This window comes from Thamnophis elegans, chromosome 10 (assembly GCF_009769535.1).
Source record: "Thamnophis elegans isolate rThaEle1 chromosome 10, rThaEle1.pri, whole genome shotgun sequence".
NCBI lineage: Eukaryota > Metazoa > Chordata > Lepidosauria > Squamata > Colubridae > Thamnophis > Thamnophis elegans.
Window position 1 is genome coordinate 35125647 of NC_045550.1, and position 72089 is coordinate 35197735.

The 72089-nt window shown below is 36.1% G+C and overlaps 1 protein-coding gene across 2 annotated transcripts; it reads right to left on the minus strand.

Moving 5' to 3' along the window:
- Window positions 1-258: 258 nt before the first annotated feature.
- Window positions 259-36173, minus strand: LOC116514000 (nicotinamide/nicotinic acid mononucleotide adenylyltransferase 3-like). Of its 2 annotated transcripts, none has more exons than XM_032225368.1 (5): window positions 36106-36173; window positions 18974-19116; window positions 11376-11559; window positions 7577-7686; window positions 259-1619 (listed from the first exon to the last, which is right to left on the minus strand). In XM_032225368.1, the coding sequence occupies exons 2-5, from the start codon at window positions 19080-19082 to the stop codon at window positions 1279-1281; spliced, it is 744 nt and encodes a 247-aa protein (XP_032081259.1). In that variant the 5' UTR covers window positions 19083-19116; window positions 36106-36173; the 3' UTR covers window positions 259-1278. The 2 variants fall into 2 exon arrangements, with proteins under 2 accessions (XP_032081259.1, XP_032081258.1); XM_032225367.1 differs by having other exon boundaries at window positions 35998-36161.
- Between the last annotated feature and the right edge of the window lie 35916 nt (window positions 36174-72089).

A 72089-nucleotide genomic window follows, 5' to 3' on the forward strand; every position in this document is an offset into this window, starting at 1 on the left:
TTAAATGCAATCTCTAGAAATGTTCACATTATTTCATGCAAATTTTTCATTTAGTGGATTTCTTACAAATGTTTATCTCCAAGAGGTCTCTCACACACATAAATACACGCATACACGCACATACATACGCACTTCTATCGAGTAGTGGGATTCAAATAATTTAACAACCAGTTCTCTGCCCTAATAATTTCTTCCAACAACCAGTTCACCAAACTGCTCAGAAAGTTAACAACCCGTTTTCCCGAAATGGTGTGAACTGGCTGTATCCCACCATTGCTTCTGTCCATAAAAAATAAACCAATTATTGGGAGTTAAAACTGATGGCAGAAAAAGACCCAGTGGTCCATTGAGTCTGCCCTTTGAGTGTTTGGTTTGTTTGTCTGAGTTCACTTTCTTTTTAATATTTTAATTGTTTATTTTTATTTTGTTTTTATTCTATTTTTAATTTTTTGTCAGATAATAAACATGTATTTATCCCAAGCATGTTTAAACTTAGTTACTGATGACTTGACCCACTATTTCTGCTGGATAGTAATGGATAGCTTGGTCCCAAGCTTCCACTACTCTTTCTGTGAAATAATACTTTCTAACATTAGTTCTGAACTTTTTCTGTCAGTTTGAGGTTTGATTTTCAACTTAATACAGCTTAATACAGGTAGTCCTCAACTTACAACAGTTCCAAGTTATAACACCATTGAAAAATGTGACTTAAGAGCATTTTTCACTCATTATGTTTGCAGCATCCCCATGGTCATGTGATCAAAATTCAGATATGCGGCAACTCATATTCATGACAGTTGATGTGTCCTGGGGTTATATAATCACGTTTTGTGAACTTCTGACAAGCAATGTTTACGGGGAAGTCATATTCATTTGACAATCATATTATTAACTTAACAACTGTAGTGATTCACTTAACTATTGTGGTAAGAAAGGTCGTAAAATGGGACAAAACTCATTTAACAACTGTCTAGCTTCCTAACAGAAATTTTGGGCTCAATTTAAGTTGTAAGTTGAAGACTGCCTGTACCAAAATTTTCCTTCTAGAACCTTATTCACACCCTTAATATATTTAAAGGTTTCAGTCATGTTCCTCCTTTCCCTTCTTCTTTTTCCAGGCTGTACATATTCAGTTTGTCCAATCTCTCCTAATGTATTTTGTTCCTCAGACTTTGCAGATTTTTTGATGCCTGTCTCTGGACTCACTCAATCTTACCAAAAGATAAGTAAACAGCATAAACACTTTAAGGGACTATACCAAATTTTCTTTAATTTATTTCATTCAGTCTTTTCCATATATATATTGTGTTTCTTAATGTAAGAAATAACAGAATCTGGCAACAAGTATTTCACACTTTGTCCTTTGCGCAAGGCACACCTTATGCCGGTAGCACTGATTTCATTTAGAACCCAATCTTTTACTAAATGGATATTATGCTGGCAGTTATTTAAAAACTCTAAATTAGTGATGTACTGGGAAGGATCATGGCCAGCACGACTAACACAGACCAATCCAAATCTTTCCACTATTTCGATAATATCTTCTGTTTTCCAGAGGTTAGGTGTTTGAAATGTCTTCAAAACATCAGCTCCGCATAGAAGTTTTAGCTCTGGAACAACTGCAAGAATGATGAGAGTATATTGTGAGAAATATTTTTTTTACTGTCTGTTTTCTTTGTTGACATGCAGTCTTTGCTTAAGAATAAATATTAAAATTCAGCCTATCAATCTGTCTACTTTTCAAAAAGCAGATGGTTACAAAAACTGTCTTAATTTTTCCTATTTCAAGTTTCAAGTGAGAATTTTGTACCTCCAAACCCCTTTTCCTCATATAAAATGTGCATTCTCCATGGATCTTCATCAGTGCTGATCAAATAATATACATGAAGAACAATCTAATGACATTTACCATTTTATTTATTGGACACAATTTTACATATGTACAGAATTAGTTAGTAGCAGAATAGCTACTTTAATTAGTAGAGGTAATTTAATTAGTGGGTATTCACTAATGAAGCAGGTGCTGTGTCATTACATTGACACTTTCCCTTCTCCAAGTAGGCCTTAGATGCATATCAGTAGGTCATTTCACAAACAATCAAGGACATAAAGTTAGGAAAACGGCCTAAAGTGCATTGCTTTTCCTACACCCAACTTTCCACATAGTCATGCCAAGTTAAGGTTTGGGAGCAGCAACCAAATCACAGTTGTATTGCACCTTGTATTCTAATATTTTCTTTTTTAAATGGTAGACATTTTAAAAGGTATCCTTTTCATGAATTCTTTACAGTCAATGCCATAACTTATTCTGCTCACTGTATATTACATCTCAGGTACTTTCTTTTAATGTTTCTGTGTTCTTCCTTTCACTCAACCCTAATCTGTTACTAATTAGAAAGGTGTTTTCTCTGAGGTTGCTCTCTGCCTCCCTTTTCTAATGGTTCTTTATTACCCTGATGGCTCCCATATTTGAACTGAGCTATCCAAAAGTCTAAACAATTTTCCATCCATTCTGATAAAACTTTGGTGGCTTTATTCCTCACAGCTACATTGTGCTTTCCTTCTATCCTTCAATTGGGAGGAAAATGTGTTGATATAAAATGTACTGGTCCCACAGAAGTACCTTGACCATGCCTTAGCAATATGGCAGTGCTGCTGCTTTCACATAGTTTATTATGTGTGAAAGAAGGATGGTTCAAGGCAGCAAGGAGGAGAGTTCAAGGTGGCTCCCTGCTTTTCCATCCGCACCTACCTGGCATTATTTACTTTTAGGAAAACCAACCAACCGACGGGCAAAGGCTGGTTCTCTGGCCTTTTCCTGTCCCTTCTTTCTCTGTTCTTCTTGTATTGCGAACAGCTATTTATCTTTTATTTTATTTTATTTTTGACAGATGTTTTTCCTTCCTACCTGCTGTCCCACCATTGGTATACTGGAATTTCCCTTTCCTTTATCATTGGAATATTTATCTTTCAGTCTCCCAGAAACCTGAGAGCTTGTTATTTCTGTGATACAAATTCTCAAAACTGCCCCACTAAAGCGTCCACTAAGCCACTGTTTTTTTCATCCCAGCATTAGTGTTGACCTTTGATGTCGCTAGCTTGCCTTGTCTTCTCCCAGCCTGCCTTTCTTAACTTTGTTTTCCAGAACTGTCCTGATCTGTTTCTCTGTTTTCCAGACCTGTCTGAATACATTTTTTCAGGATCACTGACATCCATAGGAATGACAAGCTATCCTTCATTACCAACACTATCCAGACCTGTCAATGGATGATACCTAATGTCCACAACTTTAACAGTCAGATAAGTCACCATGCAGTCTACACACACCTTTCACAAAACAATTTATCAGTGTTTCTAATTATTAAACAGCCCACAAGCAAAAATTATTCACTTTCTGTGAAATATCATCAGTATGGTGGTATTTGGGTTTATCATCCAAGGATGATCTCCTATGAAAAAATTATTATATAAAAATGTCATTCTTTCCTGCAACCCCTTTACTTTAGCACCAATGTACCTATCATCTGAGAATGGACTCACATCCTACACAATCTTGTCTACATACATTTGTTTTTCCAGCTTAGCTACCAAGGTTTCAAGGGAACTGACTTCTTACTTGACAGCTAAGAGCAAACAGCACTGAACACAAAGCCAGCTTATGTATAATAAAGGCAGGTAATAATATATGTCACACTTTTTGCTTGACACAGTTCAGTAAATTGTAAAACAGCCCAGCCCCAGGACTGGCTTTGTACTTTTCAACAAGTTAGCATATAATTTGTTTTATTCTTTAGGAATTGTCATAAATGTTTGTTATTTTGCTACTCTGGCTTCTTCACATGGATAAACTCATTTTGATGCTCACTTCTGAAGGCAATAGATCCGTATCTTCACTTTTTTCTTGTTTGCCCTCCTTATCAAGTTATTAAAGTAATGTAAAGGTGTGGTTTTCCTTTCTTTCTCCAATATGTCTTTGTTTTGTTGTAAGAATATAAGCAGGGCTTTGCTAAATCAGAAACATGGTCCATCTAATTCTACATTCAGATTTCAAAGTGGCCAAAGAAGTCCACTAATTCCCCAGCAGAGGGACTTCAGAGGCCATTAAACTGGCATCATTGATGATGATGATGATTGAGTTCATGACTTTCATGAATTGATCTAAACCTTTTTTGAGGCCATTAAGCTGGTAGACAGCACCAGATATCTTGGTAGTGAATTTAAAATTTTAATTACAAATTGTTTCACAAGAGTATTTCCTTTTGTCTACCCCAATTATTCCAGGATCCGATTTCATTGGTTTTATTTTGGGAGCAGGTAAATAGCTTCTCTTTGTCTATTTTATTTGCACTATGCATAATTTGGTATGCCTTAATCATGTTTCCTCTCATTTGCTCAAATGTTGCAACCTTTCCTCATATGGAAGCTGCTGCTTCATCATCTTAGCTGCCCTCCTCTGAACTTTCTATAGTTCTTCTATACCATTTTTGAGGTGTGGCAACTAGAGCAGCACTCATTATGCCAAATGTATAAGCAATACTGATTTATATAAGGGCATTATGATATTTACATCTTTTTCCCACAGTGGATACCCAAAGCTGTTAAGCTTAGAAAAATATTTGATGAAGACCTATTGAAGTAATTAACTTTTTATTTTAAAAGACTGCCATTTTTATTGCTATATATGCTATACCATTTTATCTGAAGAATGGGATAAAAGTGCTTTATATAAAATGAATATTGAGTTAAGCTCCTGTTATTGCTTGAAATTTTTTGTCTTGCAATAGGTCATTGGTCCACCTAAGCCATAATGCATCATAGCTTCTATAGAAACCCTTTTCCAATATTCATTGGCTACAACCTTTTTTAAGGAAATGCCAGAATCTAATCCTTCTGAATTATAAACTTAATTGCATGCAGGATGTTTTCACATAACAATATGATTAGAAAGGCTCCTTGGAAATTGCATACTATATTAGCCTAAGGTACTTCCCAGCTATGGATTATTAATTTCAATTGCAATGAATTCATTGGGACTAAACATATTTGTTGGGCTCGGTTGTATTTTGAAAATGAACAGATCACTTCAAATGTACTAATGTTATCTTTAAAAAAAAAGAAGTAAAAATCCAAAACCAACAAGGGGGGATTATGAGGCACCACAGGCATAAATCAGGATATGTATTAAAGTCTGTATGGCAGGTTTTTCCTGAGTAAACCAAACAAAGAACTTTGAGTGGTGACATTAAATGAAGTGATGGAGAAAAGATGTATTTCCTGACAGCCACAGAATAAAACTTGTGAGAAAAATAGGGAACTCTTAAAAAAAAAAACCAAAGATTGATATGTAGCCAAACTGAACAACTAAATGGCTTTTCAAAGAAGGCTGACAAAAGAATCAACTTCAATAGGAAGAAAAGTGAGCATATAATATCCTTCGATTTTTGAGAGCTACTGTTAAATAAGATCTTGCACTTTCACAACAGATAATAGCTTTTGCTGAAGTCAAGTGCTTACAATAATACTCCAGCTCTTGAGCCTTTGTTTTTGTAACCTTTTGACTGGCGTTATCAGAATCAATACTGATAGTGCAAAAGTTATAATAACACTCCCTAAGACCTTTCCAGAAGGTTAGCCAGGTTAGACAATGGTGAGATTACCAATAGCACAAAAGAAACAGGTAGATTTAATACCCAACAAGATCTTACTAAAAGGTAGAGCTCCTAGATAACCAAGGAAACAATACAAAGTTATTTGGCCAAGTTGAAATTAAAATAGTAAGAAATAACTGTGCATATAAAGCTAAATCAGTGACCCTAAATAGAAATGAAAAGAACTATAATAGTAATTTGAAGAAAAAGATGTAAAACAATAAAAATCCTTAAAAATATCTTTGTAGTGTTTTTTATTTTTGAAGGCCAACTGCAAATAACTGAAATCGTCTCAAGCTAAGTTATATAGAAATAATGTTTTACTCATAGGCTTAGAAATTAACTTTGAGGACTGTGTCATATCTAGAAAGGGAAATTTTACAACATCCCAATTCCAACTTTTCCAGTTAGCAAAATGCATTGTTAGGTAGAGCCAGGAGTGGGTTCCTGCCAATTCTAAGCTCTTCTATATAAGCTACATTGCCGTTTAGAACTGGTTCCAGCTCCCTCCTCCCCGCCCGTCCGCACATCATCAAGATGAAGAGCGAGAGGAGGTATTCTGGGAGTTGAAGTCCACAAGTCTTAAAGCTGTCAAGTATAAACACCCCTGGTTTTTTTTTTCTAAAGAGTTAGGGGTTCAAGGGTCTTGTAACTTGACAGCTTTAAGACTTGCACACTTCAATGCCAGAGTTCCTGAGACAACATGACTGGAGGAGGAATTCTGGGAGTTGAAGTCTTAAAGCTGTCAAGTTTGAACACCCTGGGGTTTTTTTCCCTAAAGGGTTAGGGGTGCAAGGGTCTTGTAACTTGACAGCTTTAAGACTTGCCTGCTTCAAATGCCAGAGTTTCTGAGCCAACATTTTGGTTTAAGTAAGAGCGTTGTTAAGTGAATTTCACCACATTTTACAAGTTGGCCACGCCCACCGTCATATGACTGCATCACTCTCACTCGGTCACATGGCTGGCAAACCACTCCCACCCAGTAACATGGTTGGCAAGCCACTCTCACGTGGTCACATGGCTGGAAAGCCACTACCACAAAGCAGGCCACACCTACAGAAGAGGTTCAAAAAATTTTGAAACCCACCACCGGGTAGAGCTGTGCATAATCCGATCAGTGCTGAAAGATTCCACTGATATTTTTAAAACTAGTCTTGACATGTTTGATACCTATAAATTACTTTTCCTGTACATACAATCTCCAGCTTTTAAAGCAGACAATCTAAATGTGAGCTACTGAATTGGTAAAAGTAACCATAAACAAATTATATTGACATTTTACACAAATTGGCCTTCTCCTACATTTTGCGTTACTGTTACTTTTTTATTGTCTTTTATTTAATTCTACACAACAGCATCATTCTCTTTTACTGAATAGGTTTACTGAATAGATTTTAGATATTGAAAGATGGAGTGTTTTCCTTAGCCAGATAAATTCAAACCTTCAAATTTTTTTCAGAAGGAATCAGGTTATTCTCATAACTTTAACATAAGCTAAGAACACATTTATTGTTTTTTCAAGGAAAATTAAAGAATACATGAACACACTTTATACTTTGTTCAAAAACTGTCAAAAGACCCATTCTCTGTCTTTGAAGGCCTTCTAGGACAGACATTATGGGGCTTGAACATTAGCTAACATTAACATTTGTCGCTATCTTGATTTTATTATTTTTCGGCAGATCTCTTATATTGTATTATTTTTGTCTCTAGTGCAAAATATAACTTGGTTATTACAATATTTGTTTAGCCTTCAAATTTTGATGCAGTTATAACCTAATTATTATGCTTAATCTTCAAGGACTATTATAGATTCTTTATCTCCTTTCCTTGGTTTTCTATTGTGAACAATGAAGTAGAAGAAAAAGGTGTGTACATTGTAGTAGGACTACATTCTATGAACTGCAACACAATTATATTAAACAAACCTGTAACTGATGATCTGATTGATGGGACACCTTCTTCTTCTTTGAACCAAGTATTTTCTCTACACAGTTTTCTGATATTGTGTGATTTAAGTAGCTCTTTGTAATGATGCCTGTACAAAATAAGGGGTCGGTATAAGGTAATTTTCTCAGGGATACATTTTGTGATTATCTTCTATTGGCACTTTCTAAAATTCAATTGGCTGTTGCAAACTTTAGGTCAGAGTTTAATGACAGGGTTGGAGATTTTGTCAGATTAATTTTGTGCCTTGCAAACAGTACTTCACACTCTTGTTCAATTGCAATATCTGTTGACCATTTGTTATTTATATAATATCCTAGGTAACAGATGACATAAAATAGAATTTTGTTGGATCACTTAACAAAATAAATGAAATAATTTTCAGATATTACTTAAAAAACTGAAAAGAGATCCTCTAAAACAATTAATAATTGTTAACAAATGCTTATAATTTAAACCAAGTGCCAAATATGTCAGTTCATGTTAAACTTTGTGAGGAATGTTGATACTGTACCCAAAAAGTACAAGAGTGTTTCCCAAATTCTAAGAGTTGCCTTAAATGCCCAGCTTCCCAAAATGCAATGACTAAAGAATGATATTTATATTCCCATTTAGTCTGTTAAGAATGAGCACCTGGAGTGCAATAGGAAAACTATTTGTCCTTCTAATGCAGTCAACATTTTGTAACATTACTGTGTTTTGATTTATTTAATTTCTAACCCAACTTTCTACCCTAATTATTACTCACATTTTTTTTAAAAACAGTATTTATAAGGAGCATGTCAAAATTAACAATACCTTAGATACTAAAATATGTTAATAATTAAAAACCTTGAAAAAGATATGCAGCTGTTTCTTACTTTTTTAAAACATGTAGAGAGCATAGAAAACAAATATAAGAGGGACTACATGTCTTGAAGCAAAATCTTCCACTGAAGACTTTCAATGGCTTTCATTTGGAAAGACGACTTTCCAATTGATTTTCCTTAAAATGGAAATAACAAATTATTTATTAATGGAAGTCCTTCGAGTGATTATATGTGAATATAAAAAGATGGATGATGCATCTGAACAGAGCCCATTCATGATATTCTAGAGTTTACAAAATTCTTGTTAGGAGCCCTTTGCTCTCTCATTCTTACCATATATAACTAATTGCAACTGACATTAAACATCTTTAATTTCTTATGAGCCTGATTCAGAATAATCAAGGAGCAAACATGAAGACACACAAAACCAACTGAGGCAGAATTCTCAAATAAACACTCGAAGAGTGTCTAGTAGTCCTAAAATGACAAAGAAAGGCCTGGTTTTCCAAAGATTGCATTTAATTGAGAATAGTATCTAGCCGAAGATCATACCAATCCTCTTTCCTTGCTCTATTTTACCCCCAACAACCATGCAGTGGGGTGAATTGAGATGAGAGAGAGCGATTGGCCCAAGCTCACCCAGTCAGTTTTTAATTCCTTGAAGAAAGGCTGCAGATGTTATTGACACAGATGTTAATAGACACAGAATGAGTGTGACATTGAGGAATTTAAATGAATTTGAAATCTTATAACCCATGATATTAAACATTTGCTAGGCATAATTTAGACTTAGAACATGAATGTAAAATTTCATCATTATGTAAAAGATTGAACAGTGGGAATTTCAATCAAAAATAATATTAAATTCAATATTAAATTGCCTTTGAATATTTCACCCAAAATTGGTATAGATGTTTTATCACTGATATATTACTCCTTTGCTTTTGCTCCTTTGTTTACATTTAATACATATGGCAAAACTTGTTTTGAATACTTTGCATAGCCCTATTACTTAATATTAGTCTATCTAACTTGATATCATGAATGGATGAGAAATCTAGTCCCACCTGTACCGAGAAAATACTATGCAATTTGAGATTTCAAAAATGTAAAACTTCCTCTCTGGAATAATGGCTAATTAATTTGGGGAAATATGCTTTGATATATTGAATAACTTCATATTTAAAATGTAAACTGATGTACAATGTAATCTTATTTAAAAATCACTTTTGTTACTACATGGGATTGCACTGCACCCCAAAATTGAATTCTATATGCATTGTTTACTATATTCTCTTAGTGTATTTTGTAGTGTTTAATTTATTTTTTATTTTAATTTTGTTAATCAGCAATTTTTATTGTTCAGTTGAGATATTTTTTGGACAGCAATATGGTATGAAATGACTAATACTAGTCGTAAAGTTGTAAATAGTATACTAGAATACTAGCATTTAATCTTTATACACTGCCCAGAATCACTTGTGTTAAACTGTCAACCATATCAATCATATCAGCAAGTTAAACGGTACATTTGATGTGCTGGTTAGCTGCAGTTTTCTGGATAGCCAACCATACTATATTGCTTAGATTGTTTTTTTTTTCCTTTTTCTGATGATATTCTCTACATTTCTTTAAATGTGCAAAAATTTCAGATATCTATGCATCTGAAAAATGAGCCAAATGAGTCCCTGAAATAGAAGGTGCTATAAGGTCCTTCAGTTCAGGGACTTGGTAATTGCTGTCTTCACAAAAACTATAAAGCATACTAAGGGCTAAACGAAAGGGATTGTTAGATCTGCATGTCCAGCAGTGGAGGAATTAATAGAAATGGAACAGATGGAAATCAAGCAGGTCAGAACTTTTCAAAGGCCTTGGCCATGTATTAAGCAACTTCCCTTGTGCTGACAGCAGTATGACAGACGGCAGTGGGTTTCCTGCATAAAAATAAAGTCATTTTTTCCCCAAACATATGTTATGGTACTAGGGGAAAAAAAACAAGGATTGCAAGCCAAGTAACTAGAAAAATCTTTGCTATCAGAGTATAAGTTATATAATTTACCTACGTAGTTTCTTATAGAAAATTAGAATGAAAAATTCTGAGAATATACAGAATCCTGCATTTTCAGTAATCAAATGAATTTCAGAACAATGTTATAATTTGGGACCTAGATATGTTAGCAACACAGCAAATATACTTAGGCTTTTTTGTGTGTATGTCAAACGAAATGTACTTATAATCATCCTGAAAATAATTAAGAATTTAAAAAAAGGAATGTAAATGTCTGATACAGTGGTGGGTTTCAAATTTTTTTAGAATCTCTTCTGTAGGTGTGGCCTGCTTTGTGGGAGTGGCTTGCTGGCCATGTGACTGGGTGGGAGTGGCTCGCCAGCATTGTGACTGGATGGACATGGCCAACTTGCAAAATGTGGTGAAACTCACTTACCAACGCTCTTGCTTAGCAGCCAAAATGTTGATTCAGAAACTCTGGCATTTGAAGCAGGCAAGTCTTAAAGCTGTCAAGTTGCAAGACCTTTGCACCCCTAACCCTTTAGAAAAAAAACCCCAGGGGTGTTCAAACTTGACAGCTTTAAGACTTGTGGACTTCAACTCCCAGAATTCCTCCTCTCACTCTTCATCTTGATTATATGCGGACAGGCGGGGGGGAGGGAGCTGGAACCAGTTCTAAACGGCACTGTAGATTTGTGGAACCTCTTCTATAGAAGAGGTTATAACTGGCAGGAACCCACCCCCGGTCTGGGAGGAGGAGGAGAAGGAGGAGGAGGAGGAGGGATTGTTAAAAGTTATCCATCTACCTTATTCTTCTCTTCTATATATGAAAGGACTCTACTTACAACTCCTTTCCTCTAAGCAAAATAAAGTTTTCTACCTTCTTTGCTTGTGGATTATATCTTTTACTAAAGTATTTGATTAAATTCTACTATCAGCGGCAGCAACTATCAATAATATTACCTTAGTACTATGAGAGTCTCAGTCCACTGACTTTGCTCACTCTCCCAAGGATCCACCCTGATCCAGTTGGATGTTTCAACTGCAAGCCGAACCATTGCGACTCGATGCTTTGCTGCTACCAATCCTTGCTTCCCATAGTTGTCACTAACTGGTGAAATTATACCTTCTATCACATGGTACTTTCCTAGATAGAGAAAAATATATTTAAACAATCCACTGTTTATACCTTTTCTTGAAATAGTGATAAATGATAGACTGAGAAATTCTTCACACTGTGAATAAAAAGGATTGTTCCTTCTTTTCTGCAATTAAACTATTGAAAGTTCTATTACTGAAGCATTAAGTTATTTATTTAAAATATGTATAGCCACACATCTTATACTGAACTCTGACAGCTCCCAAGCAATAGTTATAACAGCATCATTTTAAAATAAATGGATAAATAAAATATTACAATAGACAGACAGATAGATATGTGTGTATGACATATAAATGACAAATAGTAAAAATATGGGACCTTAATAAACTTTAACCTCAGTCCACCACAAAAACACTCTTATCCAAGTGTTTAGGGGAAAAGCCAGGTCTTAAGTGATCTTTGGAAGGCTAGAATGATAGGGGCCTACCAAACCACAGGAAGAAGGGTGTTCCATTGGGCATGGGCTGCTGTCAACTTATAAAATTGCCAAGGTGAGGAAAGGGGAGGGCGCATTCCACACATACTTTTGGCTAGTGTTGGATCTCAGATTACTGCGGCTGACTAGGGACGGGTGCATCTCATTGGGGAATGTGATTTATGACACAGACTGAGAGGAGGGAAGGAACAGAGGTAAAGTTCAGCTATAATTCAAATAATGCTCAGAACTGACTGCAAAAAGGTCTTGCCAAAATGAAAGCTCCTAATAAATGATTGGTTTTCTTTTGAAATTTGGCTCAAGACTCATGAATCAATTAGGGCATTTTTTGGAAACCTGACATGGAAAAAGCATGATGCTCAGATCCCAAATAAGGCAATATTTAAGAGAAGGGACTTGGAGTATACCCAACCTATCTAATCTGTTAGGACAGGAAGATGTCCTTAGGAAGAGGGGTCCTGCAGATAACCTGGTAGATATTACTAAAAAGAGCAGATAATCATAAAGCACTCTGCAAATGCAAATATTTTTTATCTATAAGGTGTAGGATTAGAATATCTGAAGATTGGGTTAATGATTACTTCAAATATATACCAGAACTATAAGAACAGCTTCAAGATAACCTAGCTAACGTATGCTTTATCTGATAACTATTTGCTTCTTGTACTTATAAAGTATAAAGTAACAGTGACATGTGCTTTAAAATGTTTTCTGCAAATCTTCATAATAGTGTTAGCCAGTGAAAAAAGTAATTATCACAGATTTTTAGACCATGTGTGAATAGCTACAGGGGACTAATTTAATTAATATCATGCGTGCCATCTCTTTATGAGTGACAATGTTAATTAAAAGGTAAAGGCAAGAATCTCCAAGAATGTTCTGAAATATAATTAATTAATGTCTACTTCAAGACAGATGATAAAGTTCATAATTCAAATGAATAAAAGACACTGGTATTTACTAACATTTTTTTCTTAAAATTATAAAATTGGATAAACATCAAAATATAGAAAAAAATGAAACTCCATGAAATAATATGTGTTTCTCCAAATTGAGCTGAAGTTATATTTCAAGTTAGATAAATCTAAGACATACAATTAATATTAGATTTAAGTCCACTTTTCTTCCATGACTTAAAACAGCAGATCCTCCTACTAATGTTTCTACAATGTGATATTGTAAACATGTGAAAGTGATTTCCTCAAACTTATTATACAGGTTTTTTTGCTTTGTAACATTTGTAGAAATGAACCATTCCACTTTGAATCATTAAAGTGTCTGCAGCTTTTCAGATATTCACATATCAACTTGGAAAGCTGTCCTTGTCCATCTCACTTTGCTTTTGATCCTTTGTTTTTTGTTCCATTTCTCACATTTAACACACATGGCAAAACATTTATGGATTGCTTTGCATAATCCTATTACCAGTGGTGGGATACGACCAGTACACCCTGATACTGGCTTACCGGTGCCTGCTGGGAGCTCCGGAGGGCCCACCTGCCCACCCACTGTCCTTACCGCTATTTGAGCCGTTCGGGGCATTTGCGCATGTGCACAGAGCATATGGAGCCTGCGCGATGCTCCGTCAAGCAGCTGGAGCGTTGCAGGTGGTGGATACACATGTGCACGCTGTGCATGTGCACGGCCCAGTTGCACCATGCCGGTGCAATGGGATCCGATACCCATCACTCCCTATTCCTTAACATTAGTCTATCCAAATTGGTACTATGAATGGATGAGAAATCTACCACCACCCATTAAGAAAAAATATTTTTAAGAGAAAATACTATGCAATTTGACACAAAACCCATTACTGCACTTATTTATTTATATATTTATATACGATCTTCCCATCAAGTCAATGAAGTTGTACTTTGTTTTAAAATAAAGTAATCCTCATTGGGTCATTGAATAAGAAATAGTTATGATCGGATCTTGTACATGCACATGCAAAGTCAATGGGTAAACTGGCAAGAAGTTGTAAGTCACACGAGGTCCTTGCTTAATGATCCATTTGGTGTTCACTTAATAATGGCAAGTGTGATTGCCATGTCATTAAACAGCACAGTCACAAGGTTTTTGAACTTACAACTGTGTTGCTTAACTACCAAGTGCTTGGTCCCAATTACCATTGTTAGTTGAGCACTACCTGTACTGAAATTTTAGAAAATATTTTTCTCATCTTAATTAAAATTCTATTCAGGAATGCATGATACCAGCTCAGTAACCTGTTCTATTCGGCTACCTTCCATTTGGACACAGAGATACTAAATTAACAATAAAGGGGGGAAGGAGGGGGAAAGGCTATCCAGCAGTTTTCTCAAAGGGCTGATATTCCTTGAGTATTGATAGCATGGGCTTCCCAGCCTGTTTAATTTAGGACTGCATTGTTAGATATAGAGGAACATAACAAAGAGAAAAGTAAAAACATCGTGTTAAATAAACTATTCTGATTTAAGGGTCAAACCAAATAAAGTAATGGGACAAAAGTTGCAAGAGTAATAGGAGATAATTAAGCAGCTATTATAAATATAACCAGGATTTTTGCATAAAAGATGAAGAAGGATTTAGAATATGAAGGAATAGGCAATACAAATTTCATTTCAAGAGTCTCACTGAGTTGGGTCAACGATTAATACTTAAGAAAGTGAGTCCCAGTCTGCAGCATAAATGTATATTTGATTTATTTGCCACTCATCTTACAAAGCAATTTCAGGTAGCTAAGCAATAAAAAACCCCTACTGTATAATACCAAAAAACAAAATGATAAAAGCACATGAAAACAGAAACAAAGGAAACAATGGCATTTAAGGGTAAACATATCAGAACAAAATTACATAGCTCATCAGTTCAAAACCCTCCCAATCCCCATGGCATTTCTCTTGGTGAAATAGTATTTCACAAAGCATGTGCTATAATAGGGATATGCTTCCTGACTCCCACTAGATGACACTCTTCAAACAGGGCCAGCACCAGGCAGATCTAATGGCATTGTTAGAAACAATTGGAGTGATGTGGTCCCTCAAATATCCTAGCCCATTTTTGAACGGTTTCACTGGTGACAACCAGCATTTGAACTACACTCAAAAACTATTGTGAACCAATGCTGTTAATGGAATATAGCTATATTGAGAGATGCCCATAATTTTTCACACTATTGCATTTTCTACTAGTTGCAAGTTATAGATGTCCTTCTAGGGCAGTCCTATTTATATCACATAACAATAACCTACTCATAAGCATGAATGTCTGTGTGCAATGCCTCTCAATACAGGAAGGGATGAAATTGGTGTACTGTACATTGGTGTACTATATAAGATTTTCAGAAGGCCTTGAACAGCTGTTGAAAATCCAGGATTATTCCCAAGTTCACATGCCAGTTCTATCTGAAATAGTGTTATCTCATCTAAAACTAAAGACAGAAAATTAATTGGATCCAGAAGACCTAAAACTTAAAGCTGCTCAGTTTGCTAGGGTTGATCGAAGCTCAATTATTCCCTATAGACACATCACAGTCTTCAGACACTCAGACAGGACCTTCACAACATTACTTAGTCACCTAAAGATAGAGAAGTATGTCATTAATATACATATTTCTCTTAAAATGAGAAAGTTGGATAGGGTGAAAAACATTCCAGAAGTTGTGGTCTACTGATGTTTTTTTTGACAAAGGGGTACACAATAAAACAAAGAAGCATACTTTTGGAGCTTTAGATGCAATTTTTGCAGAGAATCTTCTACTATTGAGCAGTTTTTTTTAAAAAAAAAGCTAAGCCAAGTATAAACACAACATAAAGAGTATTAAACTTATGTTTACAGAAGTCTATGCTTTTCAGAAGTTTGAAAATGATTCTGTTGCAAGACTAAAGAGATGATGCTAAAATGAAGCTCTAATATTTTCTTTAGATTACATGACAATACCTTATCATGCAGTGTTTAATTTTTCCAAGTTTCATTCATTCTGTAATGGAAAATAAAAAATAAACTCCTGTCAGCAATTGCTGTGACATTAATAAATTCTAAAACCAACCTCGCACCTGTGATCAGGCATTTTCTTCACATAGCTGTTGGTTTAAATAGAATATAATAGTATTCTCAACAACAGAATCTTGAGAAAATGAGAAAGAGAATAGTAGCACATAGACTATTTCATTCCTGTTACCTAAAATCTCAAAAGGTGTTCAGCATCTGTTCAAGGATTAAAAAGAAATTTCTCATATGGTTTTTATCAGAACTACATCTTGCTGCTAAAAAGCCTTTTTATGTGTATCTACTGAGAACATGTGCCATCCTTTTGATTACAATACAAACATGTAATAAAAAGAAAGAACAAAAGGATAAGAATCTAAATGTTTCTTGGAGTTCCCTTGGTACCAATATTTTCTATTATCATCAAATGTTGATGATTTTAGTATTCTAAATAAGGTCTTAAAAATTGTGTCCGTACGTGCGTGTCTATGTGTCTGTATGAGTTTGGTGAATTTTACATTGCTAATCATTACCAAAAATGTTAATATATCTACAAGAGCTCATATAAACATATGTCAGGATATGTCAAGCAGTAGCTAAATCTATTCTTGTATCTCTATATTAGAACTTGTAAGATTATTCTTAATCAACTGAATTAGATATTAAGGTAGTGATGTAGTAATGAATTACATAGATACATAGCTTTAAAATAAATAAATAAACTTCAATGTGAACAAGAATCTGAAAAATATTACATTGCAAATGCTGCCTCTAAAACTGAATTTAATTAGAATCATGTAATATTAAACAAAATAACAGTAAATAATCAAGAATTTAACTACTCTTGATAAGATTTTATTTTGCAGTATTATATGCTATAGCATATTAGTGCAATTCTTTATTCCTTCCATAAAAGTGAGGATTTTGAAGGAAAAAGTTTTCTTTTGAAACAGAATATTTCCAATTCCAACACTTTCAGCTTCAACATGTCTTGGAAGAGCTACATCCATACATTTAGCATCCATCTCCATTGGTAAAGAGGTGAACAGCTCTTTAGTTCTGTTTTTTATCCCCAAATGCATTCTACATTCTTCCCATGATTTCATTCTACAGAGAAAGATTTCATTAAAGGTAAAATATATAGATCATTTTTGACATCTTTAAATCATAGCAAATGGTGCAAGATAATAATGTACAGAGGAACACATGAGTGGAGAGTGTTAGCCGTAAAAGATTGCCAAAAGATATTTAGCACCATCCGTCAGTACTAAAAGTCATTCATAGAACAATAAATTGAATTACACTAAAAATAAAAACCTAAACAAGCATGATAAAGCTTGGAAAATAAATAAGGTTGTGCGTTATTAATAATAAAATACAATAGGATGTATTATTCACTAATATACAGACCTATACATTATATTTAAGAAATTATTTCATAAAATTTATCCATTGGTATGAATAAAACAAAACTTTTCATAACATGCATGAGTTTTTGTTCCTTAACAGGAATTAGAGATAATGAAGGAAATACTGTGTTAAATGGTAATGAAACAAAACCTTATTTCTATCCCCTAAAAGTAAATAAAATTCAAAGGAAATTCTAAGAGAGAATGTAAATGAACTTTACTCTTGTTTTTGCAGGATGAAATATCCAATAAACCTTAAGACAATCTCATTTCTACCCTGTTCTGTTTACACATGGGAATTAGATAGAATGAAACGTCTATAAGAACCTTGTATAGTTCCATCTAGCTCTCTAGCTTGTCTCAGTAATAGCACTCTGCAGGACTTCCAAACTCTCTGCATGCCCCATTTTTTGCTTGTTTTTCCCGCGGGAACACTCTAGAGGCCTCTCAAACCCTCTGCATGGCTCGTTTTTTGCCAAAAATGGGCATGCTTTTGCAAAAAAAATAGTTCCATTTTTTGCTCATTTTTGCCTTTCCCAGCCTCCAGGAACACAGGCCTCCCAAATCCTCTGCATGCCCTGTTTTTGCAAAACATGGGTCCATTTTCGCAAAAAAAAAAAAAAAAAAAAAGGCCTATTTTTCACCTCTTAACCACCTCCCCCCAGGCATCATATTTTTGCTCTCCCCTATTCCTAACGCCAGGGAGCACTTTGCAGACCTTCCAAACTCACTACATGACTCATTTTTCACAAAAAACAGAGCGTGCAGCGGGTTTGGGAGTTCTGCAGAGTGTTAACCTTGAAATCTAAGTCTGTGAGTGACTTTATGTAGCAGTATACCATTAAAACAACATTTCTAGATTGCTCGTCATTGCTATTGCTTGTGAACTATTTTCTGAAGCTTTCCAAGCATTCATGACTTACAGTCCATTTATTAGTGATATTGAGACTGAATGAACCTGCTCATCCATATCTTAGATCATTGCTAATGCTTGAGTGAACATGACCCAGTCAACTACCTGGATCATTAGCTACTTGGATCATTATGGCCGAACACAAAGGCAGCTAAACATAGTTTTTCCTCTTCTGTAATTTCTATTTTGAAGAAACAGTTCAAAGACATAATGAATACATAGAGGCTTTTTTCTGATTTCTCTTCCTGATTTCCTTAAAATTGCAGACTATATCACTTCTTTAGCTTAAGTGATAAAATTAGCATACAGATGTGACATTGCAGTTTAAGTGTTTCATGGCACCTCGAAAAGAAAGAATCTGGGAGAGAAGTTAAGACCCTTTTCATCACAAGTTAGTCTGCAATTATTCTATTGAACCTTTGGCGAAACTTAATTATACTGATGGGAAACAATTTTATATTTCCTTATCATCACTTTTATTTCAAGGAAGAGTAAATGTGTAAACTTTCAATTTAGATGTTGTGAAGTAGTTGGTCTAAGTCTTGAACTTTTAATTAACAGAAATTAAAATGTGTTGAAACAATCTGGAATGTTGCCCCATTTTTGGAGATACAAATGATTCCTTATTGCAACACAGCTCACTCTGCTTTTGGAGACATTAAATAAACTAACCTGTTTGATGAAGGTGATCTCTTGCTAGTTCAAATAAACGCATGTGCATATTTGTTATGGGGTTAAAGGAGCCACAGGAAAGAAGAATGAGGGGTGTCAGACGTTTCATTGCACCAAGTAATCTTCAATGGCACACCATTCATCTGAAAGGAGAAAATAACAATTGTAACAATTCATCCAGCTTTCTCAACTATTTCCCTTCTTCCAAAGAAATAAGATTCCATATGGCTGGCACCATGGCAGAAGAGACCCTCCCTCCTCCTGGAACCTGCCAAGTGTAATTCCCTAACAGACAAGATCCAGTTATCGGCACCTCGATATCAAAATTATTCAGAACAATTTTAACGGGTTCAGAAAAGGACAACAAAGATGGATTGGAGAAACAACCAGGCAATTAAGAAGAGAATATAGATGTGTTAGATGTAATAGCCATTCTTCAAACACCTAGAAAGATGTTACACAAAAGAAAGCCAGGATCCCTTACTTGTTTTTTCATAGTGCAGGGCATACAGTTATGAAGTTAAATTATAGGAAGGCAGATTTCAATTAAATGTGAGGTGGAAAAATTAACGACAGTTTCAATAATGGTACAAATGACTCAGACAGACAAAGTCTTCTTTCACTAAATATATGGGCACCTTAGTTTTTAAATTTGTGCACTTAACAGGCAGTTGATCTGATGGCCTAAATGTACTTGGCCAATTATATGATTCTGCATAGTTGCACAGATAAATGGTACCTCACACAAAATCAGGTCAGGATTCCAGGAACTGTTCCACCCCCCCATAGTTTTCAATCTACGTTTCATTTTTTTCCAGCATGTCATGTCTATCAAATTCAATTAATTTTCCTTGACCTTTTCTGTTCCATTCCTTTAGGCGTTTTAATTCGAGAGCTATTTTGCATTTCCATAAACTTTTGGGATTTTTTTTTTAAATCAAGCCTGCTGTTCATTCTTCTGTTAGTAGATGGTGAAGCTTTGACTATAGAAATAGCATATTATGAACATTGGAAATAGTAGGAACATTAGAAATAGACTGATACAACCCACTCATTATGTCAGTATATATATACAAAAGACTTCCATATAAAATTATGTCAATCTGGGAGGAGGAGCCGACGTCGCTACGAGACGGACATGCGATCTCAAGGCTCTGAGATTGCTGCCAAAACTTTTATCGCTGGGTCGTCCAATAGGACATAAACCGCCCCGCAGAGACGGTGAACGGGAAGAATACGTCCTGCTGATCTCAGGGACACCGCAAAGTCGCTGATCGACTGAGAAGTTCTTCTAGCTGGCAATAAAAGCACAGCCTCTAGGCTGATGAAGTTGGGACGGCTCCAAATGGAAGGAAACGGAAAGAGAAAGTGTTTACAGCTGGTGAGGAATTTTTACCATTTTAAAAGAGACTGCCTACAAAAAAACTTAAAATTAATTTAAATCTGAGAACAGAAGAAATAAGCGGCGGAATTAAGCTTTGAATGGTTTTGGTCAGTGTGTTATCTTGTTTTTAAATGCTATTTTTATGGATGGAATTTATGCAAGCCTTTTAAAACAAATGGATTAAGTTTTCTTCTATCTTTATTATTATTATTTTTGCAACCTATGCACTAAAATTCTACTTCATTACTACGTGTTTTCCTTTTTTTCTCCTCTATTTTACTCAAGAATTTGATTTTTATTTTTTAACTTGGAATATAAAAAATAAAAAAATAAAAGAAGGAAACAAAGAGAATTCTAACAACAAAGGGAAAGTTAGTGCTGCTGCTCAGAGGCTGGAGGCTTGTGTATTGGGAACAAAGCACTTTCACTTTCCTCACTGAACAGTCTGGCTTGGCAATTCAAAATCTCACAGTTTGTTTATAGAGAGTGATAAGAACCAAAGGACAAATTATATACACAGGTGTCTTTTTGAACTATATCTCTAACCAGAGAAAGTGAAAAGAAGATTTTACTGTGAATTTATGTTTAACCTTGTAAAAATCCTTCAAGCCAGAGCAGCAGTATTTGTCAGCTGGAAATTATGGCACAACTTCAACAGCAGAAAGAAGCTTTAAGTTTTAAAAAGATAATGTTTGAAATTCAGAAATTATCAAACACATTTGAGAGGACGGAGAAGAAGTTGGGAAATCTAGAGCATCTAACAATAAAATATGATGAAGTTGGAGATGTTTATCAAGTGGAAAAAGTGGAGGTTAGAGTCCTAAAAACCAAAGAGAAAAATGACCACAAAGAAATCAAATCCGCTGATATCTATGGTGATTGGTTTGTGTCTGGAAATGGAAAGAGTGGAATACAGAAAGAGGAATTAAATGGAGGGGAACAGATGTCAAGATACAAAAGAAGAAAGAACAAAAGAATTTATGGATTTAAAGAGAAATTCTATTAGCAACAGCATTGATAACACCACTGACAATTAAGATAAGCTGATCAAAGAAACAGAAGAAGGGCATCGAAAATTATATGAGAGACTCAATAAGCAATGAGTTGCAAAGATGAGTCCATGCAAATTTGATTAAGGAGATGTTTAGAGGACTGATACCACAAATGGCAGAAGATATGAGCTTGTTTCGCTACTGGAAAGATACAGGTTGGTAGATGAAAGTGTATAATATGAAACTAGTGAAATTTAGTGAAATTTAGTGACAATAGATATGGTTAAATAAACAACTGATAATGATAATAACATATACATATGTATTGGTATGACAAGTAGTAATTGGATATGAATATTGAATGGTACCTATGAAAGGAAGATTAGAAATTATTTGGTTATATATAAAGGTTAATAAAAAATAACTACATTGAATTTAGCTAAATATTGATTATTGGGGAGGAAATGCTATGATAATGGATAGAGTTAAATGAAGGAGGGATAATGATAACAATGTGTTGTGACTCAGCAGATGTCTGCTGTGAGTCTTTTCGGGATACAAGATTCATTATGCAGCTGGGGCTGGTTAGAGGCAAGTTTGGAGATAAAAGGACAGATGCTGCCATGCCCTAGTCGCAGGAGTCAACGTTCCTTCGTGCGTACAACATTGCTTAATACACTTGGATAAGTGTTTTGGTGTTTCCTGTAACCCTGATTCGTGGAGACTTTGGAAGAAGTGCATTGCTTGTAAGAGTTTTGTTTTGCATTCTTGTCGGAGACTTGTATTTATGTTATTTTTGGGCTCGAAGCCACTTTGAACTGAGAACTGATAAAGAAAGACTTCCTTTTAAGTTTGTCTGCTTGCGTTTGTTAAGAGCCATGAAGGGGGGAGAGATTGACTCCTGCCTGACAAGCCTTAATCTCAGTAATTATGGAACAGATAATGGCTGAAAGTAGATTAATGGCGCAGCAAAAAGCAAAGTTGTCGGATCAAATTCAACAGTTGCAGAGAGCTGCAACCCCCCCCCCAGCCAAGGAGGAAGTGCCCAGTAGCCATGCCAGATAAATATGATGGGAGTCTGGCCATGTTTGCAGCATTCTTGGGACAATGCCAGCTGTTTATTAACCTGAGAGCAGAGGACTTTCCCACTGACCGGACGAAGGTGGGATTCATGATCAGTTTACTCTCAGGCACAGCTGCCCGGTGGGCTACCCCCTTGTTAGTTCAGCAGAGCCCTTTGTTGGATGACTTCCAGGGCTTCTGCCAATATTTCAAACGGATGTTTGAAGATCCGATCAAAGGGGAAACAGCTACCAAAAGTTTGAAATCACTGCAGCAGGGGACTGGGTCATTGCAGGACTATGTGTCTGAATTCAGGCTACGTAGCCAGGATTCCACATGGAATGAACCAGTTCTAATGGACACGTTCCAAGATGGATTGTCTGAAGCCTTGCAGGATGAACTGGTGAGGGTGGACAGGCCACCGACGTTCGCCACGTTGGTCCACCTGTGCCTCCGGATAGACGCCCGGCTGCAGAGGCGAAAGCCTCGCCGTGTATTCCAGGAGACCACCAGTATGCCGGTTTAGCAAGAGACTGCAGTGGACTGGGAGGAGCCCATGGAGTTGGGTGCTGTCCGACCTCGAGTGTCACGGACAGAGATGGACAGATGACGTGCGGAGGGATTGTGTTTTTACTGTGGGGATCTTGGACACTTAGCAGGGAGCTGCCCCAAGAACAGTAGGGTTGCACGGACTGCAGCCGTCCCTCAGCAACGCACGATCAAGTCGGACAATCAGCACGTTGGTGTGGCCGTGATACCCCGTTCGCACAAGATAGCATGCGTTCGGGGGGGGGGGTGGAGTCCCAGGGCGGATGCCCTGCCGAGTAAAGAACCCCAACCGTGCGAACTCGCTTCCAGCTCAGACTGTTCTACCCGTTGCATCCTGCACTGCCGTTTGTCATCCCGTGAGCATGCAGGCTCTGGTACAGGATGTGCAGCAGGGTGACGACTGGGTGGAGCGACGAAAGGCGGAAGTGGGGCCGGCGTCCCCATGGACTTTGGAAGGGGATCTTTTGAAGTGTCGGGGCCGCCTCTATGTTCCCTCAGGGCACATCCGTTGACGGGTGCTTGCGCAGATTCATTACACGTCTGCATCAAGACATTGGGGGTTTGTTCGGACATTGCGCCTGGCTTCCCGTCAATTTTGGTGGCCCCATCTGAAAAATGACGTACGGAGGTGCGTGAAGTCATGTGCCCAGTGTCATTGGGCCAGGTCTACAAAGAGAACTCCACCGAGATTCCAGCTGTTGTCGACTCCGGTCCCCGCAACACTGGACTTTGCCTCTAGGTTCCCAGTGGGGTGCCAGTGTCTTGGACCATGTTCCGGGGAGGCCGTCACCAACCCTTCTGGGCCACACTCCGATCATCGAAACCGGGGGAAGGGCTCTGTGGGAGGGGATTGTGTGGTGGTCCGGCAGGAGTCAGTAGAGCTGCCGTCAACCTCTGATGGAAAGGGGGTTGGTGGGTCGGCCTTGCAGAGGGTGGAGGACCCTAAACAGGGAGTTAAGGCTCGGCCGAAGTCGGTAGAGCTGCCGTCAACCTCCGACGGAAAGGGGGTTGGTGGGTCGGCCTTGCAGAGGGTGGAGGACCCTGGACAGGGTGTTAAGGCTCGACCGAAGCTGGTAGAGCTGCCGTCAACCTCCGACGGAAAGGGGGTTGGTGGGTCGGCCTTGCAGAGGGTGGAGGACCCTAAACAGGGAGTTAAGGCTCGGCCGAAGTCGGTAGAGCTGCCGTCAACCTCCGACGGAAAGGGGGTTGGTGGGTCGGCCTTGCAGAGGGTGGAGGACCCTGGACAGGGTGTTAAGGCTCGACCGAAGCTGGTAGAGCTGCCATCAACCTCCGACGGTAGTGGGGCTGGTGGGTTGGCCTTGTGGAGGGTGGATGACCCTGGACAGGGTGTCGACGCCGGGAAGGGCGGAAGGAAACATGGTGGCCACCGGATACCTAAAGAGTTCCGATTCAAGGGGGCTATGCCTCCAGAGGTTTGGGATTCATGAAAAAGGCACCAAGGATTAGAGAGCAAGAGGATGAGCAATTTTATAAGATATGGGATTTGTTTTATCGGTGGCTAGGGGAAAAAAAAAACTTGGAAATGAAAAATGATATACTTATGCTTTAATTGAAGAAAGTGAATGATGATATAATTATGCTGTGAAATAATCTAACAATGATACAATGAAGAATTAATATAAGGTCTGGTGATATAATGTATAATGTTAAGAACTTATTATAATGATATTTCGCTGCTGATAAGCAATTTTAATAAGTGAACAAATGAAAACTGGTATATATATGCAGCGACGTCTTGTTGAAAAATGAAGGAATAAGATCTCTGTTTGAAGGTATGAAATGCAAGGACAATAATGAATATAAGTATACTTTCTGGGGAAAAATAATGCTAATGTTAACTGAATATATATTGTAGAATGAAAATGAGGTTTTTAGTTATACTAGATGAAACATTTGAGACGGTAAATATTATTTGAAGATGTAGATGTTAAAACACTTGTAACCAAACGACATGCTCCATGTGATGATGGTTTTTTTTTCTTTTTTTGTGGTTTTTCCTTTTTTTTCCCTTTTTTTTTAAAATCCTAGTTTATTGTGGTGTCTATTAAATATATAACAGAGAGATACGGGGTGTGTGTATGGGAAGAAACGTAGTAGGGATGGATTGCTACAGGCAGGGGAATAAGAAACGATACTAAATTATAATCTATTAAATGAAACAATGAATGTATAAGAATGATAAAGGTTAAAACACCTGTAATCAAATGACATACTGCATGGGATGATGGGCTTTGTTTTTTTGTGTGTGTGTTTTTTTTTCTTTTTTCTTCTTTGCCTTTCTTTTTCTATTGTTATGTGATTATGTTGTCTATGTAACAAAAATAAAAATTCTATTAAAAAAAAGGCACCAAGGGTCATCTTGGGGACACGTCATCCCGACCATTGAACCCCAGGGAAAGGGCCCTGCGGTGGGGGATAGTGTTGTGACTCAGCAGATGTCTGCTGTGAGTCTTTTCGGGATACAAGATTCATTATGCAGCTGGGGCTGGTTAGAGGCAAGTTTGGAGATAAAAGGACGGATGCTGCCACGCCCTAGTCGCAGGAGACAACATTCCTTCGTGCGTACAACATTGCTTAATACACTTGGATAAGTGTTTTGGTGTTTCCTGTAACCCTGATTCGTGGAGACTTTGGAAGAAGTGCATTGCTTGTAAGAGTTTTGTTTTGCATTCTTGTCGGAGACTTGTATTTATGTTATTTTTGGGCTCGAAGCCAGTTTGAACTGAGAACTGATAAAGAAAGACTTCCTTTTAAGTTTGTCTGCTTGCGTTTGTTAACAGCCATGAAGGGGGGACAGAACAACAATGTGTGTGTGTGTGTGTGTGTGTATGTGTATGTGTGTGTATATATATATATATATACTTTAAAGTCACAACCCCTGGTATGCCCAAGTATGGGAGGAAGGTCACACTTCCACTCTCTGTCATTAGGCTCGTCACAAGAGACCATCCAGACAGAAACCCAATATTTTTTACTGTTGCCTTTTTTGTTACATTTGTTATATTTATGCTGATAAATAAATAAAGGGAGACTAGTATAGATCTAGAAAATAGCTTGAAATAGATCTATACTAGTCTCCCTTTATTTATTTATCAGCATAAATATAACATACATACATACATACATACATACATACATACATACATACATACATATATATATATATATATATATATATATATAATGTACAACATAAGGAAATTGGATATAAATTGTAAACAGTGATTTGGAAAGGAGGATTAGAAATTTTTGTTACTAAATATTATTGATGTTTAGTCAGAATAGGCCATGAGGATATAGTGTTATTGGAGGATATTAGAAATAACAAATGAAATGCCAGTATGTGGTCAGGTTTTAAATCTTGGTACATTTTATGATGAAGGACATTTAAACAATTATAGTCAAATGAAAATGGAGGTATGATGATGGTAATATGTATAAAAATATCTGATATTTTTAAAATACTTGAGTTAATACGAATTTTGTGATGACAGTGGAGACGCACGAAAGTTTTTTGTAACCAACTGATATACTTTCTACAGTATGTAAAGGAGGAGGATTCTTTGTTTTATGTTTGTTTTGAAAATTTAAAATAAAAAAACATTTAATTAAAAAAATATGTCAATCTATAAGATTGAATAATAGAATAAGAAATTAAAAAGCTGGGGTGGGGAAAGATACTTTTCAGCTCTTAGGGAAATCTAGTTACTTTTTCTGTAACTAGCTTTCCAAAAGTAAAAACAGAATTTTTTTGTTTAAAGTTGAGGCAGGATTATTTATTTTCCTTTGAAGACTGTTAACTGTGCTAAAGAATGAAAAAGAAAGGTGTATCGTTTTCTCTCATCTCAGGTCCAGAATGCCAAATTCTTTCTGATGTTCAGCAATATTCTCTGTAACTGTTAGTATGGCCTCTGATTCTTCTCAAACAGAAAAGAAAAAAGGAAATGTCCCTAGAACCCTCAGATGAACAAATTATTGGTATTTTTAATCTGTCTTCATATTCAAAAGCAGTTTTCTGCTACATGGCTTAGAGTTGTAGTGCCAAGCTGCTTATTCTGATACTGGCATCTCTTTATAAGTAATTATTCTTCCAACTTCCATCATAAAAATTCTATTAAATTTGGTATCTTTAAATATAAACCAACCCACAGAAAATCTATTATATTATAAAGAAAGACACTGAAGTACATTAGATCAAAGAAAGAATCACAGCTGTAAGGATTATTGCTTTAAAGAAATACTTTAGAAATACAACCTTTTCTTTGATAGTTACAGAGCGCTGATAATGTGCGTACAATGATGAAGAAGGCAAAAGAAAGCCTATGGCTAAAAATACTCATTTCTGCTCAGTAAGTGTGTCAAATTAAGCATCCACATGGCTCCAGAAATCCTACACTGCAATACCACAAGCTGAGCATACTGTTCACAAATTTCCCAGCAATATTGCTATTATTCATTTTGCATGATCTTGCATGCTTAAGTATTTAATTTTGGTTAATACTGTGGGCAAAAACAGTGGTGGGAGGCATTTCATTTCTATCTAAAGCAAAGTTAGGAAGAATCTATACAATATTTGTGTGTGAAGAAAGCTAGATTCTGGAATCTAGAAAGGAGTTATTTTTGTCTTCTCCCCAGTCTCCCCAGTCAAATCATCCCAGAAGTGAAAGTACTAATGCTCAGTGAGACTCCATTTGGAATTGTCTGTGTAGAATTCCATATGTATAATTTGTTAAATCAACAATACTTTATTTACTGGTAATATGCATAAATTATATACCTAAGCCACCACAATAGTAAACACTATAATTTAGACAAAAACAATCTATATAAATCTGCAGTTTGTGTCCTTTTTGTTAAATTTCTTACAAATACATAGTTTTGATCAATATGGAAATTATAATTCATCTGTAATATTTTAAACAATTACAGAACATGTGTTGAGGTCAAGATGTCCCCCCCCAAACTTGTTGCAAATTTTAAACATTCACCGTTTTAAAATAAAATATGTAGACTTCGCTGGATATTAACATTAATAGATCAAAAAGATAAAGACGGTTAAATCAAAACCCTTTCAGAGTAAACCTTAAAAGTTTTAAAAAGTTTTCTGTGTTAGACTGCAAATTGTGTTTTTTTAATCATTTCTATCCTGGAAGTTGGCAAATGGGCATATATAAGTAAATACTACTAAAATTTGATTATATGTTAAAAGCTCTGATAATTATTTTTCAGTTACAGACAGACCAGTGGCCTTTTTATATTTTTAATAAAAAGCAGCAGTTTTAATCAGCAAATGGCAGTAGGTTATACATGGGCATAACTCATAACACTCAACCTACACTCTATTTTTCTATCATTAATATTAAAGGTCTGACAGGTTAATTGAGAAAGGAATTATCTGTAGAACAGCCTAAGATTGCTTTCAGTTTAGGATTGTATGATTATCTGACAAAGTTAGTTCAAAGTTAACACTTCAAAGATATATTTAAAACAAATACTCCAAACTCAAATTTTCATCTCTATATTTAATTGTAAAATTACTTTAACCTTAACTTGGGAGAGGAATAGCAAATTGGGAAAAAAAATAGTTGAATGCAGAAAGTTTAGCCAGGATGAACTAAACCTTCAGAGGCTTTTTTTGATATTTGATCAAAGAAGCTGTCAGATCTACCATCACATCACTTCAGTTCTGTTTTGCTATGATGGCATCCTGCCATAATAGGAATAGGACCAGTAGGGGAACGTCGGAAGGGGGGATGACAGGAACAAGAGGTACCAGGAAAAATAGGAGCCGCGGTGACCCAGTGGTTAGAATGCAAAACTGCAGCTATTTCTGCTGCCTGCTGTCTGTCTGCAGTTTAGCAGTTCGAATATGACCAGGCTTAAGGTTGACTCAGCCTTCTGAGGTTGATAAAATGAGGACCCAGATTGTTGGGGGCAATATGCTGATTCTGTAAACTTCTTAGAGAGGGCTGTATATACTGTGAAGCAGTATATAAGTCTAAATGCTATTGCTATTGCTACCATCCCAAGATAAGAGACAATGATTGAAAGATCCAAGGACACAGAATGGAATGCAAATGGCTAGTAAAGAGATGTCAACGTTAGAACTGTTACCAAAACACTACTTTGAATACTAGTGAATATATTAACAAAATGTATATTTCCAGGGGAGGGCCTGGGAAAAGGGAAAATCATGGGGTTTATGCAGGAATATTCAGATCTGACTTTGCATACGCTTTAACACTTGGCTTTAATAAAAGTATACCTTTCACTACAAATGGGAGTTGAGGGTCTTTCTTTCCTAAACACCCAAGCTGGGACAGTCCTGATGTAAGCCCAGGTTGCACCTGGCCTTTATATTCTCCCATCTTCATCAAAGATTTCAAAAATTATGCTGCAAGAGTGGAATAGTAGAGATAATAAGCTTTCTTACGATAGCATGGCCTCTGGCTAGGGAAATAATGCAACTCAGCTATTTCTGCCACAATGAACACAGTGGGTCTGCTTTGAGTATTCTTTTAAGTATCCTATTCTTAAATAGGATTAAATAATCCTATAAATTCTCTCATTATTTTTACATGTACTTTTTACTATTCCTCTGAAAATAATAGGCAAATCAATGTCTTTGACCTATTTAACTGTTTTCCTGTTTATGTCAACTGTTAACAAACCAAATACCAATCAGAATATAATTAAACATTTCACTTTAATTTGAAAAACACACCAGATGCAATATTGATTTGGTATGCATTATTACATTACCTCAGAGGCTTAATCAAGCAAATTAAGCTCGTAGGTACCCTTAGAAAATATTAAGAAATAACTAAAGTGATATTTACCACTTTATTATGTTAACTAATTTTGACATAGGCATAGTATTACACTTTAAGAATATGTACTATATAGATGGATACTTTAAAACCTTGTTGGCAGATCCTTTCCTTTAAGGATTTTCCTGTAAAAAGACAACTGACAACCCGTCTTTCTAGGTGGGGATTTCTTAATCCATTTAGTAACAATTTCTCCCTCCAGATTAGTCCTGGGAAAAACAGAAGGGAAGATACTTCAAACCTTTCTATCCCAAGCCCAGTAATAGCAAAGTTTGGCTAATTTTAAAGAAAAAAAAGAGAGATAATTGTTCAACCACATGTGGGTGACGTTTAATGAGAAATATGCTTGTGAAACATGGCACTACATTCTTAGATAAAAGGAGCTTATTATCTCCTACTTTTTCACAGAACCTACCTAGGAGCCAAGCATATAATTAATAGCAAGGATGGTCACATCTAGATAAACTCAGTGAATCTTAATTTTCAGTAGCTAGGCATAAGAGATCAATACTAAGAAAAAGCAAATAGTTACACTCTATAATGTATAACAATTTGAAGATGATTTCTAAGATTTTCAAAATCTCTGGAGAAAGACCTCACATTTATAAATAAGTGTTTGCAACTTATTTCATATAAAATCTTTCAATGTTCTGTGCCCTAATTTCAAATTCTTCTTTTCCTGTTATAATTATTTATAATTTCTTCTTCATGGTGAGCATAAATTAGCTAGGGCTGAACCATGAATTCCAACACCTGCAGAGAAAAGAAATTATTGAATGTAACATATTAATTGTAAGCCGTCTACAGCAGCAGGAGAGACAAAATCTAAATCTTGTTTTATAATACTATTCAGTTGCAAACAACACTTTACACATCAATGCAGCAAAGCCCCTGTGATGATTTATATGAGTATGTGTTAGACAAAGTTAATGTGAATTTTAAATAAAAAGGAGCCGAGAGGACTTAACCTCTTCTTTACTCACAGTTTTTATCTTCCAAATTCTCTATTGTAATTCTTCTCTACTTTGCAATATTCCTGAAACACACATCTAGATAAATAATGTGGGATACGGTAATTAGAATATTATAGGAGGAGGATAACTGGTTCAGAAAACTCTCAATTCTTCTTCCCATAAGGATGGGCTATATCAAGATATTTTTCACCACTGTAAAGAAATGTAATCCCATTCTGAGCAAGGAACTAGGGCAAGGAAGATTCCAATATTTTATTACAGCAAGATAGAACTATGAAATAAAACAAGGTGAAGTCAGTCCAAGAATATACTTTCTACTAGAAAAAGGAGACTAAATACTTGAAGCAGTCTATATATTAGACTTAGGCCAGTTGTTTAAATATTAGTAATATTAAATTATATGGACTTCAATTCCCAGAATTCTCCAGCCAGCATGCTGGCTGGGGAATTCTGCAACCTGAGTCTATGATTAAAATTTGCAAGGTTGAGAAACACTGCTTTAAAATGATTTTAGTTACAGAAAATATCAGGTGGTTTATAAGAAACAAACATGCTGCCAGAGAACTGAATTACTTTGTAGTTTTGGTAATTCCTGTGTATGTTAGTTACACTGCAGTTAAAGCCTAATATGGGGGAATAGGAAAAAATATTTCCACTTCTGATTTTAAGAGGACTACTAGGCTAGACTGAAATATTTTGTCCATCCCTATCATAACAGAATTTCTACCCAACTGATGGAGAAATGCAAGTGTGGATACATCTGATAAGTACTCTGTCCAAAAGAAATCTGATCCATGAATCACAGAAGACAAAAGCCAGAAGCATCAGATGGGACCTGTACAAAGTGATGGCACTTGAAAGGGACCGATTCAGAGGCTATCAAAATTAACACATGAGGACACACTGTTTATGGTCATGTTGAACAGAATTTAATCTCAAAGCCAGCAGTGTGAAAGTTAAAAACAAAATTTAGCCCTAGATGGAGAGATGTACAGGTAATGTCCTCACAGCAACCATTTAGTTATGATGGTGATGAAAAAGGGGCAGATATACAACCTTTGCAGCATTTCTCTCTCTCCCTCTCTCTGTCACATTCACCATTACAGTCAGTTTAGTACTGCAACCAACTCTGACCACGGAATCTTTTGACGTGTCCCGTCCCCCCCCACCTTGCAGAGGGTAAGGATTATCTAAACAAGCTGTCTCTTCCTGAGCTGCTTTCTTGGCAGTGTAGCACATTCCTAAAAGGTTCTAACTGCAAATTAACAAGCTTAGCTCTGTGACCTTAAACAATTGATTAGAACCCTAGGGCTGGCTCATGCTGCTGCCTTACACTGACAAGACTCTAATCAGTTTCACACCAAAGAATTTTGCTTGTCTCCTAAGAGGCTTCCAGGAAGCACACTAGGCAAACAGTGGACATTAGCATTCTTTTCAATGCACATTCCCTGTTGTGTACCCACTTATTCTCTTGTAAACCTTTCTTCTTCAATGAAATACAAATATCAATTCTCTTCTTGTTAATTATCCCAGTTCCTCCAAAGGAATGAGGACAAATGGCTACAAGACTTGCCCCTTTACCTCATGAAGAAAGTTCTGGAAATCTTCCCTGCGATTTGGATTCACGTGGCTGTTTTGGCGTATCCTTCTAATGCTGTAAAGCAGGGGTGTCAAACTCGTGATGACACATCATCACGACATATCACAACTTTTCCCCCCTTCACTAAAACGGGGGTAGATGTGGCTAGCACATAACACATCCAGCCTGCGAGCCGCGAATTTGACACCCCTGCTGTAAAGGAAAGGAAAGCTGAAATAAAATCGTAAGCACATTTGTGGTTACATTATTTTTCACTTAGTGACCACTTTTCTGATTGAATTACCATGGTCCCTAAACAAGAAACACCCATAGATGATAAGAAACTCTGAAATGATCCATGTGCACAAACATGACAAAAGAATCTTCCTGAGACTACAAGGGATCAATATAAATTCTTAACCATACAAAAAAATCTATGCAGAGAATACAGGAGAAAGTTACATCAAAAATTGCTTCAGAACCAAGACAATTTACACCAATATATAAAACTGGCTAAAAATGCACCTGCTTGCCAAAGAAATGCAAAGTGGAAATAATGTCTTGATTAGAGAAATGAATAAAAATAAGTCATTTTGCAGCTGTGTGTTATTAAGTATGTTGAAAACATTTTGGTATTATTTAGTATTTATTTTGGGGACTAACTGTATGTTGTAAAGATTCTGTCAAATTATGAGAAATGTGTTTGCAAATCTATGGTACTATAGAAAGTTTTAAGACAAATATGGGCTCATATATACAGTATATCTCAATGAGAAATGAGCCAGTTTGGCCTAGTGGTTAAGATACCAAGCTAGAAATCAGAAGATAATATGTTCTAGTCCTGCCTTACACATGAAGGGCAGCAGGGTGACTTTAGTCCTGTCATTCTCCAGTCAACTCACCTCACAGAGTTATTGACATGGGGCAAATAGGAGGAAGGAGTATTAGATATATTCACTGCACTCATTTATTTATAAAAAATAATAAATGTAGGATAAAAAGTATTAAATAGTAAAATAATTGTTAGGAATATTGTTGGCAATATATAAATCATGTAACAATGCTGTACCTGTTTCTTTAAATCATGCTGTAAATGTGATTGGTTGCTCTTTCCTCAATCAGCCATAAGGTGGAGCCAGAATCACTGTTAGATGCTGATCTGATCTGAGTGTTTGGAGGTTGGCTGTGTGCCGTATAGTGATCAGTGTGAGCTATTGTAAGTTTTGCAACTGCTAGCAAACTTTGTGTACCGGACTGTTTGTATGTTTATGGACTATGTTATTTGGATTATCCTTTAACTGAAAGATGTTGATGACTGACTGTCTTAACTGTGTATGACTTGGACTGTTTGATGGACTCTGATATCTCTATTTCCACGAAAGTAAAAGCCTATTTAAACTGCAGTGTCTCTGTATGCTGGTTTATGTGTTCACCAACACCAATCTCACAATGCTTCTCTGAACGTACTCGCTCTCCCAACGGGGAGCTTACCTAACAAAAATGACTATGGAATAATAAAATGTGGTCTGCACACCTCTGCTCTGTACTTCCCAAATTTTTCTCAATACCATCTATTATATTCTTTCATCAAAAATTCCCATGCTGGAGCAATTAACAAACTAACCCACCATTTAGTCTTTGCATTCTCTTTAGATGGGAACAGAAATAGAATTATTCCAATCATCAAGGCCAGATGCAGAATTCAGACATGGGTTAAACAAATCACACTGTCGCAGCAATTTTAACATTTTTGAGTCACACCATCTAAAGTTGCAGCCTTGCGATTTTTAAATCTATTTCTTGTTATTTAATTTTATTCATTCATTAAGTAGCTCTACACATAGCATGTTCTCCTCTGCTTCTCCCTACAACTGTAAAGTAGGTTGGCCTGAGAAAGAATGAGTGGCTCAAAATCCCCCAATATAAAGGAGTTTATTGCAAATCTGTCTGAATGTCAGCAAAAATAGAACAGGTATTGAGTGAGAGGCCAACTAAAGAAAGGTTAAATTTGAGAACCGATCAGATCGGGCTGGATCAGTAGGGTAAAACATTCCAGAAAAAAGCCCCTCAATATATTTCTACTGAGGAAGCAGTGGACAGTGTCTCAAAAGCGTCTCTCTTATGTTTCCCAGTGCACACAAAGCAATAGACACAAGGTCTTATTTTATACAGTTCCTCATACAGAAGAAAATACAGCTGCCTTCTATCGTCACTTCAAGTAAAGGGATTGAATATAAATTCTAGAATTCATGCCCTTTTCTCTACTTTGCTGTCTTTTCAAACTCAATGGAATGTTGGAAATAAATCAAGATGGTACATACTATCATCTATTTGTCCATCAGCAGAATGTCTCTCACACAACAGAAAAGAATATAAGTATTATTTATTTATATTGGCCGATCTGGCTAGAGATTGCATTAAAAATAACAAAATCTAGGATAATACCCCAATACATCTCTATGGAAGAGAAAGCTGATTAGAAAGCTAACCAGCTTTCTAACCAGTTTTCTCTTCCATAGAGATGTATTGGGGTAGCTGCTTGGAATGTTCTCAACTACTGGTACTCCATTCTTCAGTTTTTCTCTCTTCTTCCTCATCTCATATAAAGGCAGTGATATGGCTAACATTTTTCAGCCTACCTTTTTACCTTCTACACAGGTAGCTTTTTCCAGCCCTTCTAGAATCATTGTGCTAGATTTTAAGAACTAAAGTGTTTTCTTTCCTGCAGTATTAAACTACATCTACAAACTATTTTATTCTGCACATACATAAATTCTAGAGCTCAAGGTCCTATAAAAATTTCACTGGCTTAAAAATGGAAAGAGGTAGCAGATATCTTTTAAGACTCATCATTAGTATAAAATGTTTGTATTTCACTCATTTCTGTTTTTATTTTAGTGAAAACCCTAAACGTAACATACGCTGCACAGAAGGGGTGACATTAATTCAACAGATAATATTTCAATGACTTATAAATGTAAACATGCGGAAAACAATCTAGATGCTTGGTTAACATCACAGATGGCATTGAAATATTAAACAAATGCAACAATGACAATCTCCCCCTTTTGTGTATTTTGTACTAAAGATTGGTATTAATCTGCAGTAAGGTCTGTTGTGCACAGGTATCAAAATATGTATAATTAAAAAAAAACAATTAAGTATAAATAGCAAATGTGTTATCAGCTTGAATCGACTGGGTGCCAAATGTAATTGAAGCCACCTCTCTTATCCAATCTGGTCTTTAATCCAGATGAGAAAAGCCATTTGTTAATTGCAAAGAGTTCACCTGCTTCTTATGGCCAATGAAATAACTGGGGCCTTTAACAACCGTTAGCCCCATTGCCTTTATGAAAGCCTTTCTTCTTCACGTTGCCTCTTACTCCCGAGGACATCCCAGAAGTCAGCAGTTGCTCATTTTAAATGTTCTCTTTTTAGCCTGCCATTTTCTCAGGCTGTCTCTGACCTAGAGGAAGAGCCTTAAAAGGGCAAGTGGAACTCCAAGCCTGAGAGCTTCGAGAGGTTCGTCCCTGACGCTGAACGATTTATTTTCACTTTTGAAGTGAACAGCCCTTTCTCATTCCCGTCTTTGCCTCCCTTTACTTAGAGAGCTGGGAAAGCGCGGTCACATACCCGCTTTCCGAAGCTTCCTTGCGACGAACCTCCGGCCACCTTCGGCGCCTCACCACCCTGCATCGCCCAAGTGGGACGTAAGATTTGAACCGCCTTGTCCTCCCTTACCAGCCAGAGTCAATATCGCTAACCTCCGCCGAGTCCTTTCACCTTCCCGAACTTGATCACAGTTCTGCCCCTTGAGGGGAGGTGCTGCTCCCGGACAGGCAAGGCGGGGTGGAGTTTGAACGTAAACAAACGTAAACTTAGTTGAGTTTTACGCAGGGTTACCTTAACGTATGTTTCTCGCTTCTGCTTTGTGTGTTCAGCGCTAGCGCAAAAATGGTTTCTGAATTCTGTAGTACTCGCTGGTTGCGCTGCACTCAGTACTTCCCCCACCCCCCTAACAAGAGTAATACAACGGAGCACTAGTTAGGGGAGAAACGTTGAGTCCAAATATTATATTGGGAGATCCATGATTTGGGAATATGTAAAGGTCAACGTCCTGGATGAAACAATTCCATACTTTTGTGTCCCTAAATTTCTCTTCATCTTACTCGCAGTTCAAGAATGATAGAGCCTGCATCGTCTTTGTCTGTACCATTGTTAAACCAGCATTTCCCTTTGCCTCTTACTATGACACCACCCATTGATTAATTTGGAAAGAAGGCAGATTTCTTCAGTGATCTGAAACAAGCTAGAGTAATAGGGTACAGTTCAGACGGTAAATGTCATGCCTCTGCTTGTTTGTTTACACATAATTTTCTGGTAACTCCAGGATGCCCAAGAAGCACTTCAACTCAGCATCTCTGAAACCGAATTTGCTGCCCTTTGAGATTCCACAAACTGGATATGAATAAGCCATAGAGTTGAAAGGAATCTAGTGCAATCTCCTGTTTGGTTCAAGTACTTCTGACAGGTTTCTGTCTAGTTTGTTTGAAGATGTTTTGTTGTTGCAAAACATCTAACTTCACTGGGTTCACGCAGTCAGGACGTTCCTCTGATACCTAACCTGAATTTATTTCTTTATAAATCCAATGGTCCGGATTCTGTTGTCTGGAGCAATAGAGGCTAAGTCCACTCCCTCTTCTGGCTCAAATATATTTTAATATTGCTATATTATCTCCCCTCAGTCAATTCTTCTGAAAGCTAAACATACCCTCAAAAATCTTAGTTTCAAAGTCTTCATATTTAGTAGTCCTCTTCTGAACTCACCTTTGACTTTCTTGATTGATATATTGATCCAATTCACTATTGTCCCTTTTAAACGGGGGTACTCAAGAGCTGCATGTGCCAAATGGGACATGAACAGCAGAGTGGAGTGAACTATGTTCTTGTTGATGAAGACAAAGTAATATTTGATTTTTTAATGACTACATCACAGTGCTGGTTCGTTTTTAACTTTCACATATAGTATTTCCCAATCAGGTTTCTCCCTCCCTGTACTTTTGCCTTTCATTTTTCCTACCATTACATTCTATCCTATTCATTTCAGCTCATTGCTTGTTATCTCCTTTAACATAATAGCATTAGATCTTCAGTCAGTTTAGCATTATCTGCAATTTGATAAATAACTTCTCAACTCTCTCATCCAAATTATTGATAAAAATATTGAACAATGCAAAGCCTGTGGGAAGCCCTATAGCAATATCCGTGATACTTTCCTCCATGCTGAATGAATACCTTTACAGACCATTCAGCCATCTATGAATTCAACTAACGTTTCCATTTCCCCATTTTATTACAGTCAATCTGGATATACAGAATACAATACAATAAAACAGTTGGAAGGGACCAACTGTTTGAACAGGAGACCCTTATACTACTGTATTCCATATAAATGGTTGTTCAACAAAATGAATGCCAGGAGTAGCTGTACAGCAAAAATAATCTAGAGACTCGCCTTGGAATATTGTGACTACAATAATTTTGGCCAACATTTTAGGAAGAACATGGGTATTATAGTGTGGCCAAATGAGAACAACCAAAATGATAAATGTTTATTTTATCATGAAGCCATGGACTTAAATGACAAAAGAAGAGGATTTCAATTCTACATACAGAAGAATGTTCTAACAATTAATGTTCAAATGGAACAGGTTGCCTCAGGAACTGGTGGACTCACCTTTCTGAAAATATTTATACAGAGGCTGAATGGACATCTCTTCAGGATGCTAAAGTATTAGGTTTCTACCCTGAGTTGAACACTAAAGTTTTTATTTATTTATGAAATGTACTTTTATGTTGCTGCAATCCAAAAAGACTTGGCAGCTTTCTCTGAACAGATACAGATTAAAATATCCATGGCAGGAATAAATCCACTACAAACAGAATAAAAATAAATGTCATATAATCTAAATTATAAATAACTTAAGTAGAAATAAAGATGGCAACATTCACATTAGGGGAAAGCTCTCCTAAACAATTACATTTTAAAAATTTCTCAAGACCAAAAGGAGGGGGACACTGATCTCTTCAATGTTTCCTTTCCTCAGCCCATGAAATCTGAAAATATGGAATTTACAGCTGTTTCTCCCTTATAGAACTAAACAATCGGGCCATGGAATGATATGTAGAACCTTCGCCCCACTACCTTCCCACTAACTCCAGAAGAAATGCGAGCATATCCCAGTCTGTCTTTTACTACAGATAAGATCCTCAAATCATTCTACCTCACTTTCTATGTTAAAAAAAAAAGGTAAACCAACTAGACAACTTTCCAATATTAACTTTCTCTGGATACTACCAGTTATTCTGTGATACATTCTTATCGTGCTGACTTGTTATTTAACAGTAGCAATGCTAATAGTACTGAAAAAAAATCTTTTGATTTTGCTTTTTGCTATCCTTGACAAGGCTGTTGATAGACAGAAAGACAAAATGGAAGCAATGCTTCAGAAATTCAAGACCATAGAAATCAATTAAAGTTTAGCTATTAACTTCATGGGCTCCTTGCCTTTGTTGAAAGCCATATATTTTCTGTCCCTCTGTGAACAGCAGGAGACATAACATCAATTTTAATTTTGTTAATCCACAATTAAAAAGCACAAAGGGATGGTTTAATGACATCTTAGAAAAAATAGCTTCCCAGTTGGCATCTGAATATTCTTTTTTCTTTTAATAAGTTCATTACTATTTAGCTGCCACTTAATTTCAGACTTTTACTACTTTTTGAAGGGAAGTGTCTGAATACTTTATTACAGTTCCGCTACATTTCTGATGTTAATGTGATTAATCACAGACAATACTTAAAATCATTATGGTTTGGAAAAACATACAAATAGAAATTTTCAGAAAAGAAATGAAGAGACCATATACAAGAGTCTCTAAATCAACAATAAACCCTACAATTAAATCACTTAGCACCACCTCTCTTATAATTAAGTTGCTTTAAAAACTAATTCAAACTTTCAAAACTCTCTGAAACAAAATGTGAATTAATACAATGCAAATGTGGTAAATGAGTGTGGACCTTTTATAAAATCGTTAAAACTAAACCTTATTTTAAATATAAATAAAGACACACTGAAATTGTTCATGTAACAGTACAGATAATATTGGTTTGAAAACAAACTAAAGGTAAAGGTTCCCCTTTCACATACGTGCTAGTTGCTCCCAACTCTAGGGAGCGGTGGTCATCTCCGTTTCAAAGTTGAAAAGCCAGCTCTGTCCGAAGATGTCTCTGTGGTCATGTGGGCATCATGACTAGACGCCAAAGGTGCACAGAATGCTGTTACAACCTAGATCAATGCAGTAGTGGGTTCCAGATCACGTTCCAACCAGTATTGTTGGAACGGGCCCAGCGGCATCCACATAGATGTATGCAGTGCACGCATGCATCTTAGAACCTCTGTGATGCTCCAGCTGCTCCGTGGAACGTTGCACAGGTGCTGTACGCGCCATGAGTGTGTGCAGAAGTGCGGAAGCCTTAAAAGACAGGTAAGGAGCTCAAGCGGCGGGTGGGTCCTCCGGAGCACCATACCGGAAAGTTATCTGGTGCTCGGGGCAGGCTCCGGTACGCCTGTACCAGGGCATACCGCTTGCAACCCACCACTGGATCAATGTAAACAAGAAACTAGAAAACAAGTATGTAAACTAGAAAACAAGCTACATCAATGTAATTTCATCACAATCTTTTTCTAAATAATGGCATTTTTTCTGATAATTTATGCTGATTTGTTTATGTTTGTAGAACAAATTGTGTTGTTGGAGAATTGTCTGTTTTAATTTGCTCTAAACAAAATAAGAAAGAACAAGATTTCAGATTTGTTCTCCCAGTATAGAAACTTGTGCTTACTCTTTAAAATCCTTTCCAGATTCAGATAATGTTAACAAGTCTTCAACTTATTAAATATTAAAAGTTTAAATAGAAGTGTTTATCATATGCAACCAATATAATACAATGAAAAATGAGATAGTAAATAATAATAAAAGACTGAGAATAGGATTTATGAGGGAAAGAAAAAAGCAATATTTATAAAGCCAAATAAATGCTTTTCCAATGACTCATCTGCAATAAGGCTTTTTAAAAATGTTCGGAAAATAAAGACTATCAATGATATTTTATTGCTACAGGAAATTTTATTTATATCAACTTCAGATTTTTATTAGCATTTTATATGTTAAGACAGTAAAATACACCATTATTGGAATATAGAATCAGGGTTCTAATACAAATATAATTTTTATATTGATTTTGGAGATTAGAGTGTATTTCATTGGATAGCACTATCTCTACGTCATTTATGCTAATCACATTTTTAAAGCATGCTTTTGTAGGATGATTTATTTATTTGTTCCATTTATATGGTCACCCATATCAAATGTAGGACTCTAGGGGGGAATTAAAGCAGGATAGGTTCATAAAAACAATAACAAATAAATAATTACAAGAGAACAAGATGAAAACAAAATGACAGTGAATGTAAGCAACATATAGACTCAACTAGGTAGCCTGGGCCACAGGCTCTGCAACAAAACCAGGTTTTTTAAGTTCATATGGAAACCAGTAGGGTCAGGGCAAGTCTAATCTCTGGGGGAATGATGTTCCAGAGGGCAGGTACCACAGCATTTTTTCCAGGGACCCACATTTCGTAAAGGATGGTCCTTCCTGCTGGATCTTACAGGATGGGTAGGTTACATGGCAGTATCTACCATTTTATGAAGGTAAATACATCCAGCCTCTGTTTCTTTCAAAATTTAGAAATAATTGCGTGAACATTTTTTTTAAATCAGGTGCTTTCTTCTTCCAAGAAATGTTCAGCAATCACAACTTGGTGGCACTTTCTTTTGTTTATAATAAAATCTAGATACATACATATTGCACTGTGGCTGGTTTCTTAGGGTAAGTTCATTGTGTTAAGCCTCAGTATGTGGAACGAAACATGATGGCTTGGCCTGGCCTGCACCTAAAGCAAGCTGCAAGTGACAGGGTGAACCTAAACTGCTCAGCCAAAGCAAATATCACATGTCAATATGTTTGTTCACGTCAATAGGCATCTGAGTGGAAGCAAAGAGACTTGCACAAGAGACATGAAGTGATAAGTACATTAATGGAGGAAAAGCCAAAGAAGCAAAGAATATCAAGTTTAATCCTAGCCATTCTATTGTATCAGTAAATTCACCCAATAGTCATAGAAGTATAGCAGTGATTGCACTGACAAGGAAATCTATGGGTGCATTAATTCTGGAAGCACAGCTTCTATAAAATATTAATAGTGGGGTATATATATATATATATATAAGCACAAATAAAACACACACACACACATATAATGTATTATATCAGAGGATGATTATTATTATTATTATTAAATGCCATGAAACTTTTGTCAACTATTAATAATTTTTTCTGGGTTGACCTGTCCATAACCTGATTCTTCAGCTCTTCCAATCACCAATGCACTCATTGCTACTGTAACTGAGTGCATCTACTTGCCCCTGGTTGTCCTTTTCTTTCTTTCCATTTTCATAGAAGTAGTCTTCGCTAGAGAGCTAGTTTTTTGCATAATGTATCTGAAGCAGGATTATTTGAGCCTGGTCATTTGTGTCTCAAGTGGTAACTCTGTGTTGATTTGTTTAATTTGTTAGTTGCCTTGGCTGTCCATTTGGAGTTTTCTCTAACTCCAAACTTCAGAAGGACCAATACTTTTCCTATCCTCATTGTTCCAAATCCAATTTTAATTTCCATAGTGTATCACAGGGAACACCCATGACTATCATGATTCTGATCTTGGCATAGACACAATATGTCATTTGAATATCTTTTTTAAGGTTTTATTGGTTGCTTTATGTAGGACAAAGAAAAAAACTGATGAATCTATGGTGGTGTGTATATTATACAATTGTATCACAGCGGCCAGTCGTTTCCCCGGATTTGGCATTGGTTACTAGTCGGACCCCACCCAGGGGCCTAGGACGTCGTAACGTATTTTTGTAATATGTGTGCAGTTCTAAACAGTGCGGCTTTTTGCATTTGACTGATGGTGTTTTTGTCAATTTTTAACTGTTTTAAATGTAATTCCAGTGTGCCGATTACCACTAGAATTACCACTGCTGGTTTGTGCCATAATCGTTGAATTTCTATTTTTAAGTCCTGATATTTTGCGATTTTTTCATGTTCCTTCTCAGCGACCCTGCTATCACCTGGTATTGCGATGTCTATGATTGTAACCTTAATTTTCTCAACCAGTGTGATGTCTGGTGTATTATGCGCCAGTATTTTGTCCGTTTGTATACAGAAATCCCACAAGATCTTGACCATCTGATTTTCGGTGACTTTTTCAGGCTGATGTTCCCACCAGTTTGTTGCTGTTTTAATATTATAATTTTTGCACAAATTCCAATGGATCATTTGTGCTACTGAATTGTGCCGCAATTTATAATCAGTCTGTGCAGTTTTTTTACAGCAGCTGAGTATGTGATCAACAGTTTCATCAGCTTCTTTGCAAAGTCTGCATTTGGCATCATCAGAGGATTTTTCGATTTTGGCCTTAATGGCATTTGTGCGGATAGCTTGTTCTTGCGCAGCCAGGATTAGTGACTCTGTTTCTTTCTTTAATGTACCTGTTGTTAACCATAACCAAGTTTGTTCACTGTTCGCTTTATCTTTTATTTTTTCCAGAAATTGGCCATGCAGTGCTTTGTTCTGCCAACTCTCCATTCTTGATTTTATCACATCTTTTCTGTATTCTTGTATAGTCTGTTGGGCCTTCAGTAGATTTTTGTTCTTTAGTTCGATTAATAGATGTTCTTGACTTTCTTTTAAATAATCAGCCAGTGCATGTTTTTCTTCTTCAACTGTTTGCTTCACTTGTAATAATCCTCTGCCACCTGATTTTCGGGGCAGGTATAATCTATTCAGTATCACCACGTGGATGTAAACTGTAGTGCATTGTCATTAGTTTCCTGGTTTTTCGGTCCAAAAGGTCCAAATCAGCTTGTGTCCAGTTAACTATACCAGCTGTGTATCTTATAACTGGTATTGCCCAGGTATTTATGGCCTTGATTGTATTTCCACCATTCAATTTAGATTTCAAAATTTTCCTAACTCCGTTGGTGTACTCTCGCCTGACAATAGTTTCTACTTCTTCATGCTTGATGTTATCCAACTGCAGAATGCCTAAATATTTGTAGGCTTCATTTTTGCTGCATTTAATTAGTTGGCCATTGGGCATTTCAATTCCCTCACATGTAGTGATTTTGCCCCTTTTTATGGATACAGTGGCGCATTTTTCCATGCCAAACTGCATTGAAATATCGGTGCTGAATAGTCGGACTGTGTTTGTCAATGATTGGATTTCTGTTTCTGACTTTCCATAGAGTTTCAAATCATCCATATATAGTAAATGTGAATTTTTTTCAGCTTCTTTGGCTGTTTGGTAGCCTAATTTTATTTTTTTTAAGATTACTGATAGTGGGATCATTGCGATGATGAAGAGAAGAGGTGAAAGTGAATCACCCTGGAAAATTCCTCGCTTGATAATAATCAGTCCATAGATCTCATTCCCTACTGCCAACTCGGTTCTCCATTGTTTCATCGCCTTTTCAGTAAAGAATGTAATATTTTTGCTAATGCCAGTTGTTTCTAAGCATTTTATGATCCAACTATGTGGCAGTGAGTCAAATGTTTTTTTGTAATCAATCCAGACCATATTCAAGTTCGTTTTTCTGTTCTTACAATTTTCTAATATCATTTTATCAATTAGGAGCTGATCTTTTGTGCCCCTGCTCCTTCTTTTGTTGCTTTTTTGCTCTACTGGCAAGATGTTGTTTGTTTCCAAATAATCCATCATGTTATCTGCAATAATGCCTGTGAGTAATTTGAAGGTTGTTGGCAAGCATGTTATTGGTCTGTAGTTTTCAGGTGTTGTTCCTTTAGTTGGATCTTTCTGAATCAAGTATGTTTTTCCAGTTGTCAACCATTCATCAATTTGGCCCTTTTGTAAAATTTCATTCAGTTGCCTGGCCAATATTGCATGTAAACTGGTCAGATATTTGAGCCAGAAACCATGTAATTGGTCCTTTCCAGGTGATGTCCAATTCTTTACCTTTTTTACTCGATTTTTGACCATCTCAGTTGTTATTTCTAATACTTGCATTTGTTTGTTGCCAATGCTTTTCTCAAAGTCATGTATCCACTTTGCTTCCTTATTGTAGTCCTTTGCATTTTCCCACAATTCTTTCCAGAATTCAACTGTGGCCTGCTTTTCTGGTTTTTCACTTTTGGTGTCACCATTCACATTAAGACTTTGATAAAAACGCTGTTGGTCTGATCGAAATTGCTGATTTTTTTTATATTGGATGATTCGTGCCTCATATTTTTCAATTTTTCTAGCTGTTGCTGTTATCTGCTGTTTTACAATCTCTACAGCTTCATTGATGTTTCTTGTATCCAATCTATATCTTCTGATTAGCCTATCTATGATTTTATTGTTTTTAAGCTGTTGCTCATGCATGTTCTTTAAGTTACTAGCATCTGCCCTTAATTTTTTGACTTTTTGTTCTAATTGGATTTTCCACTTTGGCTTTGATGCTTTTTCTGTTGTGTGACTAGGTACTTTGATTTTAAAGCCTAGTTCATTAGTGACTATTACAGCTGCACTGTACATTAACTGGTTCGTTTCCAAGATGGATCCCGATTCAATTGTTGAAAACACTGCATTAACCATTTTCATGATAGCGGCCAAAATTTTCTTAGGCACAGTTTTTAGTGATGGTAAATGTTGCCTTTCCTCATTAAGCAGAAAATGCTCCATGATCTTATCCTTCAATTCTTTTTGTTTTTGAGTTAGTTCATCAGTTGGTTCAGTGATAATTGCTTCTAGTGGTGGTGGTGTTATTTCCTCCCCGAGAGCTTCTTCTGGGAGTTCTACTATAATGTCTTTAGTGAATATCAGTTATTTCCACTTGTGATATTGTTTTTTTGGTTTTGCAATTTGCCTGAATTTCCTCAAGTTCGACTTCACTAAACACTTTATTCCGTATAATAAATCGCCTTTGATCTGCTAGCCGTTGTTCACTAATATTTGAATCTGGATATTGTTGTTTCCATAATTCATACATTTACTTTAAATAACCTCTTTTTTCTGGCTCTGAGTTGTAGTAACAGGCCATTATGGCACAGTTTTCATCTGCACTATATTTTTGTCGTTTTGTTGGCTGGTCCACTTGTAGCCCACTTGTCGACGGATATCCAGGGACCCCAACATCCGCCGCAGCCCTTGTTAACCCGCGTGACGACCGACGCGGTATAAAATTTTTATTCGTTTCTTTCACTATATTGTATAGGTTGGCGGGTTTTTTTTACGGGGCCAGGTTGCCAACCTGACCCCAACCCTCCTCCTTTCTCATCCGAGCTTGGGACCGGCAACGGTGGAATTATTATTATTATTATTGTACAATTGTATCACAGCGGCCAGTTGTTTCGCCGGATTTGGCATTGGTTACTAGTCGGGCCCCACCCAGGGGCCTAGGACGTCGTAACGTATTTTCGTAATATGCGTGCAGATCCAAGCAGTGCGGCTTTTTGCATTTGACTGATGGTGATTTTGTCAATTTTTAACTGTTTTAAATGTAATTCCAGTGCTTTTGGAATAGCACCCAGTGTGCCAATTACCACTGGAATTACCACTGCTGGTTTGTGCCATAGTCGTTGAATTTCGATTTTTAAGTCCTGGTATCTTGCGATTTTTTCATGTTCCTTCTCGGCGACCCTGCTATCACCTGGTATTGCGATGTCTATGATTGTGACCTTAATTTTCTCAACCAGTGTGATGTCTGGTGTATTATGCGCCAGTATTTTGTCGGTTTGTATACGGAAATCCCACAAGATCTTGAGCATCTGATTTTCGGTGACTTTTTCAGGCTGATGTTCCCACCAGTTTGTTGCTGTTTTAATATTATAATTTTTGCACAAATTCCAATGGATCATTTGTGCTACTGAATTGTGCCGCAATTTATAATCAGTCTGCGTGATTTTTTTACAGCAGCTGAGTATGTGATCAACAGTTTCATCAGCTTCTTTGCAAAGTCTGCATTTGGCATCATCAGAGGATTTTTCGATTTTGGCCTTAATGGCATTTGTGCGGATAGCTTGTTCTTGCGCAGCCAGGATTAGTGACTCTGTTTCTTTCTTTAATGTACCTGTTTTTAACCATAACCAAGTTTGTTCACTGTCCACTTTATCTTTTATTTTTTCCAGAAATTGACCATGCAGTGCTTTGTTCTGCCAACTCTCCATTCTTGATTTTATCACGTCTTTTCTGTATTCTTGTTTTGTCTGTTGGGCCTTCAGTAGATTTTTGTTCTTTACTTCGATTAATAGATGTTCTTGAGTGTCTTTTAAATAATCAGCCAGTGCATGTTTTTCTTCTTCAACTGTTTGCTTCACTTGTAATAATCCTCTGCCACCTGATTTTCGGGGCAGATATAGTCTATCAGTATCACCACGTGGATGTAAACTGTAGTGTATTGTCATTAGTTTCCTGGTTTTTCGGTCCAAAAGGTCCAAATCAGCTTGTGTCCAGTTAACTATGCCAGCTGTGTATCTTATAACTGGTATTGCCCAGGTATTTATGGCCTTGATTGTATTTCCACCATTCAATTTAGATTTTAAAATTTTCCTAACTCTGTTGGTGTACTCTCGCCTGGCAATAGTTTTTACTTCTCCATGCTTGATGTTATCCAACTGCAGAATGCCTAAGTATTTGTAGGCTTCATTTTCTTTGCATTTAATTAGTTGGCCATTGGGCATTTCAATTCCCTCAGATGCAGTGATTTTGCCCCTTTTTATGGATACAGTGGCGCATTTTTCCATGCCAAACTGCATTGAAATATCGGTGCTGAATACTCGGACTGTATTTGTCAATGATTGGATTTCTATTTCTGACTTTCCATAGAGTTTCAAATCATCCATATATAGTAAATGCGAAATTTTTTCAGCTTTTTTGGCTGTTTGGTAGCCTAATTTCATTTTTTTTAAGATTACTGATAGTGGGATCATTGCGATGATGAAGAGAAGAGGTGAAAGTGAATCACCCTGGAAAATTCCTCGCTTGATATTAACCATTCCGTAGCTCTCATTCCCTACCGCCAACTCAGTTCTCCATTGTTTCATTGCCTTTTCAGTAAAGGATGTAATATTTTTGCTAATGCCAGTTGTTTCTAAGCATTTTATGATCCAACTATGTGGCAGTGAGTCAAATGCCTTTTTGTAATCAATCCAGACCATATTCAAGTTCGTTTTTCTGTTCTTACAATTTTCTAATATCATTTTATCAATTAGAAGCTGATCTTTTGTGCCCCTGCTCCTTCTTTTGTTGCCTTTTTGCTCTACTGGCAAGATGTTCTTTGTTTCCAAATAATCCATCATGTTATCTGCAATAATGCCTGTGAGTAATTTGAAGGTTGTTGGTAAGCATGTTATTGGTCTATAGTTTTCAGATGTTGTTCCTTTAGTTGGATCTTTCTGAATCAAGTATGTTTTTCCAGTTGTCAACCATTCATCAATTTGGCCCTTTTGTAAAATTTCATTCAGTTGCCTGGCCAATATTGCATGTAAACTGGTCAGATATTTGAGCCAGAAACCATGTAATTGGTCCTTTCCAGGTGATGTCCAATTCTTTACCTTTTTAACTCGATTTTTGATCATCTCAGTTGTTATTTCTAATACTTACATTTGTTTGTTGCCAATGCTTTTCTCAAAGTCATGTATCCACTTTGCTTCCTTGTTGTAGTCCTTTGCATTTTCCCACAATTCTTTCCAGAATTCAACTGTGGCCTGCTTTTCTGGTTTTTCACTTTTGGTGTCACCATTCACATTAAGACTTTGATAAAAACGCCGTTGGTCTGATCGAAATTGCTGATTTTGTTTATATTGGATGATTCGTGCCTCATATCTTTCAATTTTTCTAGCTGTTGCTGTTATCTGCTGTTTTACAATCTCTACAGCTTCATTGATGTTTCTTGTATCCAATCTATATCTTCTGATTAGCCGATCTATGATTTTGTTGTTTTTAAGCCGTTGCTCATGCATGTTCTTTAAGTTACTAGCATCTGCCCTTAATTTTTTGATTTTTTGTTCTAGACGGATTTTCCACTTTGGCTTTGATGCTTTTTCTGTTGTGTGACTAGGTACTTTAATTTTAATGCCTAGTTCGTTAGTGACTATTACAGCTGCGCTGTACATTAACTGGTTTGTTTCCAAGATGGATCCCGGTTCAATTGTTGAAAACACTGCATTAACCATTTTCATGATAGGGGCCAAAATTTTCTTAGGCACAGTTTTTAGTGATGGTAAACGTTGCCTTTCCTCATTAAGCAGAAAATGCTCCATGATCTTATCCTTCAATTCTTTTTGTTTTTGAGTTAGTTCATCAGTTGGTTCAGTGATAACTGGTTCTAGTGGTGGTGATGTTATTTCCTCCCTGAGAGCTTCTTCTGGGAGTTCTACTATAGTGTCTTTAGTTGTGTCTTGAATATCAGTTATTTCCGCTTGTGATATTGTTTTTTGGGTTTTGCAATTTGCCTGAATTTCCTCATGTTCAACTTCACTAAACACTTTATTCCGTATAATAAATCGCCTTTGATCTGCTAGTCGTTGTTCACTAACATTTGAATCTGGATATTGTTGTTTCCATAATTCATACATTCGCTTTAAATATCCTCTTTTTTCTGGCTCTGAGTTGTAGTAACAGGCCATTATGGCACGGTTTTCATCTGCACTATATTTTTGTCGTTTTGTTGGCTGGTCCACTTGTAGCCCACTTGTCGACGGATGTCCAGGGAACCCAACATCCGCCGCGGCCCTTGTTAACCCGCGCGACGACCGATGCGGTATGGAATTCTTATTCGTTTTTTTCACCATATTGTATGGGTTGGCGGGGTTTTTTTTACGGGACCAGATGCCAACCTGATCCCAACCTTCCTCCTTTCTCATCCGGGCTTGGGACCGGCAACGGCGGAGTTATTATTATTATTATTATTATTATTATTATTATTATTATTATTCACATTATTAGTCAGATGTTTAGACTTTATTTGGCATTTTTATCCACCTACTGAGTCATTTTCAAGGATATGAAATAAGGAAATGGTTGTTTGATGGTATTAAAGATATTTTTGCAGAATGTAAGCTGTTTCAGATAAAGCTTTATTGCCTTTTGCAATTAACTGGTAATCATTTTGTAAATGCTGATAGTGTTCAAGTGGTGCTCCAGATGTTTTAGGATTGCACCCAAGCCATCTTTTACTGTAGTATTATTTTTGCTTTCTTTTGCCACAGTCATTCTACTTCTATTTGCAGGACTTTGTATTTTGCTATTTTCTTCAGTTCTTTCTCTACTGTACTGCTATTCCCAGGTACTGCCACATCCATTATACCGACATTTTTGTCTTTCTTATTAACAGTTGTTAAGTCAGGGAAGTTATATGGCAGGTGCCTGTCTGTCTGAATTCTAAAGTGCCAGAGTATTTAGTTTCTTCATTTTCTATTACTTTATCTATTTTGTAGTCTCAACAGTTCTTGCTTGCAGGCAAATGATTTTTCTTGCAGATAATCCAAAGAAGAATTGTTGTTATTTTGTCATGGCTTTCTTTGTAGACAGTCTGTGCAACCTTTTTGCAGCAGCTAACTATATGGCTCACTAACTTCAGATTCTTTGCAGAGGAGGCTTTTGCAATTGCTGTTTTGTCAGTTCTGGCTTTGTATGCATTTGTTCTTAAGCCTTGGTCTTGTGCAGCCAGAATTAGCCCTTCTGTCTCTTTCTTCAATTTTCCTGCCCTGAGGCATTGCTCCATTATTTTTATTTTTTATAATAACTTTTTATAACTTCAGGTTCTGTGCATAATGCTTCCTTCTCCTATTATCTGCAGATCGGTTGTGCTGAGAAAAAAATGCCCATCCTAAAATTACCTAGCCAGTTTTCATGCCTAAAGGAGAACTACAAATCAAAATGTCCCGGTTTCTAATCTGATATTTTAGCCACTACACCAGGTTAGCTCTGATTTCCACAGTAGTGTATTAGGATTTCCAGGAGTCAATCTGGAACATCATACCCAACTTTTCTTACAGTGATTTGCAAATGTAAAATAGGGAAACACTCGAAGAACAGGAGAAAACTACAGTTGCTGAATTCTGTAAGTCCTAGCACATGCATTGTCTGCACTAAATTTGTTTTTTCATCAAATTCACAGATGATGTAAACTGCCTTTGGAAATCAAAATACGTACACTGATGTTTTACTATATCACATTTAAACTAAACTATATATATTCAAATGCATTTTCCTTTCTTAATTTAATGATGCTGAAAATCTTTCTAACGTTTGTCTAATGGGCTTCCTATTTTCTTTCTCCTCTCATCTAGCAGAATAAAATTAGTCAGTTTGTCATCAATTTTATTTTTTCCAATTTAAAAAAAGAAAAGAAAACTTGGACAGGTACCCACAATTTAATTTGGATTCTTAAGAGCAGCTGCAATTATAAGCTCTTGCTACTTCGTTGCAAGTAGTACCATTTTAATATTGTGTACCAAGTTCCAAAAATGATATTGGGGAGGCTTGTGATTTCATTTTCTTACTTTGCCACTCTGCTTACCACAGACATTGCTACTTATAACTAACTTATTGTCCAACTCATTTAGTTGATAACTTCCTTTCTTTTATACATAGCCCTAGGCCAAACCCCAGAAAAATGCATGACTTCTATTTGCAGTCTTCCATGTCACATCCAAGAGATATGGCCACACAAAAATATTTATTTCTTTGTAATGTTTTTTCTTTATAAAAGTAATGAATAGATGGAAACCAGTTCCCTTTAAAAAGTAATATCAACTATAACAAAATTATAGTACTTATTGGAATTTTATTTCTTTCTGGCAGTTATTTTAATTTAGTGTAATAAAACGTAACTAGTTTTATTACACCAATTAGTCCATTTATAAAATACAAATTTCTAGGTATCGTTCATAATGCAGTAACCGTAAAGTACAATTGAAATCACAACTCATCAAATTCAAATTATATATGAACATTTTATACTTTCATTGCTATAAAAGTGTAAAATAAAATCCCTATTAGAACAAGTCCATTGGTCTGCTTGAAAATGGCTCACAAAAAGCAGACATGTCTGTAAAGATTGCTGCATTAAGCTTTATCTCTCAGTAATTTGATTCATCACCATGCCAGCATTTTATATTTTTAATCATAAAAAGAAGGAGAAGAAGAAAAGATTTGTCAGGAGTTCTGCAATCAGAATGCTTTGGGATGAATTTTTTTTTTATAGCACATGCCATTTCAATTTGCATTCAAAGAAAAGGATTGGGTTAAAATCTAAAAATGTATATACTCCAAAATCTGTGCACCTGTTACTAGTTACTAGCAGGAATGGTATTTGTCAAAAAGTAGTAACCCCTGTAAATTCCATTCATTTCATATGAAATCTTCACCATTGAAATATCCAACCCATCAAATAAGTTTAAAAAGCTGATCTTCAAGATTGATGCCATTTTGAAACCATGATCAAAGTTTGGACATAGTTGGTATGATTTCTTTTCTATTTAAGTCATTGTTATACCTTTAAATTTTAATTGTATTGTTAACTACAATTAAGTGTTGTCATTGTGCTTATTGGAAGTATGCTGGTTTGTTTATGGTATAAAATTTAAGATAGTTGGTGCAAAACAGAGAATATATTAAAATAAAGAGAGACAGGATGGTTTTCTGGTTTAGAGTATGGAATATCTCTGCTTCAGAACAGAAGAAAACTACAAATTACAAGCAGGGATGCCAATTACAGAGTCTCTCTGAAGAATGCCAAAGATCAACAGCCTTGCTAGAAGCTCAGCATTTACTGTGATCCTGCTCAGTCTTCTTGAACTTCTGTGAGGCTTATGAACACAGAAATACTTCAGAACTTTAACTATATTTTCTACAAACTGTCAGCCAATCAATTGAATTAGGCAAGAAATTTTTCTCTTTCCCTCCTATCCTGACTAATTTATACTTCTAGCATAAAGAAATACATTAGCACAAAGCAGAAAATATTGCCTTTTTTGAAGGGGGATTAAAGATTATTGGAGCTATAATAAGGTTTCCTTAATTCAGGTTAAGTGCAAATGTAGAAACAAAAGATTAGCAAAGATAATTCCACCAAGATTATTTTATCGTATGTTTCTTAAACATACCAGGTTATTCAAACTGGTATCTTCAAATATGTTTGTATAGACTGATTTGGTTTACATAATTTACTAGACCCTGAGGATCATTAAATGTTGTGACTTTTCACAGAAAGAATGATTTCCTGAGTGCTAAATGATGTTATTGGGAGGCCAGTACTTGTCTTTGAAGTGGCTAATCTAAGAGTAGCTGCTGAAATATTTTTAGTAGGATTGGGCTCCATGCTCCAATGCTATCCTAATTGATTCCAATTAGCAACACAACCTGTTCCAAAGGCTTTTACCACTGCAACATTAGTATGCTAAAATGGGTACTCTGTATTTTGGGTGGAGGAATGTGCAGGCATAACAATTCTGGATAATTAATGATTGAGCAGTGCTAATGAAATTGCATGTTAATGTGAATATAATATACAAACAGTTCCTCATTTTAACTTCAATAATTTAAAATAAACACCCGTCCTTGAAATCGAGCCTGTGCCCCTATTATAGCTTTGCAATACAATTGTTTAAGTCAGGCACATTTTTAGGTTTAAGCATTGAGACTTATGCCAAAGATTAACAATTTGTGACTTATTGGTACTGTGGTTTCACTGAATAAGTTATACTTTTATTCTTTTTTTAGAATTATTTATTTGTCAGTACACAACATATGTACAATGAGATTGAGCTCCCTTAGTGCATCTCTCCCAATACAATACAGTTTACAATGAAAACAGAAAATCCCTAACCCAATAAATCATATTAACAGTCCTATTGCACCAGAGTGAACATGTTACATGTTGCACCGCCCTACAAGTCCATCATACTATGTACCATGTTATCCCAAAAATAAGATAGGGTTTTATTTTCTTTTGACCCTCGGAATAAGTGCTTGGCCTTATTTTGGGGGAGGTCTTATTATTTTTGAGGTGCAGGAGGAAGCGAGCATGGTCACCTCCTGGCTGCTGGTATGTTTCAATATTTTCAGGGAAGGCTTATTTTCAGGGGGAGGGATTATTTTAGTGCATGCGCTCAAAAGCCTGATTGGGCTTATTATCCGGGGAAGGTCTTATTTTCAGGGAAACAGGATAGTTATGATGTTATTTCGCATTCTGGAGTCTGATAGCCCACAGATAGAAACTGTTCTTCAGCCTGCTTGTGCAGCTGGCTATGCTTCTATATCTCCTTGCCAATGGTAGGAGGGTAAAGAAGTTCCGTCCAGGATATGAGTCATCCCTGAGAATTTTCTTCACTCTTCTAAGGCAGCGAGTCCTAGTGATCTTATCTAGCGGTATCAGGTCAGCCTACATTGTTTTGTGCTGTGCTCACCACCGTCTGTAATGTTTTTCTATCCACGGCTGTCAAACCAGCATGCCATACCGTGATGAAACTTTTATTTTTTTTAGTTTTGACTTGCATTTTGCCATTTGTAGAATACAGCAATTCTGGTTGGTAAACCATTGTTATGTCTCAGAATTGCATATAATTCAAATATTATTGCAGAGATAATAAACATTGGTTAAAGGAAAGATGATTTAATATGGCGTGCAAACTTGGAAAGTGCTGGCTATAAAATGTTTTCAACTCCTAAGACAGCTTGATGGATGGTATGATAAAGCAGTCATCAGAGTAACCTTGCCACATTGTTTTGCATCACTTAATAAAGATAATCTACTAGAGATTGGCAAGTGACTGAACAGATCATCACATTTCTTGTCTACCTTTGACATTTCGCATTTAGACCCAGACCCTGCTCACATGCTAGATGGCAACTCCAACACAATTTCTAAGCTGCGGTTGCAACAATAAGATGATCACTGCCTGCCTCTGGAGAACTAGGATTGCCAGATTACTTCTTTCTTTCAGGAGGTGACTTATTGCCAGTCACTGAATGGCTTGTTTGGATGTAGCTAATTCAAAAGCTGACAATAGCAACTAACTGATGTTCAACCTAATTATTTCTTTAGAAATCACTGGTGAAATGAAGTCTTAAAGAGAAGCCTTCTCTATAAAAGGGCAAGAGAGTTCCCTTTGTATTATCATTGGTTCAAGATTTAATGCTTCAGTTGATGCTAAGTAATTTTGCGCTACAGTCATGTGTAAATGTGCTCAAGGCATCACTGGTATGAATAAATATGCCCTTGTTCATAACTTTTATGATTAGGGTTGTCAGACAAATTGGATCCAGTTTTGTATATGGAGAATGAGAAAAAGCACACGGGAGTAAACTCTGCTAAAACATTGCATTGTTTAACAAAATCTTTTTAAATTAAAGAACAACTCTACAAAATATTCAATACTGTATTTTTAGACCCATAAATTGTAATACTGTTAACCATCATCGCAGTGCAGTAGTCAAAGGGAAGAAACAGTTCTGCTCTGGGAGTATAATAAACTCTGTAAAAAAAACTATTCTCAGAGCCAGCAATTATCAATAAGATAGATTAATGTGATCAATATTGGCATGTGGTCCTATTGTTTTTGATAATTTCTTTACACTGTTTTCTTTACCAAATGACTTTCCTGTGTGCTTTCTATTGCAACATGTGATGAGAGTTTCCAATCTATACAGCTTTATCTGAATGAAGTTTTAAAAACACACACACACACACACACACACACACACACACAGACCACTGTTCTTTTCAATGTGCTTGGAAATCTTACAGAAGTCTTTAAACAGTATATTTTTCATCCTGCAAAACATCTTCCTGATTAGACGTTTTCTTTCAATGCATGTAATCCCTGTAGATAATCTTTAAGTAGTTTCCTTTACCTAAGTATATTGAAATTCTCAATCCAATTAAAGAAGCAATATCATTTCCAGAAATTTAGAACTAAATAGTAGTTGCTTCTCTGAGGAATTAGAAAGTCTGCAGCTAAAATTTTAAGAGTTGCCAAGAAATATTAAAAATGAATCTGATCCGGTAGTAAAAGTACAATCTTCTCTGAATCAAACTGTCACTCTAGTACAGGGGTGTCAAACTCAATTTCACTAAGGGCTGCATCAGGGCTGTGGTTGACCTTGGGGGGGGGTCAGGCATATGTGTGTCGTGGTTCATCGACTGCCAGTGGAGATGGCAGTCGAGTCAGATGAGCTAGAGGAGATGGAGGGGTGCCTGGGTTATCATTGGAGTGGCGGAAGGCTCTGAGGTCTCAAAGGAGACCTCAGGAGGTCTCAAAGGCAGATGTAAAGCAGGGCCTATGCTCAGGTGGAGAGACAGCTGTTTTTGCGGCCTGAGCTGAGCGAGGGGAAGGAACAGCTGGGCCCTGTCTCAGATGCGTGTATGCCCAGAGAATTGCAGATTGGAGAGCAACACAGGACTGAGAGCCAGCTATTCAGGAAAAGAAGGAGATGTTAACAAGCCCCTCCCTGGCTGGAATATAAGGAGGAAGGGTGTGAGAGGCATAGTTGTCAAAGACATCCGTTCATGCTCCAGAAGAGTGTCTTCCAGCAGAGTCCTTGCCAGGATTTCCTTGCCACTAACCAGATTGGTGAGGACTCTTTGTGTTGGGATTGAAGTGCTAATTGAGGCTCCCTGCAGAGAACTCAGAGACTCCTACAGCTTGTGAATCACCTAAGGATGTGTAACCTGGACCTCTTTCAGTGAATGACATGTATTTCTGCCTTTCTAAAGAAAAAGGGGTTTCTCTTCACGAATAGGCTGTTGAGTGGGGCTTGTGAAGGCTGGGTCAGAACAGTGTGGCCGACTGGGTGGGTGTGACTAACTGGGTGGGAGTGGCCAGCTTGATGCCACTCCCCAAACTGCTGACATGTTTCCTCTTCATATTGGTTAGACTGGGCCAAACTTGTGCTGGCTCTAACTTTCCTTTTCGCAATGGGTAATACACATCTTAATTATTTCTGTTCAGAGTCAAATTTTTACCATTTTCTTTTTAGTATAATATTTGTTATTTTTCCAGGTCTTCCATTTAATCTGCTTTGTCTTGTTTTCTTCAGTTTTCTTCCAGATTCTTTTGAGAGAAAAATAATCTGCAGTTAAAAAATACAATGTATTGCATTCAGTCTGCATAATTAAGGCTTTATATTTAGTTCCTGAATCACCAAGGGATACAAAAGATCAGATTCAAACTGATAATGCAACCTGTCCCAGTGTGAAAACACAGCAGATCAGAAGCTGTGATCCTAGAAAAATAAACGAAGTTCCTGTTGAATAAATATTAGGAGTTGTTAATCAATAGGCAGGAATGGTATTTGTCAAAAAGTGGGACAGCATGTGAAAAAACCCTGCTAATGAGAATATGCAAGGCCATGAAAGCAAGATTCACCAGCATTATGTAATAAGACAGTCTGAAAGCTTATGTGCGCTGATTTCTACACCAGTGATTTCCAACTGCTAGATCAACCACCATGCAATTTGAAGCAGGATGTTTAAGGTTTTTCTTTTTTCTTTAAAAGAAGGCTGTAAACTTATATCATTTTCTGAATATATAAAATGTATGCCAGGAGGAATTGGGGTTCCCTCTGCATGCAGAAGGTTGGGGTTTATTTACTCAGAAGAGCATCCAGAATTTACTATTGGTGCAAAATGACTAGGAACCAATGGATTGCTAGGCACAAGATAAAGGCAAAGGCTCTGCTTTATAGATGGTGATACTGCACCATCTAAAACTCTGCTTTTCAAGCTTGGCAACTTTAAGATATGTGAACTTCAATGCCAGCATGAATTCCACATATTTTAAAGTTACCATGAGTGGCGCAGTGATTAGAATGCATTATGAAGGCGAACTCTGCTCACAGCCAGGAGTTTGATCCTGACCTGCTTGAGGTTGACTCAGCCTTCCATCCTTCCAAGGTCTGTAAAATGAAAACCCAGATTCCTGAGGGCAATATGCTGAGTCTGTAAACCGCTTAGAGAGTGCTGTAAGGCACTATGAAGTGGTATATAAGTCTAAGTGCTATTACTATTGCTATTGCCAAGTTTGAAAAAAAAAATGTCCAAAACAATAAACACCTATTTCGATCCCACCTTTTGCTTGATGAAATTAAAAAATAAAAATGGTGATCGGCAGATGGTTTGGGCAAATTGCTAGTGTCACAGGTTTAGCCATCTTTCATGGCCTGTTAAGTTTAGACTTGGTCCTGTCATTTAGGTTGGATCCTCACAAGCATGATGTGGTTTTACCAGCCAAAATGGTCAAATATGCTCATTGTTTTGCTTGTTGCTGTGTCTATACAAGGTCATTATGGACCAGCTCAGACAAAGCAGGAGTGAATTTTCCAAATAAAATAGGAGTAAATTTGCACAGGGAAAGCAGGACCACTTTCAAAAGTTATTCTAGCCCTCGCTTCCTGCTTAACCTGCTGTCAGACAACAGGAACAGTTTTTTAAAAATTATTATTAATTTACTGTCTAAGATCAAACCAACAGTTTTTACAAAACATGAAAGAGTTAAGGAAAACACCACATATATTCGTGATGGTGAACCTATGGCTCATGTGCCAGAGGTGGCACACAAAACCCTCTCTGTGGGCACATGCGCCGTTGCTAGCTGCTATTCCGGATTCCTTCACATGCATGCGCACTGGCCAACTGCTCTCTTCCGGGTTCTGACACTATGGCATGCACATACGCTTGCTCCAGTTTTGGCACTCGGTGCCGAAAAGGTTAACCGTCACTGACATATATAAATTACATAAAAGCCAGAGACTATCAAAGTTGTGAAGAACATACCAGCCAGTTTCTATGGAGTAAAGCTACAGATGAAAATGTCTTTAATACATTGATCACTTAAAAGAAAAGCTGTGATCTTCTCATGAGCGATATTATTGGGGTTATAATTTTTAATTGCTGGTATACATAAAGTAGATACTTTAATAAAACATGGTGATAAGTTTTAATTGCTGGTGTGCATAAAGTACTTTAATAAACATGGAGTACAGATTCAATAGCTAAAATTCAACAAGCATAATGTTCATATAGGATGTTATAATATATTCCAGTTTTTGCCCTGATTGATAAGTGCCTTATTCTGGGCCATGAGAAGCCCCCTCTCATGTGGACTATGCATAATCTTTAAAAAACAGCTAGGGAAAATCAGAAGGCAAAGCAGAAGGGAGATTATGACCTGAATGAATGAATATCTGAATCCCAGATCCTTTTGAGTTCTTCTAAGATTTTATGAAGGTCTAAAGTACATATGTAAAGCTGGCATTGACAGAGCACATACATCACATCTTGATCCATTTGTTTTTTCAACGTGGATACAGATCTATTGTTCAGGGTCAGATGAGCCATGGAGGTCCCCTTGAGGGTTTTCCTGGCCCAAGTCTTTAACTGACAGTCCCAAAGAGTACATCTCTAATACAGCTAATTGTAATTGCATTAAGGCCTCAAAGGATGAGAGAGGAATCTGTACTATTGCTTTGAGAAACTTATAGTAGCTTGTATAGAGATATCTTTTTATATTAATACACCTGGATAACAGACTGCAGTATATCCAAAGGTTTGATCTTGAATAGATGAAAGGCAACTGGGAACATATTTTATAATATTAGAGATACTATTAGAGCCCTTAAAGCCAATTTCCTGGCTTGATTAACCCAGCATGATAGAAGATTGGAAGTAAATGCCTACATATTTAAAAGATTTCATAGAGCAAGTTCTTGCTTTTCCTGTACAAACTGCTTTATTTTATTTTTATTTTATTTTATTTTTATTTTATTTTATTTTATTTAAGAATTGTGCTCTCACTCTGAGTTATTTGTTATTTCCCAAAGAATAGAACACCACTTTTAAGATTTCCCTGTTGTAAGAGAAGGATGTCTTTCTAAAGCATGAAAGAAGCTTTTATTATACATTGTTCCAATGTTATGAAATGCATTTCCCCTGATATTGTATTTGGTCTCAACTGGCAGCCTTTAGGATATCTGTAAAAATGCACCCATTTTCCTAGGATTTAAAAGAAAAAAGATTAATATTAATTTTAACCTGCCTTTTATTATTTTATATTCAGCTTTTGTTTTTCAGGTTTTGTTAGCTGCCTTGATTATTCACTGAAAAATAATTGTAGGTCACCAGCGAATGAATCAAACACATATATATTTTAAAATATATTTTGATAACTCTTTTTGGAAAGCTTTGGAGACCACATCCAGCCCATAGCTTATTTATTTTGATTTTTATTTCAAAATATTGGCTATAAAGCTGGTATGCAGATACCATCAAAGCTTTGTTAAGGTATACAATCTCCCCAATATTTTTATCCTTTCCACATATTAGCTGATTAATGTCAGAAAGCATAATGGATCCTAAGAGAAGCAAATGAAAAAAAGTTCATATTTTACTTTTAATATGGAACAAAACAAACATGTTAGATGCATATTTTCCCTGCACTATACATTGGACCTCTTATAAGCAAAGCTTTGGGCTATCTAGTTGCAACTCTACAGCTCTAATGTTTTAAATTCTAGGAGCTGCAGTATAAGATATCTCAAGCAAGTTAGGGAAAATTGTCTTCGAAACAGCAGAAAGATTAAAAGAATGACATCTCCTTTTGTTCTCTTTTTGAAAAAGCCTTTGCTGCAAGTCTTACTGTAGAATTTGAGTAGAAATAAAGATTCTAGGAATCCATTCTAGCTATAAAAAGATTTGTAATGAAAACATTGCCAATTGTGTCTTTATCTATGGAATTCAAAGCACTAAACATAAAATTTAAGCAAGGAAAGGTACAGCAAACAGATTGTTGGGAAAGGGCTGGGTGCTTTTATGCTCTTTTATTGCAACGTTTATGGCCTTGCAAGTGATGATAAAGGTAATCAAATCTCATGCTTCAGAGCATATATTCAAGAGTCATTTTCTTCCCCCAATGCAAAATTTGGCACTCCACAATGAACTGGAATGTACGTTAAGTAATTGCTTCCATCGGAATTATGTGTTAGAGGCCACAAATGAAGACTGTATGATGCATAACTCCATATCTCTTAATAACCTTGAAATCAGGACTTTCACTCTTACAAAATGTGGATTAACCCTGAGTAAAATATTTGCTGAAAACACACCAATCATTGAAAATCATAGCACAGATTTGCCATCCACTATCAGAATTACAGCATCTCAGCTTTGTCTGAGGAAGGACTGCAAAATTATAAATGTCTGCCTAAGCCAATCCTCCATATCTGCTACTATTTAAAGTGGTAGTTTGTCTTATATATGACATCCACTTCTGTCAGACATGAATTTACATGAGAAGGTTCAGCATACAAAGGTTATATATAAGGCACCAAGTAAATAATTTTGATAAAGGTATAGGTGACATAGAAGAGTAGCCTGAAGTTTTAGAAGATTAATGTGCAGGAGGTCCTGACCACAGCTAGTTTTTTATCTGATGCTATCCCTACTTTTTGACAGGTTATTGTTTACTCTTTTTCTATAAATATTAATAGGATAATTCATTCTTATGAGAGAAGAAGTTCTGTGATTGGAGAGAGTTTGCATACAGGCCTAATGACTGTTCACAGGCTGTGGTAAGCTATGATATGTTAGTCATGATTAATAGAATAAATGACAACTGAAAGAATTTGCACATTGTATTAAAACAGAAAATGATTTCTTACAACTACAATACCTACCTGTTGTGGCCCAGCAGGATCCGGTTGAGCTGCTGATGGACTCGGATAGCGAGGAACCATATGAGTCTGCCAGGGAAGATGTGGAGGACCCTGGGCAGGGTTCAGACTCAGAGCAGGGACCAGAGAGGCTGGTTGGCCACCAGGAGGTGCTGAGGCATGGAGCAGTGGGGAGGACTCAAGGCAGTTTGTTCCTGAAGCCAGGCAAAGAAGGGCAGAGAAACGGAAGTAGCAGCTGTGGAGACAGACTCAGAGATGATAATGAAGCCCAGGTGGTTGTGGCTTGGCCCCTCCCAAGAGAGTATATAAATAAAGAAGTGGGGAGGAGTCATTTGCAAGACACAACCATTTGAAACTGTATACTCTGTCTGTTGTGTATCTGTGCCTGTTGGATTTTCAACTAGTCTTGCATGTGAGTCGTGTCTGGGCCTTCAGCCAAAGGAGTTGATAAAGCCGTGATTAAAGAGTGGCAAACAGCCAAGCCTGTGTCTGGGTGATTTGCAGGTCGGAGGGAGGGGGTAGCTTTACTGTAGCTTTGCTAGCTCATAAACTAAAAGCAAAATAAACTCCATTGTGATTTAGTGGACCGTAAGAACTCATCTACTGAATTTTAGGAAAGAAAGTAAATGAACCTGGCATTATGTTAGGCAGATAGTACAAGTGGAAAAGCCAGGCTCTTTTCAATAGTTATCTTCCTTAAAGAGTCTTTGTCAACTTAGAAACAGGTTGGGCTTGTCGCAGCCATTTTCTTGACACCCACACACTTTGGGATGTGGAGGGAGCTTTGGAATGTCAGACCAGACATAACAACTTACTGTCTCATGGGAACCAAGATTATCCTACCAGGTGCTGGTCAGAAACTGAAAAAGGGTACCAAGGAGATGCCAGAATACCTAATTGGACAACGTGCCCTATGACAAGGAGGGACGGAACTGTGTAATCTTTAATTATACTGAAAGCACAGGAAATAGCCAAAGCTAGTTTATTTTTCAATTGTGCTGAAAAGATGTACTTCTTTGAGAAGGCCAAAAGTCTCAGAGTTGCTGAATTGGTTGGGTTCCTTATTTGAAACTGTGACAGTCCTATAGTTTGGCGTAGTTCATACATCATACTAACCAAGTTATGGTGTATCTGTTATTTGGCTCTATGCATTGTACAAATACAGTCAAAGTTTATTTTGATTTGATGTAACCAGATAACTCTGGGCAGTTATCACAATATATCACAATATATCAAAACAATATAAAAATAATGTAACACAGACAAACCATATAATTAGACTTGGACAAAATAAAACAATGATGATACCAGCAAATTTCAAAATGTCCTATCAACAACTGACATCCAACAAAATGGCCATTCAGTTTTTTTATGGCTCTTTGAAACATGAACAGGATGGGAGTCATCCAGATCTTAGAAGGAGATCTATTCCAGAAATTTAAACCATTGTTTATGGATTAGAGAATTGCATAAATCCAGTCAGCCATAGATTATTCCAGAACCAGAGCACAACCCCCTACCTATAAATTTAGCATATTGTGTGAGCCAAGCTAGTATCTCACAAAACTAATGGGACTCATCATCTCTATTCCAAGTTTCATACAGAAAGTTAGGAGCTTGGCCTTTCTTGGCCAGGCCATCCTCTAGAGATAATTATATGGTGAACAGTGATCAGTATTTCTGTTAATTTTAGTATTGGGAATATATGACTAGATATTTTTTTTACATCAGGGTACCTGATTCTGGGAAGGGATAGAACTCTTAGCATTAGGAGCTAAGCATAACCAAGTGGCTTTTATACCTGAAGTTTGTTTATTGTTTCAGATGTTGGCCAGGTCAGTTATATGTTATGATCCCTATTCTCCTTTGTGGATGACTGAAATCAGTTTGTGCAAAGCTAAGATAAGCTTCTCTGTTTTGATTGGAACAAAATATGCTATAAGAAATGAGAGAGAGAGATTGGAGTAGTGATTAAGGGGATGGGGAGATTGTGAATTCTAGTCTTCCTTTAGGAACAGAAGCAGTTTCAGTCATTCAGTTACTCTCTCAAGGTTATTTTTGTAAAGAAAATAAAAAAGGATTAGGATGTATACTACCCTGAGTTGAACAAGTTAGCATATAAGTTAGCATATAAAACCAATAAATAAATAATATTCCAAGAATTATGGATAATGTAAAGACTATTTATCCATCAAGGTATAACAGGTTCAAAATTGGTAAAATCTAGTTCTGTTGATCCAGCTGGATCAGTCACTATCTTTCAGTTCATGTCAGAGGTGGTTGTTAAAAAATGCCATTTAGATGTTTATGACCACTTCATATGTTTCATGTGCAACATCTCCAAATATAAACTGATTTGTACATGTGTGGTGTTTGGTAATAAAAGAGATAATGGATATTTTTTATAAAAAAGCTGGCGTTCTATTGAACATATTGCTTCTGTTTTCTGCTTGGAGGTAGGGTACATAAATTTCCTACAACATATCAAATTACTGTTTGAGGGAGCATAATGCATACACTCACTTCCTGAACATTTATGCTGGTAAATCTTGTGCATTAATATATCATTGTTTGCATCTACCAGTTTTAAGTTCCTATTTTTCAAGGTAGCTTGGATTCAATATAACTTGTATGTTATATAGAAAGATCTCTTTGATTCATTGAATGAACATGCTGATGCACATACAAAAGTGAATTAATTCCAGACCAAAAAATACCTTGATGCTCTATTAAATAGTCAATTATTATACAATTAATGACATCTTTGAGTAGCAGGACACAGTAGAGATGTGCATTAACTGCAAAATTTGTTCCTAAACATAAATACTACCAGACAATATATAAAAGGCAGACAATGACAAACAGGTTTAAACGTTTAAATAACTCTTCTATTTTCATTATTACGCTGTAGGTTATATGTGTTTTCTTCAGAAAAAGGATATTTTATTGTATGCTGAAAAATAAGGAAAAGTGCTTTGTCTGGGATGCAAATATTATATTAATAAGAGTCCTCTGGCAAACAACTTAAATTGCTCATTAGAATTTAAAATTTAATATATTTTAAGAGGTGATATATCCTTGATAACATAAAATTGTTTCTTGCTATACTTGTTATGGAATGTTACACTGATGAGAAAGTCAGCAAAAATAGTGATTCCAGAAACAGTTACAATAATTAGAAAATGCCATTTATTACATGGACTGTTTATTTAAAATACTCATTCAGATGCCCACCTTATGTACTATAATGTTAAACTCTCATAACAACATTATAACAAACAGAACAAATGTTCAACTCTCCAAAGGCAATCTACCCCATTCATATTGAAATATGTTGGGCTCCAACCGCATCTTAGCCTGATACTTAGGAAGAGCCAGGTCTTCAAGGTCTCCTGGGATCATGGGAGCTTGCCAAATTTCAGGGGGAAGCACACAGGGAGGAGGTTGCAAAGAGAAAATGCACTTCCTAGGCCTTGTGATGTAATAATATTTAAGGGAATGGACCTGGAACATATCCACCCTATCAAACTTGGTGGAATGGACAGATAGCTTCCAAAAAAGGTCCCAAAGGTGCTTTTTCAAAAGGAATTTAGAATTTCTTTGGTTTTGCTAGAAGATGTTTCACTTCTCATCCAAGAAGCTTCTTCTGTTCTGAATTGAAGAAACTTCTTGGAAGAGAAATGAAAAGTCTTCTAGCCAAAAGGAAAGAAAGAAAATCCAGTTGTCTTTTGAAAAAGCACCTTTGGTGCATCCATGATCTGGACGACTGAGAATCTCCATAGACACTTCCAAGAGAGGTGGTCTAACAGTTAACCTTGCCCCATATCATTCGAGGCTTTAAAGGTGATGACCAAAACTGGGAAAGAAACTATAGACTAGAGTAGCATTGTAATATGGACAAAATATGTAATGGCGAGAATTGTGCAGCCCACTGCCTTCTGGACCAATCGCAATTTCCAAATGGTCTTCAGGAGCAGCCACATGTAGAGAATGGATGCTCATAAATATTTATTTCTTTATCTGAAGTGTTACAGGCCAGAAATATACTATACCATCTCCTGTTTGAAAGACCTAGTCTTTAGTCAGAGGATTTATTCTGAATGCAATTTTATAAAAAAGAAGAGTGTGTGTGTGTGTGCGCGCGCGTGTGTGTGCGCGTATGCGCGCACACAATAAATCTTGTTGAAGTTGCCAGGTTAATAGAAAGTCTCCAACCTGTAACAAGAAAGGTTCAGACACTGATTTGCCATCCAGGCTTTCATGTCTGGCTGATGCAGGAAGTTCTATTATAGTGAATGTCAACATCTGAGATAGATAGTGAGAATTTCTCATAACATAATAACAATGCAAGGTCTGGATATGGATGACAAACGAAAATTAGTTTTTGATCTTTTAGAACTTTTACTGTGCTATCTGTAAACTTTCAGAATTCATATACCTGCCAGGACAAATTTCCTAAAAACATAATGGAAACGGTTAGAAGCCCCTACCCCAAAGAAGGATGATTTTTAGTTATGCTACTATAGTTTATTCTGCGCTTGTCTCTTTTCTACAGTGATGATGCTGACCTGTTATATCTTTTCTAAGTGACTCCCTTTTTGAAGAAGAATTTGAATCTATTGAGCCAAAGCCCTGTGAAAGAGTATTAGGTGGTCCAGGAAAATTGTAATCTCTGCTGAAACAATCTATTCTGAGTCTGTTGTTCACTGGAAGTTAATCCTTGAGCTACTTAACAGATATCAGCCAGAGTGTAGATTAAGAAAAGAATTTTAACTTCCCTTTAGGCCTTAAACTATATCTCAGAAAGGAAGGATATTGGAAGTTGTTGGAAGAATTATTGTGATGCCTTCGGGTGCACTGAAGAATGATCCCATGCTAACATGGCAATAAAACAGGCATCTTTCCTGTAAGTGAAACTGGAAGGGGTGCATTTGTAGAGAAATATCTTAGCCTATGCTAGAATTTAAAAAATGTATAGCTGTAGCTTGAGACCAGGGTAATTCTGTTTCTTGTACATACTTTGAGTATTACTGATTATAGCTAAAGAATCATGAAATTCATGATTTAATGATGACAATAGCTAGAGGTAGCTAGCAGTGAATAAGCTGATTTCGGTGGTGAATATAGTATCTGTTTTCAAATATGGTTGTCTGAGTATATTAATGCAATGTTTCCCACCAAATAGACAGTAGATCTGATCAAAATAAATATTGGTCTGTTTCCAAGATAGTTTTCACAGTTTTTTCAGACCATATTCATAGCTCATTGATAACAGCTTAATGAAGACACTTCAGACTAGGGGGAATATAGGAAATATTGGAACATTAATGTTACTAGATTAAAGGAATAAATGTTTACATGGCATCATTTGTAGCAACAGTCTCTAGTTAGATAAAAGATAATTAACTTTGAAAAAGATTTATTTATTTATACACATATTAATATTTAGTCCTTATTTTTATTATTTATATTTTAGGTTTATTTATTTATAAAATTTAGGCACCATCCATCTCACTATCTAATTATGACATAACAATTTTTGGCAAAAAAAAATGCCAAAAGGAAGAATAACAAGCTTTATGCAAAATAGTCCTTGTTGCTATTAATTGTTCACATTTCTCCAAAACACTAAAGCAGAGAGAGAAAACACTTGTAGTTCTATCCCAGGAATATATTTCTTCTGGTCTCAGAGAGGACCATGGTCCTTAGGTGAAGTGAATTTTTACAGTTCAGTATAAAAAAAAGTATTTTCAACTGTAAGGTTAGCCTTGATTCATTTTACTGAAGTAATTCCAAAACAGACAGAAATGATCAATGATCGAAACATTACAGATACTTGATTTCCATAAGATAAATAATTTCCCTGGTAAACATTTGGTTTTTCCTAGTTGACAGCCAGATGTTATTTCCATACTCATCATTTCAATTTGAACTGCCATCCTTTGTCAATTCACATTTTATGGAGAGTCTAAATGGAAGGGCAGACTGCCAAAGAAGTCTTGGCTACTTGGGTTGACTCATATCAGGATCATGACAACCAATGAGATTGTCAAAAACTTGGCTTTTACACTGAGAAAATAAGTCTTTTCTTTCTTAGAGAGAAGGCTGAGAATCATGCTCTGTCTTCCTTATTTATTCAAGAGTTAATACAGACCACAGCAGAACCCTGCATTACAGCGAAAAAGACATTAGTCCTTATTTTTAATCTATCTTCCCAGCCTCCAGTTTTTAACATGAACTTTCCATTGAGGAACAAGAACTGATTGATGAATCAGTAGATTTCTGGAAATTTACAAACATTAAATGAAAACAGCAATGTGTTCATTAAACTGGATTTTATGGTGTCAGAAATACAACAATGGTTTTTTAAAATATATTGTTGGATTTGAACCTTGAAACAGCTTTATATCTATGAGTAGAGTGAGTCCTCTTAGTAATTTTTATTTTATTTTATTACATTTGACTTTATAAGATAAAAAATGACCTTTACTATGTGCAACTTTGATTTGTGTCAGTTTTTCAAGATCAGTATGTCATTAAATAAGTGAGAAATTGAATCTTTTTGTAAATGTAAATGTCAGTTTGAAGAGTTCTGTGCATGCATAAGACCTTCCTTACTAAGGGTATTCAAGTTAGCAACGAACAAACATTATCAGTTTATCACATAAGCCCCATGAAGACCTAATGAAAGAAGATCCTCCTAGACACAGGAGCCATAAAACAATGCTGAGTTATTTTGATAATCAATGCAGCAGGATTTCACTTCAGAAAAGAAGCCAGTCAGAGACTTAAAGATCAATGACTGGTTGAGTCATACTTATCATATTTTCTCTCTAAAGAAGACACAGCAGTATACCAAATGTGTCAATGTCTTTGTATTAATTGGAAGAACTTCCTTACTACTTACTTACTTACTTCCTCCCTCCCTCCCTCCCTCCCTCCCTCCCTTCCTTCCTTCCTCCCTTCCTCTTCCTTCCTTCCCCAGAAAAATTTAATACCTGAATAAGACAAAATCTATGGCCATAATTTTAATGTGCAAATATGAGCCACAAAAATTGAATATGCAGCAAACCTGAAAATGTATCACAATTAGTTCTTAAGATTAAGCTAACATGTCAGGATAACTGTAGTCTATAGTTATTATTTTATGTCACAAATTATATATGATAATAGAAATATTAGATTCACATCAGTTCTGAATCTAACAAATATTTAAGAAGTGATTATATAAACAACCACCTGTAAGGTTCTTCATTCTGAGTGAAAAGACACTCCATTTCATTAGTTCACATAAAGGCAATTAAAAAGAAAACTAAGAAGGTTTCACTTAACTTTGTCAAGTGTCTGTTTTTAGAAATGAAAATGTGGAGTTTCTGGAATTCTTGTCATCGTATCCCTCTCTTTTCAGTGAATTTTGCTAAAGAGAGTCTGTGAGAATTGTACTTGGAAAAGAATCACTTTTGCTTTTAGGCAACTATCAATGGCTTGACAATATCCATACCGCTGAACCATGGCTGGTTGATTTGAAATTCAGCCAACTGACTGAATTTGATATTGAGTAGCACTTGCAAAACATTGAAAAAGAATGTTTTATGAGGCACCTTAACACAAACAAAGCACTTCTATTTTAGCCTATTGCAAAGCTGCCATGGCTAGTTTGAAGTTGTCCCTGGTTTTCAAAATGGTAATGTCAGCAATGCATATGCATGTAAACCTAGAGAAAGCTAGAAACACTTGCAAAAATATGATTACTTTAATGGTGGAAAAAGAGATGTATTGTTTGCACCAATAAACATTGTGAAACTTCTATTTTTAACCCTTTAGATAGTGCTACTATTCAGTTACCTTCAATAGTATGTAAGGTCTTTTTTTGAAGAAAAGGAAGAGGATGAGATATTACTATATGGTCTAATGACACCTGGTGATGACTGCTTGAATTGCAAGTGAACTGAACCCTAAACTATGAAACCTCTCTCTGAAAATGCAGGAAGCTGCATATATAAAATTAGTCATATAACTTTTGCTTTTCATAGCAAGTTCAACACAAACAGATTTAGTTCAATTTCATAAAAAAGCAGTATACAAAAGATCCATTTGGGTGCCCATATTGCTTAATTTTTATATATTAACTCTAGGACCAACTGCGTAGCCATGTCATCAATCCTTTGTATTAGCAAGAAAAATTATCCTTATGCTCCTATATGTGGCTATTATTTCTTGCACTCCATTATGCCTTACAAAAACAGTGTAATCCTAATAATTTATTGAAAAAAAGTGGAGCAATTATTAATTTTCAAAGAACTAAAGATATTTATAAGCAGAACTAAAAAGTAATTTTATAGTAAAATATTGGAAATGTCAGTTTTTAGGAGGTTTTTTTAAAAAAAACAATAAAAAGGTTGTTTTTCTTATTTCATATGGGCCTACATCCTATTCAAAGATGTGACATTAAGTAATTGACTTCTTGAAAATGGGGAAAAAGAACTTGGAATGGAAGTTCTTATTGAAATGTCTAATCAAAACTCACTCATGGAAATTATACTTTTTTAATGTGATTAAGTTCATGTTTTTTTAAAAAATATTTTTGTATTTGACATTTTACAAACATTAAATCACAATTACACTTTTACAGCTTCTGTTATCTGTATTTCTTTTTTCTGATTTCGGTTTTCCATTTTTCATTCTATTATTTTATACATATTCTTCTTTGTTTCATACTTTGTCACTTTTAAAATATATACATCTATATACAATATTTCCATCTCTATTGTTTTCTAATATATGCCATCTCTTTTCATTGTGTTTGCTATGTGTTCCTTATGCATTGATTTTACATCTCTTTTCAAGCCAGTTATACCACCTGTTTCATATCTTGTAGTACTTTCCTCTTTATCTCTTAGTTCCATCATTAGTTTGTCCCTTTCTGAGCATTCTAACACCTTTTTATGTTTCTGCCTTTGATGGAATGGTTTCCAGTTTCCAATTTTGGGCATATGAAATTCTGGCAACAGTGATTATATGAAGTGTTAAATATTGGATATCCTTACTATATATATATATATATAGTATATATATATAATATATATATATATATATATATATATATATATATATATATATATATATATAGAAGGTCCCCTGTTGTTGGTTACATTTCCAACAGTTTGGAGATCTATTTGGGAACATTTTGACTAATCTCGCCAGGGATAAATGCTACCTATAAAACAGCTCGTAGATGTTTTCCTTATAGGATGCGAACATTGTCAATTTATAATTTTTCCCCATACTTTTTTCCAGTGCTCCAATTCAATATTATACCTGAAGTTTTTAGCCCAAATTATCATGTTTCCTTCATGGTTTCCTCCTACATTTTGAATTTTAAAAACAATTGTATGTTTTTGTAATTATTTTTTCTTCTGTTCCTGTTACTCTTTTGTCCAATTATTGTTGTTCGTTTTGAAATGTTCTAAGTCCTTTTTGTATCTTGTTTGAATTTGTAGGTACGGCTACCAGGCTAATTCAATTCCTGTAATTTTAACTCCTGATTTGTTTTAATTTTTCCTTCCCCATCCAATAACTCCTTATATGTCAATATCCTATTAAATCTATTACATTGGGGTAGATAATTGCTTCCATGGTTGATATCCATCTGGGAATTTTGTGTGTGTGTGTGTGTGTGTGTGTTCAAAAGTTTTATTTATTTTAAGACAAACATTTCATCATTCCTCAATCATCGAAGTACAATTTTTTGTATGTCAAAATAATTCTAGTTCATCTGGGAATTTTTGTGTAGAAGTTTCTTTTGATTTTCATCCATATTTCTAGTAAGGCTCCTTTTACCTAATGTCTCTGGAAATATTTATGGGCTTTACTCTTTCCCTCCCAGATAAAAGCATATCAGCCCAGCTGTAATCATTACTCTCTATCGTCAATATCTTTTATTTTGAAGTACTGATAGTTGCCTGATAGTAAAAATCCCAATCTAGGAGGCCAAATCATCCTTTGCTTCTAGAGTCCTGCAGTAATTTCAATTTTATCCTAGATTTTTTCCCTAGCCAAATAAAATTTAAAATTATTTTATTTAGTTCCATTAAATTTGTGCCCCCCCTAATTTTACTGGTACAGTTTGGAATAAAATTTTGGTAGTATATTCATTTTTATGGTTGCAATTCTTCCAATTAGCAATAATTGTAATTTAGCCCAATTTCTAAGTCCTTTCGTATTTGTTGTAATAATTTTGAATAATTGTCTTCTTTATGGTAGAACATTTAGCCATTAGCCAGATTCCAAGATATTTTACCCTTTTAATTATTTGCATTTCCAATACTCTCTCTAATTCCTCATTTTACCTTTGGGTAAGGTTTTTAGTAATATCTTTGTTTATTTTTATTTATTTTAAGCCTGTAACTTTACCAAATTTCTCTACTTATTGACTTAATATTTTCTCTGTTTCAAGGGGGTCTTCCATTATAAAAACCATATCGTCCATGAATGCCTGAGTTTTGGTATTCTTCTTTTTTAATTTTAACTCTTTTATTTCCTCTTTTTCCCTAATCTGTGTTAGTAAAATATCCAATGAGAGGATAAATAGAAGAGGCGATGGTGGGCATTCTTGTCTGACCCCTTTATTATATTGACTTTGTCTGTAGATCTCCATTTACCATTATTTTAGCTATCTGGTTGAATATATTGCTTTAATCATTCTAATAAATATTTCTCCAAATTTCATAATAGCTAATTGTGTGATAAGAACTGCCAATTTAAATTATCAAAAGCTTTTTGCGCATCTACTAATAATAATGCTAATTGTTTTTCTGGATGAGCTCATAGTATTCTAATACATTCATTATAATTCTTGTATTATTT

Coding starts and splice junctions, on each gene's coding strand:
- LOC116514000 (XM_032225368.1), bottom strand. CDS start 19,082: ATGAAACGTCTGACACCCCTCATTCTTCTTTCCTGTGGCTCCTTTAAC. Junction 7,687..11,375: donor GAGACTCTCATAGTACTAAG/GTAATATTATTG, acceptor TATTTTGTACAG/GCATCATTACAAAGAGCTAC. Junction 1,620..7,576: donor AATCAGATCATCAGTTACAG/GTTTGTTTAATA, acceptor TCATTCTTGCAG/TTGTTCCAGAGCTAAAACTT.